The sequence below is a fragment of the Phoenix dactylifera genome, chromosome 6 (genome assembly GCF_051530095.1).
Source record: "Phoenix dactylifera cultivar Ajwa chromosome 6, Ajwa_hap1_PhDact_Kaust_v1.1, whole genome shotgun sequence".
Lineage (NCBI taxonomy): Eukaryota > Viridiplantae > Streptophyta > Magnoliopsida > Arecales > Arecaceae > Phoenix > Phoenix dactylifera.
The window spans coordinates 2,772,960-2,835,187 of NC_143195.1; the positions used below are offsets into that span (position 1 = coordinate 2,772,960).

At 36.5% G+C, this 62,228-nt stretch overlaps 3 protein-coding genes across 14 annotated transcripts; 2 read left to right on the top strand and 1 right to left on the bottom strand.

The window, feature by feature from the left end:
• Window positions 1-1,924: 1,924 nt before the first annotated feature.
• On the top strand, window positions 1,925-8,161 carry LOC103697671 (putative membrane protein At1g75140). 3 transcript variants are annotated; one of them, XM_088723135.2, is made up of 2 exons: window positions 1,925-3,878; window positions 4,470-8,161. In XM_088723135.2, the coding sequence occupies exons 1-2, from the start codon at window positions 2,287-2,289 to the stop codon at window positions 4,561-4,563; spliced, it is 1,686 nt and encodes a 561-aa protein (XP_088579261.2). In that variant the 5' UTR covers window positions 1,925-2,286; the 3' UTR covers window positions 4,564-8,161. The 3 variants fall into 3 exon arrangements, with proteins under 3 accessions (XP_088579261.2, XP_089779915.1, XP_038976261.3); XM_089923789.1 differs by having other exon boundaries at window positions 1,928-4,051; XM_039120333.3 differs by lacking the exon at window positions 4,470-8,161 and having other exon boundaries at window positions 1,929-4,342.
• A 1,946-nt stretch (window positions 8,162-10,107) lies between these two features.
• LOC103697578 (uncharacterized) lies at window positions 10,108-19,323 on the bottom strand. The gene is made up of 10 exons (XM_039120477.3): window positions 18,922-19,323; window positions 17,159-17,224; window positions 14,067-14,247; window positions 12,918-13,114; window positions 12,775-12,825; window positions 12,601-12,692; window positions 12,377-12,441; window positions 11,348-11,439; window positions 10,852-10,956; window positions 10,108-10,639 (listed from the first exon to the last, which is right to left on the bottom strand). The coding sequence occupies exons 1-10, from the start codon at window positions 19,225-19,227 to the stop codon at window positions 10,502-10,504; spliced, it is 1,293 nt and encodes a 430-aa protein (XP_038976405.3). The 5' UTR covers window positions 19,228-19,323; the 3' UTR covers window positions 10,108-10,501.
• Window positions 19,324-21,555: 2,232 nt separating this feature from the next.
• On the top strand, window positions 21,556-60,557 carry LOC103703848 (cyclin-dependent kinase E-1-like). Of its 10 annotated transcripts, none has more exons than XR_015987796.2 (16): window positions 21,556-21,896; window positions 22,962-23,072; window positions 24,545-24,648; window positions 24,815-24,857; window positions 24,945-25,043; window positions 42,416-42,485; window positions 42,617-42,711; window positions 42,858-42,891; window positions 42,972-43,056; window positions 43,152-43,229; window positions 54,023-54,070; window positions 56,747-56,779; window positions 56,975-57,083; window positions 58,315-58,626; window positions 58,704-58,773; window positions 60,284-60,557. XR_015987796.2 is itself a non-coding variant. In XM_089923793.1 (16 exons), the coding sequence occupies exons 1-15, from the start codon at window positions 21,666-21,668 to the stop codon at window positions 58,770-58,772; spliced, it is 1,425 nt and encodes a 474-aa protein (XP_089779919.1). In that variant the 5' UTR covers window positions 21,558-21,665; the 3' UTR covers window position 58,773; window positions 60,262-60,557. The 10 variants fall into 10 exon arrangements, 7 of the variants coding, with proteins under 7 accessions (XP_089779919.1, XP_089779916.1, XP_089779917.1 ...); XR_015987797.2 differs by having other exon boundaries at window positions 21,558-21,896; window positions 60,292-60,557; XM_089923793.1 differs by having other exon boundaries at window positions 21,558-21,896; window positions 56,975-57,082; window positions 58,410-58,626; window positions 60,262-60,557.
• The last annotated feature ends 1,671 nt before the right edge of the window (window positions 60,558-62,228 follow it).

A 62,228-nucleotide genomic window follows, 5' to 3' on the forward strand; every position in this document is an offset into this window, starting at 1 on the left:
GAGTGGGAATAGATGGCTGAATTGTATTGCATTTCTTTTTCCAATGACCAATATATATGGAGCATAGTTCGCCGTATCATTCCGAACCGGATGGTATAAAATATATTGTACTGTACCGTACCGACACAGTGTTAGTATTGCATCGGTATAAAAGTCGGTAATGAGACGGTGAACCTTGATATAGAGTGTACAATATCATGTGGTTGCAATAGTAAAAGCAGTCCATTCTCGAGAGGGAGAAATATCTCAACGGTAGAAGATTCAAGAGTTATTCTATTTCGATCCAGGGTAGATCAGAATGATGGACGGCTAAAAGATGGCTAAACCATTTTTTGTGAGCAATTCCTCAATAAACTTTGTGAAAGTAATATAACCGACAAATCCAGTTCAGCACCTCGGCACTCGATGAAGCTAGCAGAGTTTGCTGCAATGCTGGCCGAATTGCAAATCTATGGGCACCAACCCTGAAGTCACGGAATCATAATTCTGTGCGACAGGGTTGATCTAATTCAATTATAAATTATGCTGGCCAGGGTACTAGATTTGGGTGGGGAACATTAAGTAGCTTCCAAGAAATGGATCCATCGAATCCAGACCATATCTACAGTTCCAAATATTAGAAAGTCCAAAGTTTGTCGTCCTAGATTCGCTTTTGCATATCTAGACATATACAAACTAAGATGTCTGTGCTCTGGAGCTTTTTAAGACCCAATGTCTTCCTTTGTCCCCTGTTCTTGTGTCACGCATTGGCTATCATATTAATGCTCACACGTTTGCCCAGTTCCATAAATTATTTATATATTGATAAAAAGAAACTCTCTATATTAATAATGGGTCAAGCATGATCTAGATTTAGTTTAATTGGAAAGCATATCTAACTGATTAGGCTCAAACATCTCTTATCAGATACAAGATGGACCTGATTTTGAATTGATACTTTGATCTTTCTCTCTCTCTCAAAATGGTTGGCATGACAATCATCCTGAGTTGAACATAGGAGCTCTTTTTTTGGTTGGGGTGGCAATTGGTGGAGATAATTCTTGTTGGTGAAAGATATTATAATCTTTTAATTTGATTTAAACAAAATTTCTTATCTTTAACAAGACCTAATCATAAAAAACAACAAACTACAGACAAAGATAGCAAAAATGAATAGTTTGTTTGCTGAGTTTCTTTTTTGTTTCACAATCCTAATTCAATCTTGCTCTAGCAACTGATCGAAGTTCCTCCTCTGCACCAAAACCATCCAATGTGTATCTAGAAGGGCTACATCTTTATCGGATTAAATTCAAATTCTTCCTAAAAATTGATTGATCTCATTTTTGACTTCACTGTATAACTCTCATTATAGCAGAAAGTAACAAAAATATCCTCTTCATCAATATTTTTTTTCAAGTTCGTCAAATTAGGTCCAACGGTCTTCCAAGACCGAGCCTTGTCCCAATTCAACCATTAAACATTGGATTTATGTCGAAGTAGATCATTCTTTAAATTGTGTTGATGCTAGATCGAAATTTTTAATGTTGGAAGCAAAAATCTAGAATAACTTTTGCCAAGTCAGATTGGACCTATTCGAACAGATAGTATCAGATCATTTTTTTCTCTTATTCTTGTATAACTTGAATAGAAGTTGCCTTCCATTTTGAAATCCATGTCGAGCTCATAAATCTCAAGTTTGGATCCTCTGGACTTCGAAGACCAAACTCGATCATCCAATTTTATAATCATGATCATCTGTATATTGCAATATACATGATCATTGCAATGGAGCTAGGCCAGGATTATTGTATGGGTGGTTGTTCCATGTGCAATATTTGCCCCTACATCGTAACCATTGTCCAATACACGACAAATGGATGCAAAACTGGACCATCTAATTGAACCTCGAACTTAGAGAGGATCGATCTCCATGTCTTTATCTTCAAGTACCTATCAATCTAATTCGGATCTACAGGAATCAGAGTCCAAACCCGTTAGTAGTCAAATCGCTAGATCTTAAGCGGGTCCCACCAAAATAAAATGGTGAACAAAAAGGCTGCATGTTTCTTCGTATCCCTCGATGCCGTCTTGCCAACCACCTGCCCACCAAAGACACCCAGAAGTGAACCCACTTGTCCACCAAAACTACCGCTCATCTTCTCCGCCGACTCACGACTCATGAGCTCCCAGAATTCCCACACCCTGCCTTCTCCTTCCCCCGACCTTCCAAAGCCCTAATTTCTTCCCCAAAGCTCTCTTAATTTGTCGAATTCCGGGAAGAAATCGGCAAAATCCTAGCTCCCAATCATGGCTTTCCCCTCCAAAGGCGACGCCTTTCTCCTTCTCCTCCTTGCTTTCACCCTCGTCTCCGCCCTTGGCGGCGAAGAATCTCTCCTCGATCGCCACGAGTCCCAGCTCCGCCGCCTCGAAACACTTGTCCAATCCCTCTCCGCCACCGTCTCCCGCCTCGAATCCTCCCTTTCCCACTGCACCCCACCGCGACTCGACGCCGCGGCGGCGGCGGCGGCGGAGGGCGGCGGCCGGCCGCCCGGGGTGTCGGTGACCAAGCACAAGCCGTCGTGGTCGGAGAGGTTCCATTTCGCTGCCGCCGCCCGGCTGGAGTCCGACCCCACCGCCGTTGCCGCTCTCCCCTACCTGGACCTGGAGGGCGTCAGCAAGTACTTCGCCGTGGGGGACGCCCGGGGGCGGACCTACGTCTTCTCCTCCGCTGGCGATGTCGTCATGGAGCTCCCTCCGCCGCCATCTGGCGACGCCGTCACCGCCATGCTCTGCTACCTCTCCTCCCGGCGGAACGAGAGCTTCCTGTTCACCGGCCACGGTGACGGATCCATCGTCGCCCACCGGCTCTGGAAATCGGCTGCCGATGGGGACGGGTGGCTGACCCTCAACCTCGGCAGCTCCCGGCCGTTCGTCCGTGGAGGTCGGGAGATGGACTCGCCGCCGATGACAGGCCTCGAGGTCCACCAAATTGGGCGAACAAGGTACATACTTGCATCAGATACCGGCGGGAGGATCAGGGTCTTCACTGAGACTGGTTCTCTCTACGGCACTGCCATTGCCTCGAGCCGGCCACTTGCATTTGTGAAGCAGAGGCTCCTCTTTCTCACTGAAACGGGTGCCGGATCATTGGATTTGAGGTCGATGACAGTGAGGGAGACTGAATGCGAGGGAATGAATGGTTCCATTGCCAAAAGTTACTCCTTTGACGTGTCCGAGAGGTCGAAAGCTTACGGCATTACCGCCGGAGGTGACCTCGTTTATGTCCTGCTATTGGGGGACTCCTCCAATCTCAAATGCCGGGTCCGGGCTATAAGGAAGTCAGAGATCGATCGGCCGGTCTCGATACAAACCATCAAAAGGTATCTTCTTGTTGCAAGTGAGGAGAAGGTCTTTGTGTACAACACATCTTCTCAGTATCATGGCAGGGTTGGAGCTCCTCGGCCTCTATTCTTCACGGCGCTTCAAGAGATCAAGTCTCTTTTCTTGAATTCTCCTGCTGCTGCTGCTGCGAATGGGTTGTCATCCGGGAAGCCTTTGATTGCTGCCGACCGCGAAAAGCTCGTGGTTTTGGGGCTCGGAGATGGGTACATCGGGATATACCGGTCTAATTTCCCGGTGTTTAAGGTGGAGAGCAATGCTGTTGTCTGGAGTGGTCCTGCTCTGGTGTTCCTCCTGTTTCTGATATTGATATGGCAGTTTTATGTGAAGAAGAAGGACTCTTTGGTGTGGATACCAGAGGAGTCATTCGGCACGTCCTCGGCCTCAGCTTCAGGCAGTCTTCTGATTCCTGGGACTGGTGACAGAGGGTATGCGGATCCTTCGAGGGATGCTGGTCTTAGGGAGCTGAGAGGAGGCATGCTTCGAGCTCCGGTGAGAAGGTATGCGTCTCCTCCTCCTCGTTACACCGGAAGACCAGGGATTTCTTTTAGGACAAGCTCAGGGGATCCCAGTTACTGGGGTCATGCAGACTTGAAATATAGAGGACAGAATTTAGAGACTGCTGGGTTTCCCAAAAGAAGAGAACCCTTGTTTTCTAACAGTCAAATTTCAGGTGATCACATTGATTGATATTTACTTAATAAACTAGAGTGCTTCCCTAATTTTTGAACTCAGCAAATTGAGCTTTCACCTGCTAAGGGTTGTAAAACCCTCAAGCATTTTGTTGTAACACACGAGAGTTTTACATGAAGAAATTACACTGGCACAAATAAGGAATAAATCAGATACAGATGAGTAGTTTATTTTCCTCACTCACATAAAGTGATGGGTAACTTGTGTTTCCCCAGATTGTGTATTGCGTAACATTTATGAATGGAATACTTGAACATTTGCAAGGCTACAATTTCTGTTTTTGATGTCCTATTTAAGCATGACAGAGAATGATATGTTGCAACACTGTATTAACATTTTTTTCAAATGATTCAGCTTCTTGAAATATATCTATATTTCCTAATCTTTTTCTTCTGCAGGTGGTTATTGCTGAAAAAAAGGGTTGTTATCACTTTAGTTTTCACATTTTTTTCTACATTTTTTTCACATTTCTCCTGCCTAAACAATGGGTGATTTTGTTGGCAAAAGGTGGTAGCATTAATTAAACTAAGGTATGTTTCAGCACCAGTCATTGTTATATGTAAATTCCACTTGCAAATCTTAATGCTCTATCGTGTTTTTACTTAGTGCTAGTTGCCTTCCAGAGCATATCATTCCCTATTTCCCTTTTTGCTTGGTGAGCTTAGCATTTAAATGTGCTATGCTGGAGCAATGTTTGTCCTTCCTTTCTTTTTCTTTTTTTAATGCAAGGTTAGATTAGAAAGATAACAAAGGAAAGAAAACAAGATATGTAGGATAAATGTAAGCTCTTTTAAGGTCCCTTTCTAAAGGAACAAGGCATGGGTTATAATGTAGATTAGAAGGTAACAATGTTTTTCCCAGGGATTTTTGCTATGGATTTCTGAAAAGCAAACTCAAGATAGGAGTTATCTTCATGTATTGCATGATTTCCAGCAAAGGAAGATTATCTACAAGGAAAGGTTTCATTTTTTTTTTTTTTGTTATTAGTTCATAAGTTCAATATTCTATCGAATAACTAAGTACTAATGGGCTTGAGTTAAATGTAGACTTAGTTTTTCGTAGGAATAAAATGGTGGAGAAAGCAAAAAAATTGATCATTCTAGTCATTCTTGGGTATTTCATCAATTTTTTAAGTGTGCGCTGTTCGCCTGCCTTCCTGACCACGGATAGGCTACGGGGCTTTGCTCTTCGTAACGCTCTCACTCATCAGTCGCTTCTGACAAAAATTCCATTTTTCTTTTCTTCGTTACTTGACTGAGCGTAGCGGGCTCCGCGCCCTGGCTTGAAAGCACCTCTTCTTTCTTCCTCTCTTGGCGGTGAGATTCGATGATATGGCTTCTTTGTTCTCTTTGAAAGTCATCTACTGCTCATTTTTTTCTCAAATTTTGATAAGCAAAAGTCGCAAAAGCTACCGAACAGTATGAGTTTGGCATGTCATATACAAAGTTATGTTGGTAATGTAGCATGAGATTCAGTGAAAGTTTTATAGTTGTCTCCTGTATACTTAGCCTCTGCTGCTAATTTATTTTGGTAAAACAGTGGGATCACCAGGTTTTGTTTGCCTTCATTGTTATGAAAGTTTGCTAGCTGTCTCCTCTATGCTTAGCCTATGCCACTAATTTATTTTGGTAAAACAGTGGGATCACCAGGTTTCGTTTGCCTTCATGGTTATGAAAGTGATATTATTGGCCTTTTTGAGTTAGTTCCTCTACCCACCAACCATTTAGGTGAGCATAGCTCTGCTCGGTCCCACTGCGGAACCTTATTATGATATTATCTTTGTTATTGTATATCCTTGGAAGATCACGTAGCGCCCCTTAATAGCTGGCAATAAAGGGTGACGTTATCTTTGTTATTATATATGCTTGGAAGATCATATAGGCTCCTACTTCTGCCAATTTTTCTATCTTTTTCAAAATTTCTTTTGAGAGATTTGAGTTGAGTGGGTTAAGAAAAATTTTTCTTCTCCCTGATCGGATCATTAACAACTGAGAATAGATAGTGACAAGTCCAATTTGATGAGATTGTGCTTGTTGTCAGGTTGAAACTACAATTTCGTTATTAGTTGTTGAAATAGAATTTTTCTTGATTATATTGTGATGTTTTTCTTTTCTTTTTTTTGATCCTGTTTCCTCTGCTTTTTTTACCCTTCTCCTGTTCTTACTTTTCTTTTCCTTATCTCCTCTGTTATCTCTCTCTTTTTTTTTATTGCTATTATTTCCTCTTTTCCTAATTTCCAAGTGAACACTTAGGTTGGAAGGAACTAATAGAACTTCAAAAACTTTTGAACTTTCCAAGTTCAATGAATCGTATCAATGGGAACTCATTTTACTTACTACCATTCTTTGAAGTCAAACAAAACATCAACTTCACTTCCAAGCCAAATTGCTTTCTCTAGTTATTTTTTCCACCATTCCACCACTCGCATTGGTGAGCTTTCCACCATTCCTCCTAGAAATCTTGTCACCACAAATTTTACCTTTGGTAATCTTTTGTTTGGCTCTCCTATCAGTGCAATGGTGTATGAGAATTTGAATTAGAATTGCAATTATTAAGTGGCTCGGTCAAAAATATTTATGGTCAATCAACTGAGAAGAAAGTCTTTAAGCTTACTAATCAACCACTACCAATTTTCTTCAATTTTTCATCTTTTTCAGGTGTTTAATGCCCATGGAGGTCTGCAGCTTTGACAAGCATGTGGACTTCCATGTCAGAATAGATAAATATGCAAAGAGACGCAAACAATTTACGTGGTTCGGTAAGATGCCTATATCCACTGGGAGCATAAGAGAAATTCCACTATAGAAAGCTTATGATACAAATAATGAACCAATGTGGTTGTTGTTGATATAACCCACCCCATGCAGACACTCTTACACAGTATTTTCACAGCATCCACTCTTGCTGAACTTTATATAGTGGACCATCTTGGAAATTTTTTGTGCTTAGTTCCTTCAAGTCTTTCTGACCAGATTTGAGTACAAAGAATATGAATCGGAACTAAAAAAAACAATAGAAAATGTTTACAACAAGTAGCACTGAAAATTTTCTTGTTCAAATTTCTTATGGGACAAGCAAAAGGGTTTTTTTTTTTTACTAGAACGGACGATTCATATAATTCCACATATAAAAAGATCAAAATACAGTACCTTTCTGAGTGCTCTAAGCAACTTCCTCTCTTTGACTCATAAGGCACCTCCAAAATAATTGGCCATATGCGACGTCATCCAATCCGCAACTCCATTAGCCTCTCTGTATACATGTTTAGCCTGGACAACCACGCCATCCTTAACCATAGCCTAAATATCTCAAAGCACGGCATGACACCTACACATACCATCTATGCATTCTTGGATCCAGTCAATCACTGTAGTCGAGTCACCCTCAAGCATAACTGCTCTGATCCGCAGCACACGCCAGGTATAGCCTAATCCGGTCCATGCCGTTCTTAGCTCAGCCTCCGGTATTGAGGTATCAGAGATCTGACAACCATCAACGACAACTACTTTAAAGTTCGGACCTCTAGTGACGAAGCCAGCTCCTCCCCTCGCATGAGCAAAAGGGTTGAAGCCCATCTGAACACACTATGAAAGTTGCAGAGGAAAGGATTAGCTAAACATTTATCCAGCCACAGGGATCAGCTTTTGTACAGTGGGCTGCTGCAAAACTTGACCACAATTAAATTTGAACTTGCCGGACCTCAGACTGTTATTAAAATTAGATTTATGTCTTTTCCTAAATTACTATTAATTGTTTTTCCAAATTGGACAGCCTGCAACTAGAGATAAAATCGGATCAGATACTAATATATCTATATCCATATTTATTTTATTTGACGAATATAGATATGATACAGATGTTAGTCGGATGTAAAAATTCATATTCATATTTGTTTTAAATAGATACGGATACAGAAAGTATGACTATAAATACGGATATAAATCGGATAATTAAATTTTATAACTACGGAATCAAAGATATTGCTAAGTAATGATAAATCAAATTAATAGAATGTTAATGCGATCATTTTTTTTTAAGTTTATAAGTGCTAGATAAAATTAAATAGAATTATAAATAGAATCGGATATTCGAATATAGATCGGATAGTTGTCTATTCATATATATATATATATATATATATATATATATATATATATATATATATATATATATATATATATATATATATATATATATATATATATATATATATATATATCTATTTTTCTTTAATAGATATAGAAATAGATACGGATATTAGTCGGATATTCAAATTTCTATCTCTATCTAGATAATTGTGGATACGAAAATAGATTCAGATGAATATTATCTGATCCACTTTTACCCCTACTTGCAACAGGTAGTTTTTTTTTCTTCCTCAAATGTTTGATGGTACAAATAGCTATTGCAGGCTGTAGATCTTGGACTATATCCTGCAGCGATTTGAATCTTGTGTTGCTATAATGTTTCCTTATAATTTTTTGACCAATCTACAGCTTTTTTTTTTTTTACACATCCCTATAATTTTTTGTGGACCACATGCATTGCATGGATAACAAAATTGGTATATATAATAACAAAAATAAATGATAGTCGCTATGAAAAAACAAACCAGAGCCTTGCTTTAAAAAACAAAGAAACTAATATTTTAGTAATAGTTTAGAAAAATGACAGAAAAAAGTTTTTATTTCGCCCCCAAGATTTCTATTGGTGTCAAGCGTCTCCCCGTACAATAAATAAAATATACCGGCCTCTATTATCATGGCCGATTTTATTAACCTACCAATGCAGGATGATAAGATTTATCGACCATTATTTCCTATCAGCTTTCCTTTTCTTATATAATTCTTTTAATTAATAGATTAAGATTTAATACTTTTGGTTGTTAATTGTGGATTTATTGTACCAGCTAAGATTTTGATATCTCAATTTTTCAAATATTTTCCAAGATATCAAAAATCTTGAAACTTCTGGATTTTTCAACCTTGGATCTAGAGATCGAGACAATGCTAGAATTTTGGCATTGATCTTGTTGATCGATTGATATAAAAACAAGCTGAGTAGCTTGCAGTGTCATAGAGGCACCTAAATTTCTACAAGTCAGCATTATCGAATTAAAGCTTTTACATAGAATCAAAAAATCATCGAAAACTATTGGATGTAATTTTGAATAATGACATGATTAGGTGCACTAATAGGCATGCTTAAGCCCCTCTTACCAAATAGTTTATAAATGAATTTTTCCAAGGTCAAAAGAAGAGAGAAAAGCCTGGTCAATAGAAAAACAAAAAAAAGATTATATTTGGTTGGAGGTTTCAAGAAAAAATAAGAAAATAGTTTTTTCCTGGAAATAACTTGCCCACATTTTATGAGAAAAAAACTCATGTAGGACTTAAAAAAACTACTTTTCTAATTGTGGTAATTTTTATTTTTTTGAAAATGCCCTTACAGCATCATGATCTTCATAATAGCTATTTTTAATAGTTAATCTTAGATTATTAAAAATATACTATTAAAAACTACCACTTCTTTATACTATGATAATTTTTAATAGTTATTAATATATTTTTATATTAATATATTAAAATTACTACAACATAAAGAAGCTGCCTAACTAGTAAAAATTGTTAGAACTCTAAAAATTCAACCCAATAAATATTTTTAATCGCTATTTTTTAATATTAAAAAAATATTTTTAAATATTTTGATATTTAAAAATATTTAAAAATAGCTATTAAGAGTATCACAGATATTTTATCCAACTTTTTTTGTGAAAGTACATGCTTAACCAAATATAAATCACTTTGAAGAATGTGTTTCCAATGCTACTATCTCATAGTTAACCAAATATGCAAAAATTATTTTTCCAGATATCATATACCTAGACATTAGCTTTTCTGAAAAAATATTCTAGTGAGATAAAAAAAAATTTGGCAAACCAAATGAGTTCTAAGATTTAAAAATGACCATAATACTGTAAATTGTCATACTAAATATGGAGTAAAATTTGAACCTCTTCCTACTTGAAACAACATATTAACAAATGTTGGATATTATAATACCACAAATGTCATTACAAACCATTGCTCCCAGCCCAAGAGCAAAAACTACCATTCAACTGAAGTGATCCTCAATTAATACTTAAATTCACACCTGTGACCATTTCTTGAATTCTTTTTCGCATAATCTTGTATATAATACTTGAATGATACACGTTTGCTAGTTGTCCTCCTCATCAAGTTTAAGCAAACATTTTCTAGAAGTTCGGAAGTGGAGATTTTGACCAAGTCTTCAAACACTTGCCATCTAAGTCATATGTCAGAAATCTCTAACTGCTGAAATTCTCAGACATCTAAGTCATATGTCAGATAGCTCTAACTACTGAAATTTGCAGAATTTTCTATATACTCGGTTCTTTGAAGGTATATATTCACACTAAGCAACCCTTGAAAGCCTTTCTCAAGACAGCTTCATTCAAGTTCCTCCCAATAAATACAAGCTTGTTGATCCTTTGTTCATCAGGCCCCCAAGGCTTAGCAGGGCACCCTTCCAACATGGAATGCACCCCCTAGAGAGAGAAAGGGAGAGAGAGAGAGAGGAACAAAAAATTAGTGCCACAAATAAGATGATATTGGATAAATATGATGGCTAATGAACATGCAGCTAGCATTTCTTCACTCAAGTTTCACATAAAAGTTCAGTATTTCCTAAAGATTTTCTGATACAGTAGTCCCACTTCGGAACTACAAGTTGCGGAGAACGATTGGCAGACAAACTAACCTGAAATACATAACGCCCAGTAGAATCATTCACAGATATTACACCCTTCATTCTGTACAAATCTTCACCTTTCTCATCAACAAGTCTCTCAAGCCAATCATTAACCTGGATATTAAGATAGAATTTTAAGGCAAAAGAGTAAGGACTGATAGGTGCAATGATAGTCATAAATTCAGGTTCCAGTTCCAAGAACAAAAGCAAAACTTTCCATAATTTGGCAAGAATTTAACAAAATAATGATCATGGAAAGCAACAGGAACCAATAAGCAAATGCAAGTTTCACCAGCATGTTTTGGGAGAAAAATCCTAGAATTACTTCAGACTCTATGAATTAGGCAGCATGCTCAAAGAAAAACTTATAGAATGTTGTTTTCACGTGGGATGATGTTGTTCATTCAGATCTTCTCTCTGCTTATACAGGCAGATGCAAATATGTAATCCAGCTTCACCCCCATTTTGTAGGAACATAAATAAATAAATAAAACTTATAAGGTACCTCATCAAGATCCAGGGTTCCTTCAGAAACTATACTAACGCTTGACACAGCAGAATCATGTTTATGACCATGATGATGTCCTCCATGATGTTCTGCAATGATGAAAAGAAGATAACAAAAATTACTTGACAGGCGCATGCATATAAACAAGCCCACTAAGCACAGGCAACAGAATGAAAGTATTTTTCTTTTCAATTAAATGATGTTGAACAATAACACAAGCAAACTATTCCTCCTGAGCAATTTTGAAGACAAAATTAAAGACTTTTAAGATCAAGTTTTATCTTGTGCTGCAGATCGTGTCACATAGTTGTTCAAGCATACAAATGGCATGATTGATCATCCATGAGTATCTTAAAATCCACCATCGCATGGTTCCTTGCTTTCGATAGTTATGCTCAAATGGAACAGCTTATTATGAGATATCTAGAGTATATATTTTACATTTCAAATTAATTGTAGCACGCAGAGTTTGTTCAGCACGTATTCTAACTTCTAGAATTCAAAGTATGCTATCAAGTAGATGATCTGTTTAACAATACATACAGAGAGTATCGTTATCAGACAGGGAGGCCCAACATGTCCTGTAGCAAAGCATGGATACAACATTACAACCTCATATACTGAGAAGTACATGAGAAATGGCTGACATGTTTAGCATGTCTGGTGACATGATAGAAGGGAAGAGGAAGATAATGTCATAACTTGGGGCACCAACAAATCATTTTGGTCATTACACAATCCATTCACAGAGAACTTGAGGACATGCAACGGACCGAGTTATCACTAAAACCACTTAACACGTGTATGGTTCTGCATTTATCACAAGATAATGACCAGTGGGCATTTAAAACATCATTCATAAGCACTTTTCACATGAATTAATTGCTCAGGTTACAACTCATATGCTAGAATGTTGTACTTTACAATGAAAGTAATAAATATCAATTAACTGCATATCACTGACCAAATTTTAAATATATAAATATATGTGTATATGCATGTACGTATATGTGTGTAACGAAATACCATGCCTATCTTCACACTGGTGATTTGTGTCTTGTGCTGCATCCACCAGAACTTCAGACTCAATTCTGCAAAGACAGGAAATCTAGTAGTTAAAGAAAATTATAATATATATGCTTAACGACTCAATGAGTGGCATGCTATATTCGAATATTATGAAAAACTACTAATTAACCTCAAGTGCAGATGCAACTTTGGAAACCAAAAAAATAAAATTAAAGGAGTACCTGTCTAAATCGTATCCACCCAATCCTAAAACAAAATCCATGTCCACAGCTCCAAATTTGGCTTGTTTTATTTGTGCCATCCCATTTATAAGCTGCAACAATTAATAAATATAGAATAAATGTAGTAGACACGATGGCTACCTAGAGCAAACTTTGTTTGTAAATAAATTTTACCTTTATTCTCTTAGTTAATGCTTCCAATTCATCCTCATTGACCAAATCTATCTGAGAAAACAATCGAAGGTGGCGAAATCATATAACTGCATGAGCTCTAAAAAGATCCGACCAGATAAACTAATCAGCTGATTTATGCTTGCCTTGTTTAATATGATACGGTCTGCATATGCAATTTGCTCGACAGCCTCATTAACCACCCACCTTGGTTTCTTTTCATTCAAATGTTGCATGGCGTGCTTACAGTCTACCAAAGTAACAACACCATCGAGCTTCACATAACGTGCAACCAATTCATCTGAATAGAATGTCTCAATGACAGGAGAAGGCTTTGCAAGACCTGCAAACAGAAATCTCAGGAATTATGAGAATCATCACACTAACAGGTATCCATGGCTTAGCAGTTAAGCATTGCTTAATAATTCCAGAGGTCTAACTTCACATAAAAAAAGATGTCTTTGCAATTTTTTTATTAAAAAAATCTTAATAAGTGACAAGCAATTACAATGGCAGTATCTGGTTACAGGAATCTGATCTTTTTAAAGTTATCTCGAAATGAGAAGCATGTCTTGCCACAAAAAGAAAAAAAACAATGATTAGTACGCCATGTATGTTGATTATCCAAATTTTATGCATTCTGAGTGGTTACTATTAGAGAGGATCTTAAAACAAAATCAAGCATCTTTATCATCTCATTTATAGTCTTACACAACTATCAGTTTGGATGTTATCGCAGTATCAGAAAAATACCATAACGCATGCAAGGTATAGTAGCATAAAACTTGCTTTAGGACATATGTGTTACCGCTAGCTACTACATATGATAGGTTAGCATGCATATGAATCAAAAAAATGTACCAACAGACGAGAAGCTTCTCCCAAGCGTCCTCACCTCAAACTACATGTCCACGGCAAAAGTTTCTTAACCACATTTTCAAAAGCCAAAAGGAATAAGTGGGAAGATATGAGCAAGAAATGTGCCTATATAGCCATAGTGAACTTGTTATCGACAAAAGCAAGTGCAGCAAATTAAGTAGGTGCAGCGAGGGCGGCTCATCATTTATTTCAAGATTAGCATGCATTCGGCACCAACTAACAGATATACACGAGTGATCTTATTAAAAAAAAATCAAGAAATATAAGTTCTAAATAAAATCATTGTTAATCAAGCACTAGAATAATTCTATATAGAGTTCTAGACAGTAATGCGGCCGCAATAAGATATCTAATAATACCAGCCAAGACTGTTCTTGGACCATTAAGCTTAATATTTTGTTGTAAAACATCTCTACCTGTTGTTTCAATAACAATATGATCAATCTTGTCACGCTTCCTCCCAGCCAACTCCAAAAGCATTTTAACTAGGTCCCCTCTTACAGTGCAACAAAGGCAGCCATTGTTAACCATCACTATATCCTCCGAGACAGAAGAATGGCTTGCAACCAGCAAACCATCAATATCCACCTCCCCAAACTGCCAAGAAAGAAAAGACTTTATGTAAATATGTGCATGCAACTATGAATTGATTCCTAAAAGAGCATCCTTCCCTAACCACCTCCTCACCCCCCAAAAAAAAAGAAAGAAAAGAAAAGAAATCTCCTTTTCAACAAAGTATCAAAAAGAAGAGAAAAACTTTTCTAAATGTACAATCAAGATGAAACATTTCCAAAGATGGCAATTTTGGTTGCCTGCAGTTCCACTTGCATTGCATTTAGAAAGGCAGATTCCAAGTTACAGTTTGTCATTTTGGTTTTAACAACCTACATTTACAGTTGTAGTTGAAGTTGCAAGCCAATGCTTTAAGGCAATAAGATCATGGGCTCAGAGAGCATAGTATTGAGGCTCACATGGTTGGGTTGATGGAATTTCATTGTGTGGTGGGATGGGTGAAAGTTAATTCCCATCTACCCAACAAGTAATAGCCTATAACTGAGCTCCTGCAGCAAAGCTGATTCCAAACACCATTGCCAGATTTGAATTGCAGCAAATGAATCCAATTTGCAACTCCAGATGCTGCAAACCAAGGGACTTGTAGGTAGCCAAATAGTGCAAAAGGCCCTAGTGTGAGTCGCTTGTAGGACTCCAATTTGTGGGATGCAAAAAGTCCCCTTGCATATTTATCTAGTGCCCTTCAACACCACAAGTTAAATAGCACGGAATGCAGCTTTCAATTCCAATTATTCTTGGCTGTGGTTTGTTAAATTAATTTCTACAATTTTTCCCAGAGACAGCTGTTTCACAGCTAAGCAACATATTAAGAATACAAAGTTCTGCACATCATTTGGTTATCCTAGTTCCTAAGCATAACCCAAATGACAAGCTTAAACCCCATAATTTCAACAAGCACGGTAGGATAAAAATTTGTCCATGAGAAGAGAAGAAACTAGCAAATGTCTTAAAACCATCTTCTAAACTTGGTATTAGATCCTAACCAAGGTTTGCAGTTTCAGACCATATTGCATGGTACGAGGTGTACCATACCTACCAATCGGGCACCAGGACTCATTACACCCCCAGAATCAAGTGTCGGTACCATGGGATGTACTATACTGACATTCAATACAGAATGTACCAGTTGGACACTAGTACAGGGTCTGGACCCTATGTTACAAGCCTTATTATCCAATTCCAAAATGGTGTTATACTTTTCTCTCTTTTGGTAAATAATCCAAGTAAAGAGAAGGCTTGGGTACAACATGTTAAGAACAAAAGCTATAACACTGTTTCAGAAGGTATCTCTAATAGTTCAAATCTGAACGTTCTTTTAGGACCTGTTTGGTTCTTGAATAGTTTTATCCAAATTTGTGGAATAAGTTCAATAAATCTGGGAAAAAAATAGAGATAACTCAGACTATGCAACCCTTTTGACCGGATAGTTTATCCAGGTTAAGAGACATTAGTGACTACAGAGTAACCTATCAGCATTGCTAAATCCCACTTTTACCCTTCCCATAACCTCCTTTACCCCACTGCCAAAAAGGCTGTTTGGTACAATAAAACTGGATATGGATTTCATTGCAGTTTGTTCCAAGTGATTCACAAAACAAGTAGGGCCTTCATAGCTAAATTCAATAGTTGAGAAATATTATAACAGTTTAGTCTTGTGTAATTGAACACAACTATAACATTAACTAAGATTTGACATTTAACAAAGAGTTATATGCTTTAGAAAATAGATCAAGTATACATCCAACACAAAGATGGAAATGTGGATGCTGATTGTCAAATTATAGTTAAGGCAGTGTGGCAATTATTGTTTCAGTAAAATGCAATGCCTCCACGTACTGACGATTTGATTGAAAACTAGCTCAGCAGCCTGGCATCCTTTACAAGGATTCCATTCCATAGGTTTACAACCAAATGATTACAGCATGATTACAAGAGAAGGAATGAATAATGGGAGATTGTACAAATCATTGAGCAAAAATATAAAATAAGTTTATACTTGCACTAAATGCCGAAAAACTAAAACTTACAAAGCTAGTAAGATGTCTCCACGATATTGAAGTAGATGCAATACGTGAAAAGGAGAACAGAAGAGGAAAAAAGAGTAATATGTAAAAAATACATATTGATTAAAGGAATAGCATTAACTATGAAGGGCGACAATAAAGCCTTAATTGAAGGAAAGGTACACTTTAGAAGTAGTGGACCTTAAAAAAATATTTGTGTATATCAGCATATGCTAATAAATGTAACACAAGTTTGACTATGAATGGAACCAAATAGAGTTATACGCATATGTACATGATGTAGACAATTTTAGATCATTATGGTAGACAATGAACTAATAATATGAGGCTTAACATAGATGAGGAGTTGAGGACATAGAAGACTCCATGGAAGATTATGCAGTGAAACTATGCAATGAGAAAGAAAAGATTTGACAGTTAAAAGGCCCAAAACATGAAAGAACTTTGACTAAAGTAGTAATGGCAGACTTAGGATACAAAACTCGATAAGTGGCATTTAGATCCACCAAGGATGGTGCTGCAGCTTTTTCATTGAAGGCCATCATTTCAGCTCATGCAATGGTTTCTTTCATTGAAGATTTATAGCCATGGAGCACCGAAATGCATCAACTAAGAACAAAAATCTGAATCTTCAGTGCTTCGTTTGCATGAGAAAAGCCAGAAGACTTAATCATAGCAAAGTACTGCAGTTCCGCCAAGGAGACCTTTCATAAGCGGGGACAGAATGAAACGACCATAATAAAGACGCTTACTGTCTACTCTTGATTCAACAAATTTCATGTCATTCACTGTATAAATAGTTATTCTTCAAGGTGATGGAAAGCAGATAAATGAGTAAAGGATCATGAAGTAGCAGACGCAGCCAGATATAGGAAATGTAAACTGAAATCAATGACGGAAACCTCCACTACCTCATTCTCGATGACTGCAATCCTCTTACCATGTTGCGCAGTTAAAATGTGATTCAAGAGAGTTGTCTGCATAGAAGGCATCCACATTGACAAAAATTAACAGATCCATTTTAGCTATGTGAAGAGCATAAGCGCAGATAAAAATGTTAAAGCAACAATATTCACAAGAGTAACATCTAGCAAGATGAAGGTTCATGAAAATTTTCTTTGCCATATTTGAGTTAACAAGCTACTAGAACTAAACCTGACCTTCTATAGATGGAGATGATGTCTGCAGGACAAGGACCAAGATAGACACAAAGAGCAGAGAGACAATAAAAAGTCTTAAATTTACCTAAAAGTGCAGAAAGAATATGCTCAAGGTGTGTGCATTTGTAGAGCATATAGCCAACCAATCATATCTTAACATCAAGATCCTTGTCTCTTAATGTACTTGTGAAATATGATAATGAATATGAAGAAAAAGAGCAATCATAATGCGGCATAATATGCCATGTGCTAAAAATATTACTAATGGTTATAATTTTGTTCTTTAAATATTATATTGTGCATCCAAAGTACAAAAAAAAATAACTGACCCAAAATCTTAGAACAGAAATAGAGGTGAATAAGGTTGGATAGTGATGTAGAGGGGACCATGTCAAATGTGCATATCCATTTTTCCCAGCTAATAAGGGGGGTTCCATGGTGTCTTGTAATGCAGAACTTCCAATGGTCACCATAAATTCGAATTTCCAAAACAACATGATTACTTTATTATACGGTTGTTTTTAAGAATATGAATGATAGGTGTGATTAACATGCCGTTCTATAATACAAAGTTTTACTCCCTGGTGATCGTTCTCAATATGAAGCTCTTAAGTGCCAAAAGAATATAAAATAGCAATTCGGTTATCACCGTGTTCACAAATTACTGCCAAGGACCTCTTTTTATAGAACTTTGCGTCTGGGCGATATGTTGTCACTCATTCTATGTTTGCAGAATATTACCAAGAGCCCATTTCAAGAATTTTTTTTGAAAAAAAAAACGTGGACAGTAAAGCTAGTAGCAGTTTCCTCATTTAGGACCATCAAGCTTTTTCATATTTAGATGCATACTTCCCTTGACTACCTCCATTGAGCTTGTCATACTGATAACCATCATTTGAAATGCGAAGATATTTAATGGGAAAATAATACAAATAGCTTAATCAAAACAAATGGAAGACTTCACTCTATCTTCCAGCATTCAAACGGATACTAAGTGTTCCCCTAACAATCGTCGATCACTTGAATAGATCTATGGGCTTGCCCCATCTTTTGCATCAAAAGAAAATTAGAAAAAAAACGTCTATCACTGAGTAGAACGTTAATGGAAAGACTACTGGCAGCATGACTATGACATAACTTTTCATCTGGAGAAGAAAAAATCAATTGACAACTTTTCACCTAGAGGGGAGGAAAAATCATATTTTTGTCTTGATTACTTGGGACTTTCTCGATCCCTTACTAAATTCGGTTTATCATTTTACTCAGGCTGTGATATGCCCATAACTAGATTCATCAACTAAACCTGAAGAGTGACATTGCGAATCATGAATTCTTACATCATGCCAAACTACATCATGGTGCAATTCGATAAATATATCAAAATTGAATCATTTTTTCTCTTTTTACCGGTTAAGAGAATTTTGAAATGAAATCCCAGTAGATAGGAATTATTGAAAGAAACCACCTGGACTTAAAAAATTTATAACATAAAGAGATTTAAATAAAAAGTTGACCTTTCCGGCACCAAGGAAACCAGTGATCACGGTAGCCGGAACCCTGGTATCGACGTCGAGCGCGGAGGAGACGGCTTCTTCAAGGTTGGGCCTGGGGACAGTGCCGGCGACCATGGACCGGGAAAGGGCCGGCCGTGTTCCGCCGCGGCCTCGGGGCTGGAGACGCTGGGAAGCAAGAGAGTGGAGGCCACGGAGGCATTGGGATATCTTGGCCGCGGAGAGGATCGAGCCGAACGCAGCGGAGGGAGGATGGTGGAGAAGGGATAGGGTTTTCGCTGCTCTTGGGATCAGTAACCTCGCCGCCATGGCCGCGCAGCGAGACAGAGCGAGGTTTTAGGTTGACCAGAGGAGGGCTCTCTGGGCAGTCCTATGGAGGGGTTTAGCGAGCGCCGGCTGCATTGGAGCGTGTTTTTTTTAAAAAAAAAAAATAAAAATGGCTACTTCTTTCCTATAACTCTAACATGAGTGCAACCAGCCAAATCGTGAAAAAGTAAAAGATACAAAGAATGAAGGACGTCTGATGCTAGTGGAGCGTGTTTTGCTTTATAATTATTCTGAATGTACTCACACGCAGTTTGTAATGAAACACCAATATAAAAAAAAAGAAAGAAAAACCAAATACCTCATTGCTTTTGAAATTGTCAAATAGGCTTCCCAATTTCAAGCCATTTATTAAATTTGGGCATGTTAAGTTTGGTTTGTCACAAGTGGACAAAGTTTGTAGTTGATTGAAGCTGCTTGCAAATGCTTTGTGTTCGAATCAATTATAAGCCCTATCATATAGTTAGATTGTTGATTCACTTGATTTGCGTTCCAATTCGTAATTCATGATTTGCATTTCTCATGCACGTGAGTTTGCTTGGAGTTGTAGGAAATTTATTTTAAGCTTATTTAATATGAGATTAAAACTTAATGAAATAGAAATGCTTAAATAACTGGTCATACAAAATCATCAAAGCTCTAATCTTTGTATATTTGTTTGAATCTTACAAACTGATTTGTTTTGAACTAGTTTGCAAGTCTCTCTAGGTTTAAAACTAGTTAACTATACTTCACGAAGCTTGTATGAAATGTAAGTTTTCAATCTTGAAATTACCTGCAAGCCAAGCTTGTGCAATCCTCAATTTCATGAAGCTGACTAGATAAGTTTTGATGAGCACACACATGCATGTGTCACATGTGTCATGTGCATGTCTTTGTGTATCAGTATTGGTTGTTAGGCACCTTTACTAAAGAAAGAATGTTGAAATCCATTATAAGATATCTAAAGTCCTAGCCTTGGTGATTCTACTTATCTTCTAGGGTCAATATTTAACTCATTTTTTTAGATATTTATGGGAGGCAAGTTGAAAATTTCACTTTCTGGCTTAAGAGTGAGAGTCTCAATAGTTATCATAGTCATTGATTTCTCCTTTGAAAAATTAGTGATCTTTCATACCATAGCCACTATAGTTACTAATTTCAAGTCTAGAAAAAAGGCGAGGAAGATAGAAGTAGTGAGGTGGGGTAAGGGAAAGATTGATATACTGTAGGTTTCATGTATAAAATTTATTTGTATTATACCTGAAATATGCACTATATATAAAAGGTGGTATGGAGGGGTTGGTCATGCACTTCTGGTCGTGGATTTTAACAAATATGGAGCAGTACTTTGTGATAGAAAAGAATAATTGTATAGGCATATTTTCAGAAGGATGAAAATTGAAGTCAAATTCTAGTGTTGTAGCTATATCATTGAATTTTCATTAAATACTAGATAAATTGTCCAATATTTCTTTTTTTGGTGTGAATTGGAGCTTCCACTTAATAGTCATGACCCTATTCTATCTAAATATTCTTAACTTAATTCTTAGTCGATGCATTCTTAAAGTATGGATCTGGATAATTATTATAGAATAGATGGGTTCTCTCTCTTTCTCCCAAAAATATTTTCTACACAAAATATGTATCTAGGAATATCTTTATGGATAGTAATTCTCTCTCTTCTTTTAGTTATCATGTTTCATCCAAGTAATATTTCAATTATTTCCTCTCTTTTATTTTTTGAAAAATAAGTAAAAATCGTTCATTAAATAAAGGACATAGTGGTAAAACTTTAAGCTTACTCTTCCTGCCCTATCATTATTGATAAAAGAAATAATAAAAAATATCCTATCATATAATCGAGCAAAATTAAATTTGCTTTTCCTGCTCTATTATTATTGATAATAGAAATAACCAAAAATAGCAATATGCTTTCTTATTTTGAGCAAAGTATGTAGCTGGCTTACCTTTAAAGGTGGCAATCTTCAATCTCTTATTATCCTTCATTTTCCTTTAACAGATATATTTCAAACATTCCCCCTTTCTTTTTTCAAAAATTAATAAGATTTATTCATTGAATAAAAAGATCTAAATATACAAACTTTGAGCTATAACAGAAACAAAGTAATTTCCCCTTTCTTTTTCAAAAATTAATAAGATTTATTCATTAAATAAAAAGATCTAAATATACAAACTTTGAGCTATAACAGAAACAAAGTAATTTGACCGCCATATTTTTATATGAAGTGAAGTCGGCAGATTCTGCATGCATGATGTGGCAGACGTTGCAGAGTCCAAGTGTTAAATCCCACCATGGTATAACTGCGATGCGAGGGGGTTGAAAGGAAAAATCATAGGCTGGAAAGCGGAAAACATTGACGAAGACGCCACCACAGAAGGGGAAATGAAGGGAAAGCGGGGAAGAAGGGCGCGGCCGAGAGATGACGGAGGCGAGTGAGGCCGGGGGCTCGCCGGAGATGGACGACGGGCCGGGCGGCGGCGGCCGGCCTGCGTGGCTCCAGCGGTACGATCTGGTGGGGAAAATTGGGGAGGGGACGTACGGGCTCGTGTTCCTGGCCCGGACCAAGCTCCGTAAGTGCATCGCCATCAAGAAGTTTAAGCAGTCCAAAGAGGGCGATGGCGTCTCTCGCACGGCCATTCGCGAGATCATGGTATCTTCTCTGCAGTTCTCCGCATCCCTTTCCTCTAAGTCATCTCAATTTGATGGTAAACCCTTATAAAATCTCTATTTTTGTTGGTTCTTCTTATTTTTTCGGTCTGGTGATATTTCAACACCTGATGCTGATGGATTCTGGACCAAGGACTGAACTGTTAATGGGCACCAAGGACGTCGGAAAAACCAATTCTTTTCCATGGTCCAATGTTCTGTTATAAGAGGAAATCATCAATTCTTGCCAATTATCGTGGAAGCTGCCTTTCCTTTTATGGATTGCTGCTAAAATGTTGTGACTTTTGGTACATAGATTTGATCTGGACATGACTATTTACATTTTCTGTTTATTTTTATATGTATAAATCATTGAGAGAGATGCGATTCACTTTGGATGTGAATCGCACCATATTTGGTACGAGCTGCATTCACTGAATAAAAATGGAGGATGCAATAGTATGATGCGGAAGTGAACTAAGGGAATGATTGGTTGTCATTTGAGCTAACGGAAGATTTTACGGCACTTTGCTAACTGGAGTACCAAGGAAAGGTTCTACTCTATTGGGATCAACCTATAGTCCAGTGGATAGTTTTACTTTGGGTTTTCCTATAATTTATGACCAAGTGATATGATAGCTTTGAAAGATTGAATTTTTGAAGTTGGAGATGGGAGTAGTATCCAAAAATGGATTTGACCTAATCGAGATCTATGTTCATCTAGAAATTTTGCTTCAACTAATTTTAAGAAGGGACCTGTGATTATAAAGCCTGAAAGATGCAAAATGCAGGTTATGGACAATGTACTAATATTTGATTATAGGTAGAGAGAGGGTTGTCAGTCCGAAGAATGTCATATAAGTTTTGACACCTTTATCCATCAGATGAAGGATTCTTTGTTTCTCTTATGCATTATTTCCTGTGTGGGTGTTGCATTTTGTCTGTTTTTATGCATTAGTTTGCTCACATGTTGTTGAATATGTATCTATGAAGATATTTAAACATGATATCATATGCTGTACTTCTCCTGCTTTAATTTTTTTTTAATGGTATCTTGCTGTTGATGCAGCTATTGCGGGAAATTTCTCATGAGAATGTTGTTAAACTAGTGAATGTACACATCAACCATGCTGATATGTCACTCTATCTAGCATTTGACTATGCTGAGCATGACTTGTATGTAAGTATATTAGAGACCTTTTGGGAAGTACCTTATACAATTCACCGCTCTTTGAACATGTTATGTATGCACTAATTTTGTAATCTAGGATTTATGTAATTGGAAGATGTATTATGATGGTAAAGACAGGTCAAGCAATTTATTTGGGAATATGACCAGGAGATGCATGTTTTTCTATTGAAACAAATAAACTCATGTGGATGTATCTATTCCTTCAAAAGAGATATTCTCCATCAACCTATACAGAAGGATAGACATTTTGCTAGATATAGAGAATCTTAACTTGCTTCCCTACTTTATCCTTTCTTCTTTTCTAGTAGGTGAGGTCAGACACCTCCATATGCTTGACAAAAATATTCTTTCTTTAGCACCAAAAAGTTACTTCTTTCCTTTTCTCTCAATGTAACATGCATTTAAACATATATGTCTGTGTTATATATGAATTCATTTATTGTGTCACTGCCCTAGTATCTGCTTGCCTCCTAGAGTCTAAATACATACGAGCTTGGCATAGACATAGGTCTTTATTATAATAGAAAACTTTCAAATCTAGACCTCTGAATATGGAAATTCAACTCCTACTTTCCCATGTAGTCACTCTTTGAAGGTTAACTCTTTATAAATGTTGTGAGGTGAAAATAGGTGCAAAACTGCCTTTAGGGTCATTAAAATAAAATTGGTAGCACCAGTAAAATTCTAGCTGGCGGCACTTGCATGGAAGTGAGATTTTATCTTGTTCATTCTTATAAATAATGGTTGTCGGCATGCCATTTTTAATAAGCATGCAGTTTCGGCTCTATTGGTTTTTTTATGTTTTCTTGACTGAAATTTTGAATACATGAATTTTGCTTTGCTAACAAAATGAAGGCCTCATTTTTACATATTAACGAACTTAGACAAACCTTAGTGATCTAAACCAGCAGTATGTGCAAGTGAATTTGGTTTTTGGAGAAGTTGTTCCTTAAAACTGTGCATATACCTAAAAATATATGTATGAAGAATCCTCTCAACAGTATAAGCAAATTCTTCCTACTTGATTATGATTCAGAAAAATGACAAGAAAAGCATGTGATACAAATTTGATAGAGCTGATTGCATGACATGACATGGCATTAATTAAATTTGAAAAAGAAAGTGACATAAAGTCCAAAAGTGGGTGCTGAGAAGGAACACGATATTAGAGTGGGCTTGATGCCCTAGATAGACTATTTGAGCTACTGATAAGCATATTATTTTAAGCTTCTTGTTTGGGCCATAACATGGTTGTGCTTCAGGTTGTAATTTGTCAATGCATGGGGTACCCAACTACCTCGAGTATGTTAGATGTTAGTTGACAGGCAAAAGAAATTTCTGTATTACTCTGTATAGTGTATGGTATAGTATGTTCATATTTCGGTTTACCAGGTAATCTACTTATTTTAGTTGTTTATAGTGTCAAAACACCTTTTTCCTTTATTTCTTATACACTGTAGGAAATCATCAGACATCACAGAGAGAAGCTTAACCATTCCATTAATCAGTACACGGTGAAGTCACTGCTTTGGCAACTGCTCAATGGGCTCAATTGTCTTCACAGGTAGGATTCTTAGATAATGTCTGATAATTAGATTCTGTGCTTCTATTGTATCTTGTATTTCTCTTTCAACTTGATGTGCTTCAGCACTATCATTGCAACTGCACACATATTACTGGAATGATTCCTAGTAAGCTTACTAAAATTGCCATGAATTTTTTGGTTGCAGTAATTGGATTATACATCGTGACCTCAAGCCATCTAACATTCTGGTACAATTATTGGCAAAGTTAATGATGTAATGTCTTGAAATAAAGATGCCTTTATTCTTCTTCATGTTGAACTTTGATATGAATCAGGTTATGGGTGAGGGTGAGGAACATGGAGTTGTGAAAATTGCTGATTTTGGACTTGCTAGAATATACCAAGCTCCATTGAAACCTTTATATGAAAATGGGGTAAAAAATCTATCATTCACATTAATGATGTTGCTGGTGGATGGAAAATTACCTTTTATTTTTTTTTACCTGCTGTGTTTCTATATACATGAGTTGACTTCTTTCTCTTATTCAAAAGCTTACTCCTATTTTATTCTCGCTGAGTGTCTTCTATTGCATTCCCTTATGTCTTCTGATGTGATTTTTTACATGAGTATGTAAATTATTAGGAACTTTGCCTTGTTTTAGGTAGCAAATAAAAATTCAAATCAAATCAAATCAGCCTTAAAATATGGTGACCAAGTAAAAGCACTGATTCAATTGCAGAATAATCTTAAGGATTGACAGTTCTGTGTTTTACTTCATTACATGAGAGGGAAAGGATCTGGCGTTGGGGATATGAGATTTATTAGTTGTCTTAGAATTTTTCATAGGAGTAATTACCACCATTGCCAACTACTCTATCTGTTGCTTCGGCTGAAGAAAAAAGTTGTGGGATGGAAAAGAGTGGAGAAGGGAAAAAACACAGAAAGAAAAAGGTAGAAAGAAGAAGAAAGGAAGTAGCAGGATGAAAAACAGAAGAAAGAAAAAACGGAAAAGATAGAGCTAGCTGATAAAGAGAAAGAAGAAAGGATTTAACAGTTGGAATATTAAAAAAAGACCAGGCAGCAGTATTGAAGAATAGAAAATAGAAATATGATGGTTACTTGTCATAGAGGAAGGGAAGTGGGGGCCCCAGAAAGAGGACAAGAAAAAATTAGAGTAGGAAGTAAAAATGGAGACAGCGCCTGTGGGTCATAGAGGAAGGGGATAGAGAGCCCGTTTGTTAACAGGGAAGCGAGGGGTGGTGAGAAAAGAGACAGAGAGGAATCATGAGAAGAATAATTGGAGAGTTCCTTGATAAATGAACGAGGGAAATGAGTATTGGGTGAGAGAGTTGAAAGTGACATTAAGAGTTGAAAGCTCAAAAAGATCTACCTTCTAATTAAAATATTTTATTCACAAACTTGGTCATGTGTTGATCTATAAGATAATCACAAATTAACTGGTTAAGTCCTATGTTAGTTATATCCAAACAATGGAAAGTCTCAGCTATAATTACATGCCTTCCGTATTAGGCTGTGATTTCATGTCATAGGGTGAAACTTGACTACATGGGGCAATATTTTGAGGGCAGCGAATGACAAAATAGAAGTGCTAAAAATCAGATAAGTCGCAATAATAGCAATCCTTATTGAGGATACTAAATACATGATGAACTTTGCTGTCATTACCAATTTGATGCGATCGAGGTTTTTTAACTATCGATGTCATAGCCATCTTGGTAGGTGACAAATACATAGATGAACTAAGATGTAAGCTTATTTGGACTTGATGGAAGATTTAAAGTTTTTCTAAATATAAAAGCTACCAGATTTGTCAAACAATGAACTAGCACTAAGATAAGTAAATGTAAACCCGTTTGTTAAAACAGGATTAATTGCTGTTTTATTGATTACAGATTTCTTCTCTCTCATTGCCATCCTACTTCTCTTCTTGTCTAGTTCACCTCTTTGACTTCTCCCGCCCAACCATGGCAAACCTGTCATTCATCATCTCAGTTGCATCACTGTCATCATCACCAAAGTTGTCGGTTATTGCCGCTGCCAGCAGTGACTCTTTTTCTTTCCCCCCTCCTCCTAGCTCTCCTGCTGGCCATTGCCTATCTGCTACCCTATGCCACCATAGCCAATGGCATCTACGAAACTTAGATCCTGGTCTAGATATTGCCGAACCACTGCCTTTTGCCACTCAATGGTCATGACGGTGCTTACACCTCCCACTGTAGGCCAGATCTCCGTCTGGCTTCGGTGTCAGGTCATGGGCTGTTTTGAGGAAACTATAATACAAAAGAGGAGGATTAGCAAATTGCAGCTGATTTACTGATATATCATGGAGTCTATAATTTTATAATGGCTCTTAAAATGAAGAGGCTGATATTTTATCTTGCATCACTGAGTGCCTAATACAGAGTGTTATCCTGGCCAAGATGAAAACCATGGTTGTGATAGTTTTTTGGTCAAAAATTCATTTGACTTTGCTGACATACTTTCTGATCCTAGGCTTGTTAAGATACCCCTTACTATTGTTAAACTCAAACATGATTTGCAGGAGTTGCATCTTGGAGTATTAAGAGCAATAATCATGGAGTGCATCCCAAAGACACTGCAATTCTAATATTACGTTCATTAAAACTTTAAACAAAGTAGAATTAATCAATATGGTGAGCATATGATCTTTGGTCAATAACACGTCACAATCTGGATTGGGTACCGACATCTTAAATATTTTTCCCTCTTTGTTGATTTCTTTAATAGGTACACTGAATGAGTAATCGCGGATCCAGGGTATTTTGATGATGTATGAAAGGATAACAATGTCATTGGTTGCTTGATGTATTTTGTTCACTAATATCTGGATTTATCTTACTTTGATCAAACCCCATGTGATGTTCCTTTTGGTAGAACATAGCAGCCATTGAAAAACTCTTTGGAGGAGTTTTCCATAAATTACTGCATTGTTTTTGATGGCGATGAATCAAAAATGATATTGGCCGGCAAAGATATTATTGTTGGAGCGTTATAAGTTAATTGTCTGGCTACATTATTATCAAATGTAATAACTACAAGATCTGATAAATTAGATGTAAAAATGTCATACCATGGACAGCTTTCATAATCAATATCTGTCTTAGATAAAAAACTTAATACAAATCAAGGACAACTGCCTAAAGATTTTGAGTTGTATAACAAAACTTGTTCTCGTGAATGTTGCTAGGTAGCATTTGATTGCTTCTTATGCATGAATATTTAAGGATTTACAACTCAACTCAACTAAGCTTTCATCCCAAACTAGTTAAGGTTGGGTACATTAATCCTTTTTCCCATTCACTTTGTTTAGGGCCACACTTTATGAAGGATGTAGTGATATTAAGTCCTTTGCTACTTCATCCCATGTGATTTGTGGTCCACCTCTACATCTCTTTCCTTCTACATACATCAAATCACTCTATACTAGTGCATCTCTTAGCCTATGTTGTACATATCCAAACTATCTAAGGCCCCGTTTGGCAGAGCTGTTGGCAGTAGAGCTTTCGGAAGTAGAGCTTTTTGAAGTAGAACTTTCATAAAAAGTTATTTGCTGTTTGGTAACTACATTTCTAAAGTACTGTGAAACTTTAAGATGTATTTGGTAAACAAACCGAGAAAGTACTTTTAGTATGATAAAATGACCATAAAAGACATTGCATGGTATTATACAATAGAGCATAATAAAATATAATATGTATTAACACATAAATATATGATATAATATAATATTATTGTAATATAATATAATATTATTGTAATATAATATAATATTATTATAATATAATGATATAATATGGTATATTATAGCATAATAATATAACATAATTTGATATTATATAACATAACATATCAATGTATTATGATATAATGTAATATAATATTATATTTATAGTATAATACAATAATAAAGGTATAAAATATTATAATTATTATCATTATATATTAACAAATATAAAAAGATATTTTCTGTAATTATAATATTTTATCATGGGTATTTTGGTCCAAAAAGAAAAAAATTTTATAAATCAAAACAGTTTTCCGACGGATGCTAAAAGTGCTTTTTCGAAGAAGCTCCATTTTGAAGTTTTTCCTAAGAAGCTGTTTTAGCTTTCTGGCAAAGTTAAAACAACTTTCTGAATTTTTTACCAAACATCCCTATTCCATTCAAAAGTACTTTTGGAGGACCAGACAGTGCTTTCTTACCCACCAAAAGCTCTGCCAAACGGGGCCTAAGTTGTCCTTCTTTCAACTTATCCTCAATTGGTGCTACCTTTTAACTTATCCTCAATTAGTGTATCTTTTTTTGTATTACCATACATCCATTCAACATTTTCATTTTGGCCACATTTATTTTATATGCATATTGCTTTCTAATTACCCAATATTCTGTACCATAAAGCATAGCTAGTCGTATTGCTGTCTTATAAAATTTTTTCTTCAACTTGATACATATCCTACGATTATATAATATTCCACTTGCACTTCTTCATTTTGTCTTATAAAATTTTTTCTTCAACTTGATAGATATCCTACGATTATATGATATCCCATTTGCACTTCTTCATTTTATGCACCTTGTTTTAATCCTCTAGATAACTTCCTCTTCAATCTCTCCTTTCTCATGAATAATCACTCCCAAATATTGAAAATAATCATTCTTAGAAATTTGATGGTCTTGAATTTTCACTCCATTTTCATTTATATTTCTAATTCTACTAATACTACATTCTATGTGTTTTGTCTTGGTCCTCAACTTAAAACTGTTAGATTTTAATGCACTCCGTCATACTTCCAAGTTACGATTAACTCCAATTTTAGTTTCATCCACTATAACTATATCATCCGTAAATAGCATGCACGAAAGAATATCATCCTGAATATGCCTAGTAAGCTCATTCATAAGAATGCAAAAGGGTAATGACTTAGAGCAGATCCTTGGTGTAAAACTTATTATGATCGGAAACTCATTTGTATTCTCATACTAGTAACTACTCCATTTACATGCCTTAATCACATTAGTATAGCTGATGAAAACACCTTTCTTTCTAACTCTCTCTGTAAGACTTTTTGAGAGAATCTATCATATGCTTTCTCTAAATCCATAAAAATCATTTGAAGATCTTGTCTTTCTTTGTATTTCCCTATGAATCTCTTAAGGAGAAAAATATCTCCCATAGTTGACCTTCTTGGCCTAAAACCAAATTGGCTCTATGATATCTTTGTGTCACAGCTCAATATGTGCTTAATCACCCTCTCCTAAAGTTTCATAGTATGGCTTATGATTTTGTTCGATGATAGTTAGAATAATTTTGAATATCATCTTTATTCTTACAAATCGGTACTATGGTACTCTTCCTCCATTCATCAGGCATCTTTTTGGTTTTTAAAATTTTATTAAATAAATTAATCAATCAAGTTATGTTACTCAAACACATTCAAACCTTAATAGATATTCCGTTAGGTCCAACCGCTTTTCTTCATTTCATCTTTTTCATGGCTCTTTTTACCTTAAATGCTCTAATTCTACATGTATATTTAACATTTTTAATCATTAGTGGAACTAGTAAGGCATCCTAACTCATTCATGGCATTCATTGAATAGCTTATCAAAATAACTCCCTCTCTTTTTGCTCCCATCCTCCTTAACTAAAACTTTTTGATTTTCATCTTTGATGAATTTAACCTGAGTCAGGTCTCTAGTTTTCTTTTATTTTAGCCTTACAGTTTTATAAATATCCTTCTCCCCATCTTTAGTTTCTAACTTACGATATAACTCTTCATATGCTTTGTCTCCGGCCCCTCGTATCATCTTTTTAACTTCTTAACCATCTTATAACGTTCATTCATTTCTCTATTCGTATGTTTAGGTAGCCTTCTACAGCACTCTTTTTTAATCTTACCTGCCAACTAAACGCTCTCATTCTACCACCAAGTTTTCTTAACATAAGGTCTTTTTTTCTTTGATTCTTCTAATATTTCTGTAGCCACTTTCTTAGTGCTGTTAGCTATCTCTTCCTACATGGTATTGATTTCTCTATCTAGATCTTTTTTTCCTTCAACATTCTATCCTTAAAAATCATTTGTTCTCTCCTTGCAAATTCCACCACCTAATCCTCGGGTTTCTATTTTCTCTAGTCCTTCTCTTCCATTCCTAATACACATATCCAAAAATATCAATCTATATTGGCTGGTTAAAATCTTAAGGGTATATTTTTACAATCTTTTGACAAAACTCGATTAATCTTTCCGATAAGGAAGAAACCTATTTGACTAGTATTATGTTCACTTTTAAAAATTATCTAGTGAGAGTCCTATTTAATGTAAGTACTAGTTAATACTAGGTCATGGCCATCATGAACTCTAAAATGGCACTTTCTTCCTCTTTTCTATCTCCAAAATCGTAACTTCCATGTATCCCCCATATGTCTATGCAGATCTCATTCGATAAAATATCTTTTCTCCAATAGGAATTTCTTGAATTAGTCCATCCATGTTCTTCTAAAAGCATTACTTTGTAGCATCATTCAGTCCTATTTGAGAAGCGCACTAATGATATTAATAGATTCCTCTCCTAACACTAATTTTATGAAGATTGTTCTATCTCCTACTCTCTTAGAGCTTAATGTCTACAACCTTATCTTTTATATTCTTATCTATAATGATTCCTACTCCATTTTTTTCTATCTTTCCCATTATATCAAAGTTTATAACCAGTTTTACCAACTTTGTTTGCTTTTTCTCCTATCCACTGTTTCTTACAAGTAAGCTATGTTAATTCTCCTTCTAGTCATTGTATCTATTAATTTCATTAATTTTCTATCAATAATCCTATATTCCAAGTTGCTAAATGCATCTTACTTTCCTGGATTAATTTTTTTAGCCATGATCGTCTATTAAAATGTGAGGATTGTTGCCTACTTCCCACCACATCTGGGCTCCAATGTGGTGCATTGAGTTAACCCTTGCTCGCTTTCCATTAAACTCGGGTCCAATGCAGTACGTCGCTAGTAGGGAATTCCCCAGTGATTTTCATATATATTTATGCTGATCATTAACCTACTGCAACTCTCCTCCTTTATCTAAGCTTGGGATTGGCTCTTTACAAAACATAGGCGGAGTTATAAATATCTAAGGATTTCATTTAAAATTTTAGTTGGTCACTTGGTTGTTTTGCTGTTGTCCATAAACTTCTTCTATTTTGTATGATGGAAATGTGTTTTGTATTTGCTGGTTTCTTCTAATGTTTATAATGGTTGGAGTTCATTCTCTTCCAAACTCATATATCTAGGTGTTGCCCAAGGTGACAAGCCAAGAGGGGGGGGTGAATTGGTTTTTCTAAGTTATTGCTATCTTACTTTAGTTGATTGATGAGTGAGTGAAATTAGAACAATGCACAATACAAACACACAAGAAGTATAGTGGTTCGGTGCTCTCCTAAGCACCTACGTCCACTCCCCAAGCGACCCCTTGGGAATTCACTATAATCCTTCGGATTACAGTTGGATTGTTTTCCGGGCTCACAATCCAAAAACCTTTACACTTTGGTTTTCCGGGATCACCAATAACCTTTGTTGGTTTTACGGGCTCACCAACGAACCTTCACAATTGGTTTTACAGGTTCACCAATAAATCTACACCGTTGGTTTTGCGGGCTTACCAACAAACCTTTACAAGGTGATTAATAAAAGAAAGAAGAAAGTTGAAGCTCCTAGATGAGCAAATATAACAATTATAAGCTACAAAGAAGAGTTTAGAGAATAGTTATCGCTTGATGAGACTTCTCTCTTCTTTGTCAAGAATGCTTCACTCTTCAAGGGTGGATAGAGCTTTTGATATCTCTTGGAGTCTGCTCAACCACTTTCTTTTTAACTCTTGAATGGAACACTTGGATGAAGAAGATTAGGGCACTTGTCTTTCTTGTGTAAGCTTTGATATTTTGCAAAAGGATACTTCCTCTGATGAATAGTGTCACTTTAAATAGTTTCTTTCATCTATTGGACAAGCCCCAATAGTTAGAATTCAAAAACTAGCCGTTACTCACTGTTGGGAGGTCAAAAAGTACTTCTGCAGAACTAGCCGTTATGCTTCTGCCCGTGCTTGGGTCGACTCAACTTTTACTGGGGTCGACCCAACTTTTACTTGGGTCGACTCAACTTTTACTGGGGTCGACCCAACTTTCACTTGGGTCAACTCATGCAACATTGGGGTCGACCCTCTCAGAAACCACAGAACCTTGCATTTCAGCCTTCCTTCACTTGGGTCGACTCAACACTTTTTTGGGTCGACTCAAGGTTCAGTTGGGTCGACTCAACTTCCACTTGGGTCGACCCTCTCAGGATTTTCAGAGAACCTATTTTTGAATGTCATTGCCTTTGGGTCGACTCATGTTAACTTGGGGTCGACTCAAGTTTGGGTCGACTCAAGTTTCATTTGGGTCGACCCTCTCAGGGTTTCCAGAGAACTATTTTCTTGAGGCTTGAGGATTGGGTCGACTCATCCTTTACTTGGGTCGACCCAAGTACTGTTCATCCGTGCCATTTTTGCAGAAGTGTGCCAGATGGTTTCTTGATGTGCCGGGGTCGACTCAATCAATCTTGGGGTCGACTCAATCCACACTTTGCTGCAACTTAAGGTTAGATTTATCCATATAATCAATGAAATAAACTTTAAGCAATTTTGAATATATGTCATGGTAGTTCTACATACTCCAAACAATGAAAATTACTATTGTCCACTTAAGAGTATGTCTCACTTGAAGCTTTGCCGAATTAGAATTTAGAATTCACTATCCCTTTCCTATCGCAAATTTTATCTCATTAATAATTAATGAAATGCATCTTTATCTCATTATACTAATTTATCGAGAGTGACGGACTTATTAATGATGTATCAAGTTAACTTGTAACATACTCTTAATCATTGTATTAATCATCAAAATACCACTATCATCCTCAATCTTTCCCTTTTTGATGATTACAAAATACTGAGTATGAGCCTATTGATACTTAACTAAAAATTAGTTTTAGAAGAGCTCAAGTTGCTGAATTTCAGCTTTTCAAATTTGAGAGTGAAGTCTCCCCCTATTTCATCCAAATGTTTCCAATTTGACCTTTTGAATTACTCCTCATTTCTTTTATATTTCATTAAAGATGAAACTTCAAAAATTTGAGATAAAGCATTAGTTTCAGATTATATATCGAGGTGTGAAAGGTATGTGCCAAATTCTGAAATTCGATTTAAGTCTTAGACTTTAACATTTTCATTGTTACAAATTTCTCCCCCTTAAATGTACAGTCTTTCCTAATATAATTTTCAACCTTGTTTGTCAACTTATACTCTTTTCTTGCTTCTCCCCCTTTTTGTTATCATCAAATAGGTGCATGGTAATAGATAAGTAGACACAATAAATAATAAACAGTTCAATTTCATTGATCAAAATGGAACATTGTAAGACATTAATGTCAAAACAAAACAAATACAATGTTCCTCAATCAAGGTACAAAGTACATGATCAACACAAAATACATATGAGAACTAGATATATATCCTAGGCTCTAATCATAATGCTAATATCAGCCTAGGGGGTATCTAATGGCTGTGATCTAGTCCTCATCCTCCGAGCATATGTGGCGAGTGGAGGTCGAGCCTGATGGGACTGAGTCTGGCGTGGAGCTCGGTGAGCTGGATGACTCTGTGCCGAAATCTCTGACTTAGCTGCCTGGGGCACAGATGGACCATGAACCTCTCTCTCTCTCCGTAGAGCTCCTATCTGCTCTCTAAGATCGCCAATCTTAGCAGTCATAATATCCAATCTGCTCGTCAATCCATCAGTGATAGTCCTCGCCTGAGCTGACATAAGCTCAGTCATCCTACTCCAAAACTCATCTGAGTACCCCGCGGGAACAGATGACGAAGGTCCAGCCTCTGAAGGTGCTGTAGGATGATCCGCAGGCTCCTCATCCTCTGGTGCATCACCCTCTGGAGCATCACCCTCTGGTGCATGTATCCCAGCTCCTGTATGCACCCACTGCCCGTTCACCTTCTCATAACCCATGCGAATAAGGGATCGTGCAGTGTACGTGTCAGTAAAAAGTAGATGCCTGGAGATCTCTCCCTCTACTGATATGTCATGCTGTCGGAAGATCAGGGTGAGTATCATACCATAAGGCAGGGAGACTCTCGAATTGCATATGACCTTTCTCATCTGCCTAAGTATCATAGCTGGGAGGTTCAGGGGAATGCCCTGAATAATGTGCTCCATGACGACCAGGTCTCGCTCAGAAATAAGATCAAATCTCCCGCTTTTCGGAAACAAAATCCGACCTATGAAGTTGTGCAACAACCTCATCTCAGCTGAAAGAGAGCTTGCTATTACATTTTCGGAATAATCAAAATCATCATTCTTGAGAATCAACTGTAGAGCTCTCAACTTATTTTCAGGCTTTTCTGGAGTTGCTCCTTCGCAGGGGAGATGAAGCAACTCACTTAAACTTTCTTCGGAAACCCTAACCCTTACTCCTCGGACTTCAGATATAAGCCCTCCCATTCCAGTTTTCAGAAAGGCATAGAACTCACGAACCAATCCTGGGTAGATCACCACATCTAGGGAGCAAAGATACTTCCATCCTTGCCTTCGGATCCAATCACCCAACCGGAACCCTTCTTGATCCAAAAACTCGGAGTGGATCCTTCTTCCCGTGGTAACCGGTCTCCCCGTAAATTTTACAAGTTGAACTGAAGGGGAGGGAGGAGGAGGAGGCTCTACACGTGTCTCACCTTGTGGAGGCACTGTAGAAGGCTCTGTAGCAGCTCTATCCGCACGGATGGTCCTCTCGGATCGCTTGGCTACGGCTTTCTTGGGTCCCATTTCTTCAAGATCTTGATCTAATCTACTGTTTGGAGATGATTGGAAGAGATTTGAGAGTGGGGAATAGGGTTTTCGGAAGAGGACAAAGAGAATACAGTTCTCTAGATAGCTCACGGGTCCCCCTTTTAACAGTAGGGTCCCGTCGTTGGGTCGACCCTAGATTTTTCTTGGGTCGACTCAACGTTGGGTCGACCCCATTCTGGGTTGGGTCGACCCAAGTTCAGAAATTTTTCTCTCTTCCTTTTTCCTTTTTTTTTAAAAATTTTTCTTTCTTCCAATCTTTACAAATTCTTACTGGGACAATGATACATGAGTTAGAAATCTATAGATGACTAGTTTGACTAATGTTTCATGGGTTTTTAGAAATGGGAGGAGAGTATTGTGATACAGCTTGCTCCTTTTTATATCTCCTCAATCAAAAGGATCACATATGCCTAATTCCCTCCTTAGCATGCAAAATCTATCTTCACTCAAAGGTTTTGTGAATATGTCACCTAATTGTTTCTCAGTACATATATGCTCAATACAAATATTTCCATTTTGCACATGATCTCTAATAAAATGATATCTTATTTCAATGTGTTTGGCTTTAGAGTGCTGAACCGGATTTTTAGTAAGGTTGATGGCACTAGTATTATCACACTTTATAGGAATGTTATCTAGTTTAATTCCATAGTCCTCTAATTGTTGCTTAAGCCATAATACTTGAGCACAGCAACTGCCGGCGGCTATATATTCGGCTTCAGCCGTTGACAGTGCTACTGAATTCTGCTTTTTGCTAAACCATGATACCAAATTATTTCCTAAAAATTGACATGTTCCACTAGTGCTCTTCCTATCTAATTTGCATCCAACAAAATCTGCATCAGAGTAGGCAAGCAATTCTAGACAGGAGTCTCTTGAGTACCATAATCCTATGTTTGTAGTCCCTCTCAAATATCTAAGGATTCTTTTAACAGCACTTAAATGTGACTCCTTAGGATTTGATTGGTATCTAGCACATATTCCCACACTAAACACTATGTCTGGTCTACTAGCAGTAAGGTAGAGCAAGGATCCAATTAATCCTCTATAAAGCTTCATATCAATACTTTTTCTTTTCTCATCTTTGTCTAGCTTACTAGTGGGATTCATTGGGGTGCCTACTCCCTTGTGATTTTCATTCCCAAATTTCTTTAATATTTCCTTTGTATACTTAGTTTGATGAATGAAGATACCTTCTTTAGTTTGTTTGATTTGTAACCCGAGAAAGAAATTTAGTTCTCCCATTAAACTCATCTCGAATTCTCCTTGCATTAAATTAGCACACTCTTTGCAAAGATTGTCATCTGTGGCACCAAAAATTATGTCATCTACATATATTTGTACCACTAGCAGATTTTTGTCTTCTCTTTTAAGAAAAAGTGTTTTGTCTACATTTCCTCTACTGAAATCATTATTCAGTAGAAATTTGCTTAGTCGATCATACCAAGCTCTAGGTGCTTGTTTTAGTTCATATAATGCCTTATGTAGTCTAAACACATGATTTGGCAATTCATGATTTTCAAAATCAGGAGGTTGCTCTACATATATCTCTTTCTCTATAAAACCGTTTAAGAAGGCACTTTTTACATCCATTTGATACAACTTGAAATCCATGAAACATGCAAAAGCTAGAAGTAACCTAATATCCTCTAATCTAGCCACGGGAGCAAATGTTTTCTCAAAGTCTATCCCTTCTTCTTGATTGTATCCCTTAGCTACAAGTCTAGCTTTATTTCTTATAACTACCCCATTTTCATCTAATTTATTTCTAAAGACCCATTTTGTTCCAATTACAGAGTTATGCTTTGGTCTCTCAGTTAATGTCCATACATTACTTCTTTTGAATTGATTTAATTCTTCTTGCATAGCATTTATCCAATTGGTGTCTTTTTCAGCTTCTTCATAAGTCTTAGGTTCTAACTGTGAAACAAAAGCAAGATAATCATTTAAATTTCTGAGAGAGGATCGAGTTCTTACCCCTTGAGATGGATCACCAATGATTAAGTCTTTAGGATGTCCATATGCATACCTCCATTCCTTTGCTAAGTCTTGAGATTGTGGTGGCACGCAATCATTTTCCATCTCTTGATTTGGCGTATCATTAAGATTCAATTTTTCAAAGTCAATAATTCCTGCATCATCATCAAGAATACTTTCTCTCCTAGGAGACTCACTATCAGACTTATCAAAAATGATATTAACTGACTCTTCAACTACAAGAGTTCTTTTATTGAATACTCTGTATGCCCTGCTAGATGTAGAGTATCCTAAGAAGATACCTTCATCTGACTTGGCATCAAATTTACTTAGATCCTCCTTGCCATTGTTTAAAAGAAACATCTACATCCAAATACTCTAAGATACTTAGCAGTTGGTTTCTTATTCTTCCAAAGTTCATAAGGAGTTTTCTTGGTTATTGGTCGTATTAAAACTCGATTAAGAATATGGCAAGCAGTGCTTATAGCTTCAGCCCAAAAGTACTTTGGAAGATTTGACTCGCACAACATTGTGCGTGCCATTTCTGCCAAGGTCCTATTTTTCTGTTCAACAACTCCATTTTGTTGAGGCGTTCTAGGTGCTGAAAATTGATGTGAGATACCATTTTTATTACAAAATTCTTCAAAGTGTTGATTTTCAAATTCAGTTCCATGATCACTTCGAATTGCTATTAAGGTGAGCTTCTTTTCATTTATGATGTTTTTATAATATTTCAAGAATGCTGAAAATGCTTCATTTTTATGTGCAAGAAATGAAACCCATGTATATCTTGAAAAATCATCTACTATAACTAGTCCATACTTCTTCCCTCCTAGACTCGCGGTTCTAGTGGGTCCAAATAGATCCATATGTATGAGTTCAAAAGGCCTAGTGGTCGATACTATATTCTTTGATTTGAAGGATGATTTTGTTTGCTTTCCTAATGAGCATGGTCCACAGATTTTGTCCTTTTCAAAGATCAGTTTTGGCACATCTTTTATTAATTCCTTCTTGACTAGTTTTGATATTAAGTCCATACTAGCATGTCCTAGTCTACGATGCCAAAGCCAGCTTGTTTCATTTTTCTTTTCTTCATTAGTAATTAAACATAATCCATTTTTCTTGCCTAATTCATGAAGGTCTACTATGTAAATATTTCTTTGCCTTTGACCTATAAGTACAATGCTATTATCTTTAGGATTTGTGATTAAGCAAACTGAGGCTTCAAATGTGACTTTAAACCCTTTATCATAAAATTGACTTATGCTAAGTAAGTTATGTTTCAAACCATTAACTAATAAGACATTTTCTATAAAGATAGATGGAGTAATGAAAATTTTATCCTTTCCAATGATATATCCTTTTCCATTGTCTCCATAGGTTACTACTCCACCCTTCTTAGATTCCAAGGTGACAAATTGTTCTACGTCACCTGTCATGTGTCTTGAACAGCCACTATCTAGATACCATCGTTTATCCACCTTATTAGCTGCAAGACACCCCTGCAATCAAGATCAAGAATAAGCTTTAGGTACGCAAACTATGTTGGGTCCTTTAGGGTTAGTACTTGATGTTCCTTTTGGAACCCAAACTTTCTTGAATTTAAGCTTATGATTATTACTCAATTTGTTGTTGCTAGACTTTCTATAGTTACATTCAAATGCTTTATGTCCTAATTTATTGCAGCAATGACAAGTTATCTTTTCATTTTTGGCTTTCACAAATATGTTCTTTAAGTATTTTTGTTTTCTATTTGTTTTATATCCTAATCCAGCTTTATCATATACGGCTTTTTGACTATCAAGAATCATATTTAATTTGGTTGAGCTAAGTGTAAACTTGTCTACTAAGGATTTGTATTTTTCAGCATCTTCTTTTAACTTGACATTTTCAGCAATTAGATTCTCGGTTTCATTTGTGAATCTCTTACTTAATGTTTCATAGTTATTAGATAGTTTCAGCTTATCTTTGATAAGAGATTGATTTTCATCTTTTAGAACTTTATTTTTATTGATTAGTTTTTTGTGTTCTTCCATGAGTTCTAAAAATGCATCGTGTAATTCATCAACAGTAAAATCACATTCAAGTTCAGAATCTACCTCATCGTCATTGGCCATATGGCAGATTTGGGCCTTCTCTTGATGATCTTCCTCTTCCGAACTTGACTCCTCACTTTCACTCCATTCAGCCATGAAGTTTTTCTTCTTAAGTTTTCTTGCCATCCACTTTAATTCCGGGCAATCTATCTTATAATGCCCGGGCTTGTTACACTCATAACAAATTGGTGTTTCCTTTTCTTTTTCTTTGTCCGTACCCTTTTCTTTGCTTGAGCTACCTTTGAAGAAGGGCTTCTTTTTATGAAATCTCTTCTTTCCTCTCATAAATTTTCTGAATTTTCTTCCAAGCATAGCCATTCCTTCTTCATTAAATTTCTCATCATCATCAGATTCTTCCGATTCAGTTTCTTGTTTTGGAGTGGTAGACTTTAAGGCAATGGTCTTTCTTCTCTTGACCTCATCTTCTGAATTTTGCCTCATGGTCAACTCATGGGTCATGAGTGATCCTAGAAGTTCCTCCAATTGCAGTGTATTGAGGTCCTTTGCTTCCTGGCCTCCCAAACTCTTGGTAGAGACCTGAGAATTTTTCGCACCAATTCAGAGTTAGTATAAGACTTTCCTAAACTCTTTAGCCCATTTATGATTTCAGTGAAACGAGTAAATATTTCAGTTATGGACTCAGTGGATTCCATTTTAAACAATTCATACTTATGTACTAATATGTCTATTTTTGACTCCTTAACTTGATTTGTTCCTTCATGTGTGACCTCAAGTTTATTCCAAATTTCTTTTGCGGAGATGCATGTAGATATTCTATTGAATTCACTTATATCTAGTGAACAGTAAAGTACATTAATCGCTTTAGCATTTAGTTGTGCTAGTCTTCTATCACTTTCATTCCAATCCATTTCTGGTTTGGGTATGATAGTGCCCTCTATACTAATTGTGGGTGTGTGAGGTCCTCTAGTTATAATATATCACAATTCATAGTCTAGAGCTTGAATGAATATCCTCATCCTAGCTTTCCAGTATGTGTAATTTGTGTCATTAAATAGAGGAGGTCTATTTGTGGATTGCCCCTCACTCATAGAACATCCCACTTGGGTTGTCATGATCTTTGACTCTTGATTGTGAGATCAACAAATACTATATGAGCACCTGGCTCTGATACCACTTGTTGCCCAAGGTGACAAGCCAAGAGGGGGGGTGAATTGGTTTTTCTAAGTTATTGCTATCTTACTTTAGTTGATTGATGAGTGAGTGAAATTAGAACAATGCACAATACAAACACACAAGAAGTATAGTGGTTCGGTGCTCTCCTAAGCACCTACGTCCACTCCCCAAGCGACCCCTTGGGAATTCACTATAATCCCTCGGATTACAGTTGGATTGTTTTCCGGGCTCACAATCCAAAAATCTTTACACTTTGGTTTTCCGGGATCACCAATAACCTTTGTTGGTTTTACGGGCTCACCAACGAACCTTCACAATTGGTTTTACGGGTTCACCAATAAACCTACACTGTTGGTTTTGCGGGCTTACCAACAAACTTTTACAAGGTGATTAATAAAAGAAAGAAGAAAGTTGAAGCTCCTAGATGAGCAAATATAACAATTATAAGCTACAAAGAAGAGTTTAGAGAATAGTTATCGCTTGATGAGACTTCTCTCTTCTTTGTCAAGAATGCTTCACTCTTCAAGGGTGGATAGAGCTTTTGATATCTCTTGGAGTCTGCTCAACCACTTCCTTTTTAACTCTTGAATGGAACACTTGGATGAAGAAGATTAGGGCACTTGTCTTTCTTGTGTAAGCTTTGATATTTTGCAAAAGGATACTTTCTCTGATGAATAGTGTCACTTTAAATAGTTTCTTTCATCCATTGGACAAGCCCCAATGGTTAGAATTCAAAAACTAGCCGTTACTCACTGTTGGGAGGTCAAAAGTACTTCTGCAGAACTAGCCGTTATGCTTCTGCCCGTGCTTGGGTCGACGCAACTTTTACTGGGGTCGACCCAACTTTTACTGGGGTCGACCCAACTTTCACTTGGGTCGACTCATGCAACATTGGGGTCGACCCTCTCAGAAACCACAGAACCTTGCATTTCAGCCTTCTTTCACTTGGGTCGACTCAACACTTTTTTGGGTCGACTCAAGGTTCAGTTGGGTCGACTCAACTTCCACTTGGGTCGACCCTCTCAGGGTTTCCAGAGAACCTATTTTTGAATGTCATTGCCTTTGGGTCGACTCATGTTAACTTGGGGTCGACTCAAGTTTGGGTCGACTCAAGTTTCATTTGGGTCGACCCTCTCAGGGTTTCCAGAGAACTATTTTCTTGAGGCTTGAGGATTGGGTCGACTCATCCTTTACTTGGGTCGACCCAAGTACTTTTCATCCGTGCCATTTTTGCAGAAGTGTGCCAGATGGTTTCTTGATGTGCCGGGGTCGACTCAATCAATCTTGGGGTCGACTCAATCTACACTTTGTTGCAACTTAAGGTTAGATTCATCTATATAATCAATGAAATAAACTTTAAGCAATTTTGAATATATGTCATGGTAGTGCTACATACTCCAAACAATGAAAATTACTATTGTCCACTTAAGAGTATGTCTCACTTGAAGCTTTGCCGAATTAGAATTTAGAATTCACTATCCCTTTCCTATCGCAAATTTTATCTCATTAATAATCAATGAAATGCATCTTTATCTCATTATACTAATGTATCGAGAGTGACGGACTTATTAATGATGTATCAAGTTAACTTGTAACATACTCTTAATCATTGTATTAATCATCAAAATACCACTATCATCCTCACTAGGATATGCAAATTGACAGGTTGTGGTAACTATTTGGTATCGTGCTCCTGAGCTACTACTTGGAGCAAAACACTATACAAGTGCTGTTGGTATCCTGACACTTCATAAAAAGCTGATTTAACATTGCTAATTGACTAAATCTTTAGTATTTGTCAGCACTTGTCTTCAACTTTGGCCAATCGGTGCTTATTAGTAAAACAATCTTCTTAATAGCATATAGATATGTGGGCTGTTGGATGCATTTTTGCTGAGCTACTAACTCTGAAACCATTGTTTCAAGGGGTGGAAGTCAAAGCTACTCCTAACCCATTTCAGGTATTATTGATTTTTGTTGAAAATGATTTGCATTTTGCTGCCTTCTTATTTTATATTTCTCTCTGATACGGCATCTTGGACGCTAGAGTGGTTTGTTTATCTAATTTTGTTTCTGGTGCTTCTAACATTTAAACATTTTTCCCCAGCTCGACCAGTTGGACAAGATTTTTAAGGTCTTAGGTAAGAATGTATGGTCAGTTTCCAGTTATTCTTTACTATGCTTCTTGCAGAAATATGGTATGAGAAATCATTCATCACAGGGCACCCTACACCTGACAAGTGGCCTACTCTAGTGAATCTTCCATACTGGCAAAACGATCAACAACATATACAAGGACATAAGTAGTAAGTCTTATCGTTGACTTAGAAGAAAATCAATGTTAATATTTATATAAAGTTACTAATTTGTGTTTTTTAAACTTATGTGTTGCCATGTACAGTGACAACCCTAGTCTCCATAGCTATGTTCATTTACCACAGAAGAATCCTGCTTGTGATCTCCTTTCAAAGATGCTTGAGTATGTAAAGTAATCTAATTTATGGAGAATTATTCTTGTATTCTTGGTACTTAGATGTTTCAGAAATCCATGTCATCTTGTATTCTATAGATATATGATCTTGTCATTTTTGTTTGCAAGTTCGATCTTTTTTGTAGATGTATATATTATATGAGCTAGTTGGCCTCGCTAATGAGATAATATCAATTGTTGAAGTTTCTATGGTGCATAAACCGGTAATTTAATGTCCTGAGTTTGTTTTTATCAATATTATTTTGTTTCTTTTTTAAAACTTACTATCGCCTAAACTTAATGCAACTGTTGGTTAGTGAGAAAGAGAAAGTGAACAAAACATTCTGTTGGCTAGTAGAGATGGGGACCTTGTAAAAGGCCCAATGGAGTTTACACATGAACAAATTTAACCTTCCGCCTTTTTTGATAAATACATATCTCATGTGACCTATATTGCAAAAGGTTTCTTTTCTTTTTGATTTTTTGACTTTAAGGACATACATGGGTTCTAGGAGTTGATGTTAGGTTCTTTGATTCTTGGTGCATGATGGTAGATCCCATTAGAATCTTTTTCTTTTATTATTTGGTTGTTATATTTTCTATTGTTTTTATGCATCTTGGTGCAATTAAATGACAACGTGTCAACTGCTATTTAAAATGACATCTTTGGAGAATTGTAATAATTAGTCAAACCAAAGGAGTAAATGGACTGTAGATAGCGGGAAAACAATTCGAAGTTGAGAAGCTAGAAAAAATTTCAATGGAATTTGAAAAATATATAGTTCTATTATTTCGGAGTCAATGTACATTAGAATTGACTGAAAGATAAATTATAAAAATTAGATAGACAGAACAAAGATATTTATCATTATATTGTATAATTGCCGCATGTAGGAGAGATTTAGGGAATTTTTTTATGTATAATAAGGGGGCTATTGATGTTGAAAGGATTAGAATGTTTAGCAATAAAGAGAGTATGAAAATATAAATGAGCATTTAAAATGAGAAGCGTATTGGGATGGCTTGTGATTGTGGGATAACACTAAGTAGCAAAGTTTGGAAACTCAGTTTCCTTTTTGGTTTCGGTCAAACCTGTCAATTATTAGTTTCAGTATTTCAGCAGTTAAAGTCTGAATTTCAAAGTTTCAGTCAAATGAAAGGGAAAAAATAGAAATTAAAAAGTAAAGCATGCCAAGGAAAGACATAACACAAATTTTTGGGTTATTTTGTGTTCTTTGGAATTGTAAGATCCTTCAAAACACTTGATGTCTTATTCCTCCATGACAATCAAATTTTTCAGATTTTTCATGCTAAATTTGCTGGATGGTATCCTAGATTGAGGAGCAAGGAAATTGACTTTTTCATTTGTTTTTTCTAGAGAGTGAAGGCTTTGCAGCTTTTTCTCCAACCTAAAGTAGCCTGTATTAAATAGACTTGATAAAGAAGCTCTCACGGCTGATACATTCATTGAGTATTTGAGGAGCATGAATTCATTTAAGTGGAAACTGGGAAGACAATTTCATGAAAACTTCTTATTACTGAAGAAATTCACTTTAGAAAAATTTATAAATTAGAAAGGAAGACTACAATTGCTAGGAGTAATACATGTAGACAAGGAACATTATTTTGTGAGTCAAGTTCCCTTCTTTGAGCTTTGGAAATGACCTGGCACTGATGTTGCATAGACTTAAAGAAATAAAGAAATGACTCTCTCTTTCTCTCTATATGTATATATTTCTATGTAAATAAATCCATGGCATCTCCATTGGTCAGTTCTGGCCGAAACTGCCTAAAACTGGCAGAACCTAAGATAAAGGTTTAGTTTCAGCTTGGATTTCCATTGAAAGTGATTTATTTTGGCCTGAACAGATCAGTTTTGCCTGAAACTTAAAAGTTAGAATGATTGGTAGATCATAGAGCACTCATTGGTAGAGGATAAGCAAGGCTAGAGGTGGACCCATAAGGTTATATTTAATAAACGAGTTATATAATTAGGAAGAATAGAATTAAAAATGAATGCATAAGAGGAACCATCGGTTTTGCAAAATGAAAGATGAAGTGATAATGAATAATTGATAAATTCATTTATGTGAAGAATGGAAGCCCAGATAAGAAAAAGGTCTAGATTTGTTTAAGAGAGATGTGAGAGTGTAGGGAAAGACTGAAATAAACTTGATTGAGAAGATTTTGATGGTTATTAGATAAAGCTTGCATCTGAGGAGGTGATTTTTCAGAGGGAGTGTTTTGATGCTTCCTTATGCTGTATGTGGATAGCATGTGCATGAGATCACAAATTATAAACTCATTTGCCGGATGGGTGGTATTATTCTCACCAGAGTGATATCCTCCAGGCTTATTATTATATGGGATTGTGGAAGCAATTCAAAAGTGTTGGGCATAAGCTCTACACTTGACTTTAATTAGGTTCACGATTTCATGAACCAATTATAATAGAGTTCAAAAATTCATGCATGAGATCAAGGGGGTCACAATTGCACTAGATGTAGGGTCAGGACATCTAATTATTACCTACCTGGATTTCTATAGTTCTTAGGTACATGCAACCCAACCACACCAGAGCCTACTTCAAGTACCAAGTGTTCTATCAGTTTTTGGTCTCTAGGAAGTTGATGTACATGCATGCCTCAAAGGAGGTCCACATCATTTGCAAGGACTTCTTTTCCACTAAGGATTTCCCCAGGTTTAATATACTCCATCTCTATCTCAAGATGAGTCTAGAAGGGATTAGAGAGATCGATTAGAATACCAAGGCTTGATAATAAGTAGCGGAATTTCGTTTTTCTAATATTAAAACCCAAGCCTTCATATGGATTCTCTTCTAGGAAGGAGATTCCGAGTTTCTAAGCCCTTGTTAAAACTCTGCCTAAGACTTTCTCACCATGGCTCTTTCTCAACGCTTATCTTTTGTTCTCCTCGCTAGCTTGGCCTCTCTCTTACTATAAATAGAGATACGAGGCAGCCCCACAGAAGTGAACTTATTTAGCAAGTTCTATACCTCGCTGCCATATCAACAAGCACTGAAGAAAGGCATGCGACAAGGTGTTGAACCCTCAACATTGTCTCTTTGCTTAAGGCTTAAGGCTGCTAGTGTTGAGAAGAAGAGGAAGATGGGTCGCTGCTGCTGAAGGATTTTGAGACTCACCATCTATAGAGCACAGGAGGAGGTAAGCCTTTCTCTCTCTCTCTCTTCTCCCCTCCATGGATGTCCCATTTAATGGTTGGGGCTTGAGTATCTTAAACAGCAACTCTCTCTCCACATATCTCTCTCTCTGTCCCCCCCCCCCCCCCCCCCCCCCCCCCCTCTCTTCTCTTTCCTGTCCCGTGACATTAGATATGGGTTTTTACCATGTAACAACTAATCCATGCATCCAGGAGTCGATGCATAAAACATGATGTAAAAGGATCGTTTTAGCCATGTATATATGAAGCTCGTGGTGCCCCTCCCATCCCATGCATAATGACTGGGGATGACCATGACATGATGTCTTGCCATGCTAGCCATTGGTCGTCACCTTCATGCAAGACCTAGGAATGGTTGATGCAGCAACCTATCTTTATTATTTACATCATAAGAAAAAGGAACAGCGAAGGAGAGATGAAGGTCATGGATTATGTAACCCATGCATGTCCCCATCTAATCAAACACAAACCAAGATGAGGTTGCTGATTGGGTCGAGCCCTCATAACATTCATGTGAGTTCGTTATCCTTCTTGTTATCAATATCAAGATCGTGTGCCAACTTCATCATCACTTGTGACCTAAAAGTTCAAACTAGCTGCTTCTCCTTTTCCCATGCAAGCTAAGGCTGGGCGTGTGCTGAGCCTGAGTTACATGATAGCTCACGTCATTATGATTGCTCATGAAGGCTGTTATGCTAAACCATCAATTTGATTTTCATAACCCCTGTTGTAGTGGCAATTTTTGTTTTCTAGTTGATTGCAGGCTGAAGATCATAATCCTGATGTGTTTGCATGTTGGGTCGAGAAACTATGTTTACTGCTTATTCAGCAACGACAACCAATTCCCGTATATATAATTTTGTTTTTGCAGGTCCGATAGGACATCTACTCAAAGACTTCGTAAGAAGACCTAGGAAACATCTTTGCCTCCAATTTTTTCCAGATCTAATGGAAGATCTGTGATTTCTGGCCTTTGCAATCTAGATCTTGAAATTGGATGCTTTGCATGCCTGTAGGAGACCAAAAGTTTCTGAGAGTTGGAGTATACTGTTTATCAATCTGATCAGACGTCTGCTAGAACCATTGGAGTAAAACATACCATACTTCTTTGAAGGTTTTAAATCCCGTGGGATGGAGCTGTTCCAGTTTTCCAATGGAATGGGACACGCCGCCGCCCCGCCCCATCCTAACACTTGAGACAGGGGATATCCCGAGACTTGCCGATTGGGATGTTGTGATAGAGGACTGTCCCACCGCTCAGGATGGTACTCTAACCTGATGTCCCATGGGACGTCACATGAGGACTTGAGTCCATGCTTCCATTTATATTTCAGCCTAATCTAACGGCAGATTTGGGAGTTATAGCTTCGAGATTCTAGTTCATTGAAATTTGAAACTGTATTTGAGGCTGTTTGCAGCAACCTGTTGATTGTAGGCACTGTAGCAGCTCATGAAACAAAGATTCCATTATAGATCTTGAAAGAAGGCTTGTGGCACTTCATGGCTTCCAATTTTCAGCTCGATCCAATAGTGGATTTTGATCCAGCATCTTTTGAATTCCAGGTTAGCTTGCTTGGAACCTCAGCGGACGTATTGTCATCTGGTTACATATCTACTTCTCAGATCATCTGCGAGTATCTGATTGTGATTCATTAAGAACTTGTCAAAAATACACTTAACAGCCTTCCTCAGATCCAAATCCTACAGCGATCTGATGGTTGCTTAGAATTTGACACTACAACCTTTCATATTAAGGCTGAGTTGAATGCCAGCAGCAGTTACTCCTTCCTTTTGAATCCTAACTCTGATTAGGTTTAACTAAAGCCTAATTTGCTTATTCATAAGGTTCTGATCAAGAGTCTACCCACTAGGTTCAGCTTTAAACCTTGTGAAGAAGTGTTTAAGGTTTGAAACTCTTAAGTCCTATGAGCTATAGGGTTATACCAAACCCTGGATCAAAATTTCATCTATATATGAAATTTCTTATATAACATTCATACTGTATCCTCATTATTATTTTAATATATTTTTTTATTAAAGGATTGTTGATTTTCAGCCACATAAATGGCGGTTGCTCATTAGTCTAAGAGCGTAATTGATCAAGATTCAAGAACGAATCTTGAGAAACATGGTCCCATATTTACCTGGTATCTCGTTACTTTAAGCCTTGTCTTGCACAAATAGAGTTACTTCTGTCAATAATGCTTCTCTCGTTATGTGGTAATCCACAGAAAGTTATTCAGTAACCTAGTTTTGAAGGGATTTCCAGCTTCTCTGGTCTCTCCATTTTTTCCATCTTCACCTCTCTTCTCAACTACAACAAAAGCTTTTATCCCCCAACATGCTGTCCTTTTATAAGGTTACCGGACATTGAGAAAATGGAGAAGCTGCCGATATGACCAAGAATTCATGGAACAATAGAAGTTCATAGTTCTTAAAAATGAAAACCATTTATTCTTTTCACCTATCTATAACTTTTAGTGTGTCCTTACTCAAAATTGGGTCGGCCCTCTTTATTCACATTGTTTAACTATTCTATCAAATTGCTGACATTTGAGATACTTATCAGTCATAGACTTTGGTTTGTTATGGTTTGTATTAGTTATTGCTGAGATTTCTCTTGGATAGGAGAGTCAGTGAACTCATGTTGCCTACTTAACAATACAGAGTTTGTATTAGAAGGGATATTTCTGTAAAGTTAATATGCTGTTATCTCTTTCATATTCACATATTTTGCATGGACAATATTAAGGGTGTTAATGTCGGATATTGGTACATAAAGTATTTAATGAAAACTGGAGATATCTGGATGTGCACGTTGGAAGGTTTATTCACATATTCTACATATGAAATTAACTGTTTGTATGATTCTCATAAAAACCTAAATTAGAGACTGGTATAAGCTCTTAAGTAGCAGCCATTTAGAGCTAAGACAGAACACAAGTAGTTAATTTATAATATTCTACAAATGCCATTGATGCATAGAATTATATAAATTAGGTATCCTAAGTCAAGAATCAGTGCCATCTCTCCATAATAACATTGTTCTGGTCCATGATCTTGTGGGCCAGAGTTAGGAAAAATTATAGGTCTTCGAGTCTTTGAGTTATGGCTGGTAGGAGTTGGTGCTTGTGTTGGCTTATGGTTCTATTACTCAGTATAAAATTTCTAATAACCAAAATTTTCAATTAACGTTAATGGTTTAAACACTGTTTCCAACAGCTGTTATTGTAATTTCTTTCAATCCTTCATTGTTCTATTAACATCTACATCTGATTCAAGCTCTTTTTTTAAGTAATTTTTTTGGTGATAATGTTTTTTAATTAATTTACATATGCAAAGTAATTAATGAATTACTCCACCTAGAAATTTCAGGCACAGGATTTTATTTATTGTTCCAAAACCATAGAAGAAGAAAAAATTTACTTGCTTTTCCTTTCATTCAAGATATCGATAAGAAGATTTTTCTCTTTATCTTTTCATAAAATATTTATCAAACTGGTGGATCTTTTTGGTTGTTCCTTACCAGTTGTCTTTCATAAAGGGGTCATGCAGAAAACAAGAAGCTAACAATTTATTTATATTTTATCTTAAGCTGCAAGTTTCTGACTTTAACACTGCATTGTTCATGCAAAAATTTCTCAAATGCACTTAAAATTCACCTTTTACATTTTCTTGACCTTAACGGCATATGTTTATTACTTGTTTTTCTTTCTCAAGCTAAATTCTGGGGTTTGGGGTTTGAGATGGGATTTTCTTGCCTTGTAATTAATCTGTACTAGAACTCTACATGTGTAACGCATGCAAGAGGTTACTTGTTGGAAACAAACTAAAATTTTGGGCGTGGAAATAATAGTCTCAGAGACTCTAGACTTGGGGAGCATCATGCTTTGGAAGAAGAATATATAAAGGTTTCCAAACTTAAAACAAAATAAGAGGTAGGAAAAAGAAAAGAAAAGAAATTGCGTGAGGCTGAGGCCTATGGTAGAGTCCCTAGCCCCAAGAGAAATATATAGGTACAAAAGGGTGTCCCAGTGCCTTTAGGTATTGGAGTGAACCTTGCATGGCCCAAGTCCAAGCATTTCCATTATAATATGGTGTTAGATTCTTGCATGTGTGATGCATTTGTCAGTGGTTAGGAAACACATAAGAAAGTGGGGAGCTGGAAAGTAAGGTGTTGGAATGAGTTGTATAAAAGAGTTGGAGCTCTGATCTGTTGTAATCTAATAAATGTACTTGCAATTTTTGGAGTTTCATCTCTCTCTCTCTCTCTGTGTGTGTGTGCGCGCGCGCGCTTGTGTCTCTAAGGTGGAATAAAACAAAGTGCTGTATGTTTATCTAAGATGGTAATCATTGTAGTAAGATAAAGAGACAAGAAAAGAAAGAACAGAGAAAGAAAAATGGAGTCATTCTTCTTGAAATATGAAAAGCAAAGTTGTAAAGACAGGGAGTCCAACAGCACATGGGCTGGTTCCTTTTTTTATGGGTCTGTCCTTTTTTCTATAACTTTATGCTATCGTATCTTCTTAAGCTGGGGGCTTCTTTATTTACTTATTATGGCGTCAAGATAGATGATCTAACCTTTAAAGGAAAACTTAAAATCAGTTAGTTCTTATTTTGCATCTAATTTTTTTTCTTATTTTGATGATCTCAAGTATTGTAATTAAATGCATTCAACAATTGGAAAGTGTTTCGCATAAGAATGTACTTATTTTTTCCTTTCCGGGTGCAATGAGTTGTTTCTGCCAAGAAATAGCATATGATACGTTTTTATCAGCTATTTATGCACCGCCATGTTATGTAAGTTGCATGGATAAACATAAAAGAGGCACTGTCAGCTTGAAAGATATGTGTTGACATGCTAGAATACATTAGCGGTTTAATTTACGTTATTTGGGTAGTAGCTAGTCACTCTCTTTATTTGTAGGTTGTTAGAGATGTGATTCCGCCTGCCCAACAGATTTTTTGAGTGTCCGTATTTATTTATGGCATGAAACAACTCGCAGCATGGGTCTATCTTATTGATATGTTAAAAAAACTCCACTTGAATCATCTGATTCCGCTTTACTGACAAAACCTAAAAGGAAAACGAAGCCTAGTGAAAATAGGTCAAACACCCTAGGCTATATCAAAGACACATGCTAATTCCTAAAATATATAGTTTTTGTATTATATATATATGTGTGTGTGTCTGTATACCATAACCATAACCATCCTCTCTTTTTTCCCAACTATTTATGGTCGGCTTCATGGATCCTCATTCGCCAAGAATTCTTATTTATGGCCACCACTGATATTATTCCAAGTTTCACCATATTTTTCCTCACAACCCAGCCTCCATCCATGTTACCTTAGGTTTTCCTTTCTTTTTCTAACCGTCTTCAACATAAACTAAACTACCTCTTCTTATTGGGGCCTTCTTAGGTTCTTTTTTTGCTTGCCTATACATCTTAATCAATTTTCCATTACTTTGTCCTTAATCTATCCAATTCCTACAACTCCTCTAATATATTCATTTCTTAATCTATCCTTTCTAATATGTAAATGCATGCATGCATACATATCAGGATGTACCAGCTTGTTTCTGTCATAGTGTATCGCAGTGGCACTATGCTATGTTTGGATAAAAGTTGAGAGACAGACTACAAACAGGCACAATCAGATATGCTGTACTTGGTCATTTCATTTTTAACATGCTCATTTTCTTTTCTTTGTTAATTTCCTGTAGTCATGCTAGCTCATGTTAAAGTGTGTGTTAGATATCTATGAATATATCCATACATTCATACATACATGCATATCTATGCACATGCATGCATGTGAATATGAATGTATGTATATATTCATAGATAATAACACACACTTTAACATGAGCTAGCATGTTAAAAATGAAATGACCAAGTATAGGATATCCGATTGTGCCTTTTTGTAGTCTCTCCACTTTTATCCAAACATAGTATAGTGTCACTGCGATACTCTAAGATAGAAACGAGCTGGTACGTCCTGATATGGGTCAGTTTTGATACACCCCTTTCTCTTGTGTTAGAAACCACGTGTCACAGCATGTTTCAGTTTATGTGTGGAACTGTATGATGTGGACCCATGCATAAATCCTTGGTTTTCACATGGTTCATCATTAGTTAATTACTTGATGGATTCGTTTATCTCTTGAACCATATCATTCTTTTGATCAAAAAGCTGAATTCTCAATACATCTTAGTCTGCAATAGTGTACTTTTCTTACAATAACTTCTTTGTGCCACATGCACTGGGTTTAAAGGTCCACTTTCTATAAATTGGGCTTTTGTTCTTCATTTATTTAAGGTGATCTTGCTTCATCCTGATATATGATTCAATTCAAGTTGAAGGTCATCCATAGCATATTTTTCATCTTGTATAATGAATTTAGTGGAACAGCTTCCCCATTTACTATGACTGTAAATCTTAGTATTGTTATGTTTCTTGGTATCTTTTGTTTTATTAGATACCAAATATATCAATTTGTTTTACAAAATCTCCTACCCTTTTTTGTCTTTAGTTGCTTAATCAAATATTGGTAAGAAATTTATAATGTAGTTTCATATTATTATGTATCTGGACATTTGTTATTATTTTCTTGATTTTGAATCATCTTATCTTTCCTTCTTTTTATTGTATGTGGTCTTTCTAGAGAATCTTTAAGTGAATTAAAATAAAAAGTAGTTGTTAGAAGAAGATTTTATGCGACTTATTGGTTGTTTGGAGAATGAATCTTTTCTTTAACATTGTTTCTTTATTTATGTGCTTCATTCATTTACTACTTGAACAACCATAAAACTCCAAGGTAATACTATGTATTTTTGCTGGTATAATATAATACTAGGTGTTCAACCAAGGTATGCGGTATTGGTATCAGCACCCGTACCGGTTGGCTGACGGTAGGGTACGGTACCATGCTGTATCATTCCGGTGAGTACTGACAATGGAAATCTGGTGAGGGAGGGGGAGAGGGAGAAGGATAGAGAAGAAAAAAGAGAGGGAGGGAGGGAGGGAGGGATGTTGGGAGAGGGAGGGAGAGGGGGCTCGAAAGCCTTCATCTCCTCAAATTCTCCCCATGGTGCGCCTCTGTTTTGAAAAGAAACAGGGGCTTTGCCCGAATTTTTTTGTGATTTTTAAGTGAAGCACTAAAAACTAAAAAAATACAAAAAAAAGGGTAGAGCCCCTCTTTCGTTTCAAAACAGGGGTGCCCCATGCAGCCCCTGTGGAGAACCTGAGGAGGAGAGGAGGGCTTTCAAGCCCCCTCTCCCGGCATCTCTCCCTCTCCCTCCCTCCCTCTCCCTCTCCCTCTCCCTCTCCCTCCCTCCCTCTCTTTTTTTCTCTCCTCCCTCTCCCTTGTTTCGCTAGATTTCTCGAACCAAGAGATTGAACCATACTAGTCTAACCCTACTACAGCTCGGTACACCCTTGAACTAGGCAAGTCGGGGTGATACAACATTCCTAGTTTCCAACTTTTCACATTAATGTTAGATTGCTTTATGCATCCTGTTCCAATTTATAAATGATACTGATAGAGCAAGTACATGTTTCCATCATTTATCAACTTTCGCATTCTTCCTTGGTAGATATGATCCTCGAAAGCGTATAACTGCAGCACAAGCTTTGGAGCATGAGTAATGATCAAACTTCTATACTTCTTATATTAAATTTCTTATCTGCTTTTATTGTAGTAGTCAATGACTATTTTATTGATTCCCTTTTTTTGTTCGTCTGCCATGGTTGACTCCTTAGGTGCAGAAGCTAGCCATGAAGGGGGATAGGAATGTAGGTGTCAATACTTGATTAAACAAAATCCACATAGTGGGAATTATGTTTACTATGATTTTATATCAGTTAACTTCATCAGCCTGCTGTTCTCGTAGCAACATAAATATGTTTGAATATTATCAGGATTTGAGGAGTGTGAATCTGCATTCTGGACATATTAAGGAACATTTTCTGCAAGGAGGCATAAAATGTTTGACCTATTTTTCTTGTATTATTTGAACTTTGAAGTGATGAATATATTAAGATTCCAGCATGAAGTCCTAATATTATATCAGATTCAGTTACTAACAGTTACATCAGCTCTAGAAAGGCAGCCTTCATGTTTGTTACATGCTACACCTTCCATCTTGTTTTTTAAATGCATAATTGTTTTTAACTTGCTACTCGGAAACCTTAAACTTATATATCCTAGTAAACTGCTAGATGCTGAGTTCTCATGATCAGCCAACTTGGAACTTTCTGTACTGTTTATTGTAAATAGCAATTAATATATCTTGCTATGAGAACTTAAACCTTATCTCACTAGTCCTTGAACTAGTTACCCAGTCAATTTTAAAATTTTAGCAACACGGAATGGAGGCTGGTTTATTAGAGGATCATTTTACTGAAAGGGAATAAATCTCATTTCAAGTTTTCATTTATAAGGCTAAGACAAATTCTTAGTTTGTGCAGCTTGTATATTGTTAAGGTTTTCATCTAAGGTCTAATGTAAATTCTAGCTTTAGGTTAATGATAGGAAAAGTGTTATACTGTGGGCAAAGTCTCTCTTTTGCTTCCTTTATTGCTAATTGTTTGTTTTAGATTATGATAGAGAGCCTAGGTAAGAGGAGTTCCATAACAATCCTTAATTTAGTGCAGGTAGCATTGAGAAGACTACTTGGCGAGGACAAAAGGGTGAAATTTGTGGTTTTGAGGGCCTTGTTGAGACAGTGTGAAAGGTGAAAACTTGCACATGGACCAGTAGAAGTTTTAAGCAGTCTCTCTCTGATTATTATCAATGAGTTGTTGGGAGTACTTTTTCAAGGCCTGTATCCTGGAATTTACCTCACAACCTCATCTTTCTTTGCACAAAGATGAAAGTATGTTGTATTTTAAGAACCTGGGAATCTTGACTGCAGCAAACCTACTGGTACTCAATTGGGGAGGCATCGATTTTCTTATGTTAGAAGGAAATTTACAATATTAATTGTGATAATGTGGTAGAATTATTTCCATGGCAACTGGACAAAAGCTGTGAAGAATTTTCAGATATACACATTGACTGATTGAAGGAGCAAAAATACTCAAATAATTGATGGTCTATCATACAGAGGTTTAGGAAACACCATGAACTCTTAAATCCGTTGGTAATTCCTTAAGGAATCTGTTGTAACTTCCTAGTGTGCTTAGAGGTATGTTTTTAATTTCACTCTTGTTGACATTACATTCTGCAATAGTCTTCACTCTTCATTCTAGGTGCTTCATTGTAGCTTGTTTAATGAACACACAAGCATGGTCTTTCTAGGTCTGAATTTCTTTTTCCATGTGAACTTGATTACCACATTTGGGCTGACTGGTTCGTGGAAAATTCTATTAATTATTTTTGGCATGTGCCTTTTTTTTAATATTTGACTAGCCCAAAGCTAATATTGGAGGTTGTCAATGCTGAAGATTATGCCTACGCCGTTGGGGAGTTTTATAAGCTATCTTCAGTCACCAAGGATAAATCTCAAAACTGATTATGACATATTAACCTTCAGTAGGTCTTATTAAACAATTTGATTGCCTATGTGGATCCTGCCTTTTTATTTTTCTCTGTGTCCAAGTCTTTTCTTTGAAATTGGTGTCTATCTGCTGCACCATGTCTTGAAATCTTGGCCTAATAAACACTTAAGCAACAAACACAACAGATTGGTGTCTTCAAATTGATCACCAAGTAGAGTCAAACCAGTTACAAGCAGAATGCAGATGCTCATTACCATGTGTTAGGTCATGCAATTGTCATAATATGCTTGTAAAGCAAATCATTTTCATATCACTTTATATCCTTTTGTCTTGAAAGATGTTAATACTATCTATACTGAGCTTCTTATATCGATCAATTATTTTGCCCGCGTTCTGAAAGGAAACAGAATGTCATGAACTTGTATATTTTGCTAAAAGATGTAGATCCAATAGCCCAGCTCTGATAAACCATATGGAATGTCATGTGGAAGAGGTATGGAGAAATGTTAAAAGAACACACACTGGAACTTACCTTAATCTGAGTTCTGCAGCCTTGGGGCGGCTGGAAGATTGATAGAAATAATTCTAATATTTTGCTTCAGTGAGTAGGTAGAATTTCTACATTTGAGTTTGAGTTATTATAAAGATACTTTAATCTTTGTAAATCATGGTTTGTGTATTATGTAAGAGATGTTTGGAATTTCTTGTCCGATATATTTGAGACAATGGTTTTGTTTGGTTCTTTGTTGAATGAGCAAAGGTATTTATTTCATGCCTACTTCTGAATGGTATTGGCTTAATATTTTCCTTTTTTCCAGGTTCTTTCGGATGGATCCTCTGCCAGGACGCAAGTAAGTTATTTTTAATTCATATCCACATAAACTAGCTTTCAGCTAGTATCGGACTATTTCAACTAGTGTAGCTATGCTGTCAATACATGATAACATAGTGTTGTTTAATGGATTATGAGGATAAATAAGACATGCATTCTTCCATATAATTATAATTTAAGTATTTAACCATGTATATATGGCATTGATACTCAGTGCACTGGTGCCATCCCATCCAGGAGAGAAAGCTGTGAATTACCCTGCACGTCCAGTTGACACCACTACAGATTTTGCAAGAACAACCAGCATGCAACCTTCTCAACCGGTATTATGGGAGAACTTGAATCTCAAACCATGTCAGAAATTCTTATTTTAAGTTGTAACTATGTTCAAAATAAGGTTTAAAATATATTACAATTGTATGGTTCATCCCATAAATGTGCTGTACTATGTTACCCTGCAGGAAATAGTCGAAAAATGCATGTATTAAAAGACATCATAAAAAAAATAAGTCAAAGTTCTAAAATGTTTACTGAATCTTAGACAGTGGCTTGAAAATGTCTTCATTTCATCATCAACATAATACCTGACTCATATTAGCATATAATATGCTACATCCTTACAAATGTGCCTTGTGGATGCTGATAAACATCATTGGAACACAAGTACCATGTCATCTTAAGCAATACCAAACTCAATACCAAATTGCAAAGGAATGTTAATGTTACTTTGTTAAGGATGCAGATGATACAGAAAAACGATAGTAGGATACATCTTCAAGAAGTTTGGCACTTGGTCTTGTATTCTTAATGAATATCCTAATAACATCACTAGGCTAACAGGTGGATCTACACTAAAAGGTTCTGACTTCATAGATATTGATGTGTTTGACCTCCCAAGATGAGTGTTTCATAAGTTTTAAGTCCAAAAACTAGTGTGTATCTTCTGATATTGAATGGTATATTCAAACTCTAGTCATGGCTGAAATCAAGAAAGTGCCTCTCCTTTTCTATGTGCTTTTCCTAACCAATCTAAGAAAAAAAATTCTGCCAGAGAAATACCAAAAGAGGAGAGTTTATATTTGTTATGGCTAGAGATGTTTCTACAATTCTCCATCTTTGTACTAATAGCTTATTCAGCAGGATGTGCTACATACATTGAACTTGTATGCATGCTTAAAGTGTCAGCTGTTTACTTGACTGGTTCATGAATTTAGGATGGTTCTCTAGGAATTGAACTTCTTTTGTGTAAAAAATCTCTTTAATAGTAGCATATTCTGGTGTTAGTTTTTGGTTGCTCTGACCTATTTGTGCAGTTGATTTTATTGAATCTTTATTGTTCTTGATGTTACTCAACAGACTAAACAGGTAATTGGCAATAGCGCATAAATAGTAAGCATGGATGTTGTGTCCTAGCAACTGATTTTGCAAGAGTTGTATAATTATCTGAACACCACGTTTATTCCTGTATTGATGTGGACACTTCTACCAGCTGCAGACAATTTTGCATTTCATTGCTTGATTTGTAATTTTGTTTTTTTTTTTTTTACTTTTCAGTTAAATAACTGGAAGCACTTTAATTTAATGCACCTGTCTCTCACCAAGCACTCTTGCAAGCTATAAAATTTGAGGCCATACATTTCCTGGTTTCTGGTGTCATCGGGAAATGCTGTTCCTAGGAGTGTAGCAGCTGCATCTGTGGTGGCTCCTAGGCAAGTTCCTCGACCAATGCCTATGGTTGGAATGCAAAGGATGCCAGGTGCAGCTATGGCAGCTTTTAATATTGCATCCCAAGCTGGCATGGGTGGTGTAAATCCCGGTAATATTCCTATGCAAAGGGGTGCGGCAGCTCAGGCTCAACAACAGCAGGTAGTGTTGGAAGCCCAATTAGTTTCTCTTTTCGATGCATATATGGTTCTAATTTGTGGATTTGCCTTCTTAAACAGTTAAGAAGGAAAGATCCAGGAATGGGATTGCAAAATACAGGGTATCCTCGGCAGAAGAGGCGCTTTTGATGTAATCTATCTTTCCTCTCTTTAGCTATATAGAATTTATTTTGTCATACAGGCATAGGGCTGAAATCGGACCGGATATGGATCGGATATCAGTATATTCATATCTATATTTGTTTTATTTGGCGTATACAGATACAGATACAGATATTAGTCGAATGCAAAAAAGTTATATCCATATTTGTTTTAAATGGATACAAATTCAAATCAGATACCGAAAGTATGAATATAATAAGGATATAAATCGGATAATTAAACTTTATGACCACAAAAAGATATTATTAAATGGATGATAAATCAAGTTAATAGCATATTAATGTGGTCATTTATTTTTCTTAAAAGTTCATGAGTGCTATATAAAATTAAATAGGGTTACAAATGGAATCGGATATTCGGATATGGATTGGATAGTTGTCTATCCATATCCATTTCCATTTCCATTTTTCTTTAACAGATATGGATATGGATACGAATATTAGTCGGATGCTCAAATTTCTATCTATATCCTGATAGTTTTGGATACGAAAACATATCCGGACGGATATTGTTCGATCCACTTTCACCCCTATATAGGCAACAATATTGCTTCTTCATCTGTTTGATGCTCTAGTATTGATTAAGAAATGATGTTCCCTCTTCCATGGAGCAGATTATTTAACCCAAAATGAATACTTGGCATAACTACTTCTGCTAGGAGATGTGTATTTTATTCATCCCAACCTTGAAAGTTAAATTTGATTCTATGATTCTGTATGCTAGCTACTGAGAGACTGCCGTACACCCATTTTGACATTTAATGTAGCCGGCTCCTGGAAGGGAAGGGGGGGGGGAGGGGTGTACAATAGATAATATTATAGAATTATCTAAGTTATTCTTTCAGTCAATTTTAGCTTTGTTCATGGAGTTGTTCTGTCTGAAAAAATGCCTTTTCCAACTGTCCTCCAGGTGCCTTACTTGAAACCTCAAGTCATCATGTATAGCTTATTATGGAATTACTCTTTTTCTTTGAAGGGATTACATTCTTTATGTCTCAATCATATACTTTTCTTATATCACATTTTTATTGCATGTATGCGTGGGGTCAACCTTATCGGACAGAAGGGGAGGGGGAAGATTTAGCTTTGGCATTAGATGGTTATTTACTGTGCTTTTATGTACATTATATAAGAAGATGCTTCTCGTGGCAAGCTCCATGAGGACCAACTATATTTATTGATTAGGATTTTAAAAATCAGAAGGCAGGCAAGGGTATATTCTCCATTATGCCATGCTAGACGTGCCTCTTGACTGCATAGTTTTATTTTAATTTTTTTCCGGGTTATTTTGACTGCAAAAGCTGCTACAAGTGCAGCTATAGCATAAGGAGTACATTATACCATTCATGTATTCTTGTAGGGTGAGTACAAGTTGGGAATTTATTTGTTAGGATATTAAAGCTTTTCATGTTGCATCAATTGCCTTATATTTTCATCATTCAAGAATCAAGCTGCAGGTAGGTGATATTTTCCCTACAGCTTCTCAGGGTTTTAGCTTTGGACATATTGGAAGTTCTGACAGTTATGGAATGGGCGTATGCGATGGAACACTCCTATCAAAGTCTCTACTCTGTGATAAAAATGAGATGAGCAAAAAAGAACCAGAGATTCTTCCCTTCTGTATATAATATAGTTGAAAACTGCACTGTTGTATCAACATTGTTGTGCAAACTGTGTAACATGGGGGTTGCCCAAAGTGCATTTATGACACTAGAATTTACACGAGCAGGTAAGTGCTGTCGTTTTTGGATTATTGCTGCCTAGTGCCTACAGTTTTTCATTTCAAGCAGTTTTGAGTTGCAGTCTTCTGTTCATAGCTGTGTCCCGGAATGCATTCTTTGCGAGCTCTTCATGTTTTCTTTGAAGGATTGTAAATGTCTTCAAAATGAAAATGTTTGAATTTGGTATCGAGTCAATGTAAAAACACTGCCTAACTGATCTATGACCGTCATGGTTACAGGGTTTTGAAGAGTTTTAAATAGGTTGGGTTGGACTGGGGCATGCTTACCCCGTCCTGATCCAGTATCATATTTGGGTCTTGATTTTGGACCTAGATCAACTGGCTGATGTGTTGGGTCCACAAAACAAATTTTGGATCCATGTGTTGGGTCCACAAAAAAGGATTTTAGATCCAACGTGTCATGGGGAGCGGGTCTGGGACAAGTTTGGCTTGGACCGTACTTTGAAATGTTCAGGCTCAGATTGGGACTGGATTGGGTAGGATCAGGTTCGCAATTGGATCGGGCATTCTATATTAAAAAAAATATAGAAATAGCTGATTTGTGTTCTCAATATTACTTTAACTTGATGTGCTCTTGCATGTCTCTGCCAGCATCAACCGCTAACCCTTTTCTTATTTTAAAGTTCCAATAAGCTCCTCAATTTTATTTCTGCAGCTTCTATTTTATAACTAATTAGAGGAAAAGCAAACATGAGCGCAGAGCAGTATATACTATTCCATTAAGTATTTTGTACAAAATTTAAAGGTTATCTTAATTGGCATATCTACAAGGATGAAAAGAAAACAATTTGGACCTGTTTGACATTCCTTTTCTTTTTTCTGGTACCAAAATACCAGGAAGCAAAATAAACAAGCCTGAACAACCTGTATAATTAGACCGTCATATTCCTTGCAATTGTTCATAAAACCTAGAGTTTAGAAAGCAAAGATTTATTATTTTCAAGAAAAAAGAGTGAATAAAAGCAAGGAATATCAACAGTTTTTGTGCGGATGCTATCTTCAACATCTAACTTCATGTGTTAATTCACCAATTTGTAGAGAAACAAAAACACAAAACAACAAGAATTGCCACTCCCATTTATCATGACTAAGAAAATGTGATGGACTTTCTTTATGCAATACATGTGATGGAGCGCAGAATTCATCGGTGAAAAGGTTTAAGATAAGAAGGAAGAGGAAATAGAGAGAGAATGGGGTTACAGGAGGTGAGGATGCTGGGGTAATGGAGAAGTGAGGGTTGAGGAGAGTCAAGGGTTAGAGGAATCTTGACGGCCTGAGGCAAATGGAGATGAGGTTTTAGGTGAGAGAATCGATAGTGATAGAAAGACAGGAACGTGGCAACTGATAGATAGAAAGGGATAAAGCTTTATATAACGCACTTTAGGTCAAAAATGTTATAAAACCTAGTCCTAGTATAATAATTAGAATAAGATAATCTTACGAGGATCCGTATGGCTGTGTATTTAGTCCCACATCAATTATTTGCCGAAGAGACCTAGAGTATTTATACAGAATATTTTTTGATAAGATCCTGAATTATTACAAATGGTATCAAAGCGAATTCAATCTATAGTCTATATAGAATAGGAGACACTACACAAGTTCATAGAAGCTGACCATGAAATTTGATGAGAACAACTTACCATACTATCTTATGTTCTCTCTTTTTATCAACAACATCCT

Bases quoted from the DNA above. Each gene is read 5' to 3' on its own strand.
- LOC103697671 (XM_039120333.3), top strand. From the start codon at position 2,287: ATGGCTTTCCCCTCCAAAGGCGACGCCTTTCTCCTTCTCCTCCTTGCT.
- LOC103703848 (XM_089923793.1), top strand. From the start codon at position 21,666: ATGACGGAGGCGAGTGAGGCCGGGGGCTCGCCGGAGATGGACGACGGG. The intron at 42,892-42,971 runs GTAAGAATGTAT...CATTCATCACAG, and splicing joins CAAGATTTTTAAGGTCTTAG to GGCACCCTACACCTGACAAG. The intron at 56,780-56,974 runs GTAAGTTATTTT...ATTGATACTCAG, and splicing joins GATCCTCTGCCAGGACGCAA to TGCACTGGTGCCATCCCATC.
- LOC103697578 (XM_039120477.3), bottom strand. From the start codon at position 19,227: ATGGCGGCGAGGTTACTGATCCCAAGAGCAGCGAAAACCCTATCCCTT. The intron at 12,826-12,917 runs GCAAGCATAAAT...TTGTTTTCTCAG, and splicing joins ACCGTATCATATTAAACAAG to ATAGATTTGGTCAATGAGGA. The intron at 12,442-12,600 runs GTACTCCTTTAA...CTGTCTTTGCAG, and splicing joins GGTGGATACGATTTAGACAG to AATTGAGTCTGAAGTTCTGG.